The 72,089-nt window shown below is 41.5% G+C and overlaps 1 pseudogene; it reads right to left on the bottom strand.

The window, feature by feature from the left end:
* Positions 1 to 23,416: 23,416 nt before the first annotated feature.
* LOC116886637 lies at positions 23,417 to 57,261 on the bottom strand (annotated as a pseudogene).
* Between the last annotated feature and the right edge of the window lie 14,828 nt (positions 57,262 to 72,089).

Below are 72,089 nucleotides of genomic sequence, written 5' to 3'. Positions count from 1 at the left end.
TGGTTGTCTCTCGGAAGCCTATTCTTTCCTAATGAGAGACAGACAGGGAGTGGATACAGTGGGGAGGAGCTGTGGGGAAGAGCTGAGAGGAGTAGAGAGAGGGTAAACTATAATCAGGACATATTGTTTGAGAAAAAAAAATCTATTTTCAATACAAGAAAAAAGTGGGCAAAACCAAAGACTTGCTTTGCTGTGTATTGTAAAGGTAAATGGACAATTATGGTTAGGGACAAAGTCTGATGCCACCCATGGTGCCTGCCGTATTTCAGAAGAAACTTGGAATAATGAATTGTTAGAGTATAGATGCTCATAGATGGCCTCCCTAAAGATAATATATGAATGAAAAGTGAGCGAACCACCTTACTGCATAGGAGGTGCGACACCAGTCATGGCCGCTGGCTTGATTTTATTGCTTTGGAGAGCATGTTCACTCCTGGGAATCACCTTTAACTTTTGGATATACAAAGGTGCTTCGAAAGGAAATGAGAAAATAGTCTGGCCTTCTCTGGCAAATGGAGTTGCATTTCAGGAGCACAAATGGTCCAAACTCCAAGGCTTGTGAGAGCAGAGGCTGAGTGAGTTTAAACCAGAGAAGCACCGGAATCTTCCAGACCTGAACAGGGAAATTGCCACCAAATAACCAAAACAGGTACATAGCAGGCTGGTGGGAACCATTAAAACACTGTGTGGTGCACCGGTCTGGTAGAATGGCCCCCTCTTTTTATTTTAAACTTTCTAGTTGATATACATAGAAATGCCGCATCCTTCTGTGAAGGAGATTGGCCAGGACGACCTGTGTCTTAACTTTGATCACACTGGGGCTTGTGAGGGGCATCTCACTTTGAGTGTTCCTGTCCAGTCAGTAACTCTGCTTGACAACTCTATTTTAGAGGGAACAGTTTACTGGTTCTGACACTTCTATGGCAGCTTCTAACTGTGTTGTCTAAGAGCTCCATCTTCGTTTTGCACTTAAGTTTTTCTTTCTTCTGAAGCCAGAGAACAGACGCATTAGTGGTAGTTCTAGTGAGGCGAAGCTCCGGAGCTCTGGTTTCAGTGTCTTCCACTCTGTGTATTTTTGTGGGCTGAACGACTGCCAGTGGATGAGCTGCACTGTCTTTCCAGAGATTGCATGAACATGGCTGACAACTGAATGTGTTACAGGCACATGGCAGCTCCTCAAGAGTGACTCACAACCTGACGGTCTGATGGACAAGTTGGTCCTCAGAATTCCACTTTCCCCCCTTCAGTTCAGCTGTGATGGCTGAGCAGAACAGAAATGAACTGGAGAGAAGGCCAGGGAGGGCTTTGGGTTCTAGAGTGAGAGGAATCCAACACAGCTTCTGACTCACAGGCGTTTTCGAGTCAGCCTTTAGACATTTCTTGGAACTATGGTGTATTCAATACTACTCTAATCTCTGGGACTGTAGACACTAAACAAAATATCTGAAAGCCAAACTAAACCAATCAAACATCCAACCAAACCAAACCAAACTAACCAATTCAACTAACCAAACCTAACCAAACAACTGGCCAACCCAAAGCAATCAATCAAACAACCAAACCAGCCAAACAAACAAACCAACCAACAAGCTAACCAACCAACCAATAAACTAATCAAATGAACTAACCAACCAACAAACTAATCAAATGAACTAACCAACCAAACCAGCCAAACGTCCAAAGAAACAAACCAAACTAACCTAACCAACCTACCAACCAACTAACCAACTAACCAAACAACTAAACCAACTCACTAACCAAAATAATCACCCAAACCAGCCAACCAACAACCAACCAAATGAACTAACCAACCAAACCAGCCAACTGACCAAAGGAATCAACCCAACCAATTTACCAACCAGCCAAACCAACCTACCAAACCAACCAACTAACCAAACTAACCATCTAAACCAGCTAACCAAACAATTTAACCAATCAATCAAACAACCTAACCAATCAACCCACTCACCCATCAACCAATGAACCAACCAACCCAATCCAGTCAACCAACCCAAACCAGCTAACCAACCTAATCAACCAACAGAAGCAACCAAAGACACACCCCCACTAACTCTACCCCCCCTCCCACCCCCTCTCTCACCAGTCACCAAACAAAGTCTCTGCCCTCATCAACAAAGATAATATGTAATAGCAAGTACTTGGGAAGTAAATGGATGTCTAGATTCAGGCCGTGACAGCAGGGGTGACAGCTGGGGGCAGACACAGCTTCCCATTTTGTAATACTGTAATACTGTTAAGCACTGCCTTAACCCAAATTGATTTCACTGACTTTAAGATTCCAGGCTCTTTGTCTGACAAATGTCACACTTGTGTACAAGCGTTTGTACTTTATTTAGAATGCCAGTTTAAGGGGTTGCAAGGGAAAAAAAAGGACCAGTGTGCCTTTGTGGGTAAGCTCTAAGGATTACCTCTGAGCAGAGTGGTCAAAGCCTCTCCAAGAAAGCCGCCAGGTGGCACCTGTAAGGCGCAGATGGGGACAGCCATTGCCCCACCCCCCATAGCCCGGACTATCCAGGCTACCCCTCACCCCGCGGGCTTGTTCGCGAGGAAGTGGGGGAGTTTCAGTCTCTTTCCAGACAGCGTGATTACACACCCAAATTTTCTGACACCTCAAACACACCGAGGGCGGATTGTCTCCACACAACCAGGCTGTCAAAGGCACGAGCCGAGCCGGTGGTTGGGAGCACTCGCCACTCTGCAAGGTGGGGAGTGGCTGTGGGCTGCCCCTGTGCCCGGGTCTGCTCAGCCCCGGTCTAGGGAGAAACACTGGCAAGGGAGAAGCAGTTCTCAGGACCGTGACACGCAGAAGTCACCAGAACATGGGACAGTGCTTCACACTCCTCTAACGCCTTAATCCTCCTCCGGGGACAGTCAGTGGGAAGCAGTCTGAGCCACCTTCGCTTGTCCTTTTACATTTCCCCCTTCTGCAGCCGCTTCTCCTGTCGAGTCGCACTGTGTCTGCCTTGGGACATCCCCTGTTTCGCCCCCGTGATCCTGCACCCCAGGGTGGGCAGCTGCCCCTAGAGACAGCGCAGTCTGAGTGGCGGGTGTCAGTAAACAGAACCAGCGTGTTGTGGTCATTTCGAGCTGTGCGGTCAGGCTACCAACTCCATCTGTGGCAGGGGGACAAGCTGCACCGGTTGCGAGACTGCCGCTGCTCCTCTTTGGTGGCTGGTTGGTGACATTGGGAGGAGACCGCTCAGAGGGAGTGAGCCAACGACGACGAGGAAGAGAGGCAGGGCGTTGGGGGTGGGGACGTGGCGACAGTGCCAGGGGGCGTGTGAGCTGCGGGCGAGGAGCAACTTCTCCCAGGCGGGCGCGCGCTGCGGGGCGGCGGGCGGAGCGTGAGCTGCCAGCCCGGAGCCGGGAGCGGGGAGCCCGGAGCCGGGAGGCTCGGTCGGCGCCCTGCACGCAACCATCCTCCGGGTTCCCAGCCCCGGGTGCTGAGCTCGCCGCTATAAATAGCAGGTTACAGCTTCTGCTTGGGCGCACACGCTCTCACTGGAGAACGCTGGAAAGTCATCCTGAAAAGTGTCTGCCGCTGCTATCGCCCCCTACTCAGCCTCTGCAAGAGGTAACATCCTGCCTGGGATCCTGGGGCTCCCGGGAGGGAATTTTGCAGGGTGCGGCGGGTGAGGATGGGTGAATCCTGAGGCTGTGGTCGCACGCTTCGGAGAGCTCAGGGTGGTGGTGGTGGGGAGTACGTCCTGCCTGAGAGGCAGCTGATATGTTTCTTATCAAGTTTCCCAGCTTGCAGCCACTATGGTCCCTTCAGCCTTGCCTCCCAGGGGGGTGGCTTCTGGGGGTACCCCTGTGACCCTGATTACTGTCTAGTGGAGCTCGCTCGGTCTGGCTCGGTGAACACACACACACACACACACACACACACACACACACACACACACACACACACACACGCTCTGGGCCAGCTGACCTACCCAGGTTATGACCCCCTGAGCGGTCCTTAAAAGATGCTGCAGGGACAGAGAGTACTTAGAGGATGCTTCTCAACCCTAGTCCCAGCCATGCCTGTTTCAAAGGAAGTGGTCCTGGTCCTTAGGACTTGGAAGGGATGCTGGGGTCGCAGTTGACTAAAGAGCTAGACATGGCCATCTCTAGCCCCACCTTCAGCAACTCTTGCCCATCCCACCCCCTCCCCCCTCCCCAAGCCAGGCCTGTTCCCCTTAGGCTACCTTCATGTTCTCTCTCCTTGCCCCAAAGAGGAGTCAAGGAGTTAGAAAATCGGGGCCTCAAAGTAAAAGTGGGTGGTGAGAGGATCACCTGGAGTCTCCAATTGACACTGCAGCCTCCTCCTGGCCCCTCTGGCAGGGCAAGGAGCCTGAGGAAACCCAGGAGCCCGTTTCTAGTATGGACTTTGAGGATTGCAAACAGCTAGTTCTAGGTGATGCCTGCGAGAACCAGAAGCAAACACCTGTGTTCGCCCCTCTGGGGAGGTGGTTTCTGCCCCGAGGACGCCCAGTGATTTCTGTTTGGAGACAGAAGCTTTCTAGGTGAGGATGTGCATACTGATGAGTTAGTTGCAAGCCACACAAAACTTACTGGAAAAACCCAGAGGAGAGCGAGGCGGCGGTTGCTGTTAGGGGACCGAGGTTTCTTAAGGGCAAGAACGCTCAGTTAATTTTGTGGTTCCAGCAGCACCAACTTAACCAGGGAAACCCTGCAGGACACTACCACACTGGTGTTTATGATGTCGAATGCCTTCTCTGTTTATCTTACTTTATGTTGTTCCCTCTCCTGATCCCAGCTTCCTCGCTCTTTCTAAAATGACATTTGAGGTCATTATGTGGGTAATACGCTTTGCTTATATTTCCCCTCAGTATGAAAGAAGTTATTTATAAATGGGTAGCTCTATAAAATACACGAACGTGCAGAAGACAGGGATGAATTCATCTCCTGTGCGATGGGCACTAGGCGGCCCCTTCTATAGGTGGACTTCTGCATTTAGAGGACCTTGCTTGCACCGGAATTTTCTTAATGAGTTCTGGAATCAGAATGATAGCAATCTGACTTGGTTCAAAGACTCAGCGACAGAGTGGCTGCCTGATGCTGGGCTAGAGGTAGACTTAGGAGAGGTTTGGACAAGTGGGCACTGTCGGCTCCCTCAGTGTGGGAGGAAATCCATTAGCTCATGTTCTTTGGGATATACTCCAGGGAGACATTGACATGAAATCACAGTAATTGATCAGTGCCTCTGATCAGCGCATGGCCCTTAAACTCAAACCTGTAGGAGTTCAGTAAGTTATGTCATACAGAAAAAAAAGAAAGAAAGAAAAAAAGGGGGGTGGGTGTTTTAAGAAGGGAGAGAGAGGAGAGAGAGAGAGAGTCCTGAGAGAGAGAGAGAGAGAGAGAGAGAATGTGTCTCCGAGTCATGCTATAGCTTGTGGATTTTCTTTGGCTTTTTTTTCCCTTCTATTTTTGGTTTTCATTTTGTCCTATCTTATTTTATTTTACTATTATCCTTTGGATGCCTGTTTTCCAATGGGGTGTGGATTCAGGTGAAAGGGAGTGGGGGATCTCTTAGGAGTTGGGGAGGGGAAACTGCATTCAGAATATAAGAAAAAAAACTATTCTCATTAAAAGAAAAAATAGAAAAAAATATTTTTTTCCTCTGAGTTTCTCTCAATTGTGACTTAAGAGATTGTCCTTGAAAGGTTATGAAATGTGATTGTGATGACAGCCTAGAGGCTCTGTGTCATTGGGAAACATTTTCTGATTGATTTTTAACGCACTAGATTGTATTCTCACCGATGAGGTAAACCAGTATTTATTTGTGATAAACTGATGGCCAATAGTGTATTTGTTACAGGGCTCTGTTCTGACAAAGCGAGAAGAGCTCGATAAACTGAGTCTTGACCCTCAAAACATGTAAGGAATGGTCAGAGTTCTGGGCGGAAGGTACTCTGATGCTCTCGTTTCCTCTCTGAGGATGCAGGTCAGCTGAATGACTTTGAACCTTACAGGATTTTTTTTGTCAAAGTACTACCTGGCTTTAGTACTGTAAGCGAGTCAGTCAGCTTTGCAATTACATTTTAGTTTTCGGAAATGGAAAGTGAAATTAAGCTCTGGAGAACCTGCTTGTTCTATATTATGCAAATTTAAAGTTCTTGATTTAAAGATTCTGAAACTTTGCAGTGGCTTCTAGCACTAGTCAGGCCAGTCCCCACATGGGCACTGGTTAACTTCCATGGCTTTCAGGCAAAATCCTAGAAGGCAAGTCCACGAGAGACAGGAACAGCTGCCAAACCATCTTATCTCTTAGCAACCAAGTAGACCTCAGCTTCCAGGTAAGCCTCCAGCATCTGAAAATGCAAAGTCCAAAGAGGAGAAAATTGTAATTAGTATAAAAGTGCTCACTAAGTATCTGCCATGTTTGCTTTGTCCTCTCAGCGGTGCTAATAGTTAGAGAAACAAGTCTCGTATGTTTTACAATCTGCGTAGAGTGAACGCCTGTTGTTCGTTCATACAGCATTTCCAACTTGAACATGTCATCGCATGTTCAAAGCATGCATTTTCTATATTCTGTATCCTATTCTTTTAAAGTGACTGCTCTCTCTAAAGGCCTGAGGAACGCACTCCAAAATCCACGTTATTTTTGTTCTCTTCTTGTGATGTTGCTTAGAAATCTCTACCCGAGAACCCTTGTACTTTAATATTCAAACTGTTCAATACAGAATTTCAGCACCAACACTGCTCTGTAGATAAATCTAAATTATATATATATATATATATAACTGAATTTTTGCATGTAAGATTCATGCAGTCGTTGTGCTTCAAAACTTTCGTTGTAGTATATACCTAGGAGAGATATTTAGACAGTGGAAAACTTGCAAGGAAGCTCCCAGAGTCTCAGACTTAGCCATCATTGGAGTCAAGTTATCTCAGTTCATCCTCTTCATGGATTTTACTGATTTATCAGCCAGTTAAAATGACTTTAAATGCTCATGGCGAGGCTGGAGAGAAGGCTTGGCACTTTGCAGGGAACGTAGGTTTGATTCCCAGCATCTACATTGGCCAACTCACAGGGGCTTTTAATCTCCGTTCCAGAGGATCTGACACCCTTTTATGATACCTAGGTATCATAAATCTAGGTACTCAGATACCTAGATGCACATGGCACACACAAAGCCCATACAGGCACACATGCATGTCCACATACAGAAGAAATGCTCTGATGTTTTATGGATTCCGACTAAATCACAGACTGGTCAGCCTGTGACCGTTGAAGGACCTGCCTTTATCCAAGGCACTCTGGTGGCCTGTACCTTCTACCCTGTGAGTATCTCATTCTAGTCCATCTGCACAAGGCCTGTGGACTATGGTTGTGGAGACTTGAATTTGCATCTTTCCAGTTGTCTGTAATTTTGCCGACTTGTGGTTATCATCACAGCGCAGGGCAGCCCTCTTCAGTAATGTTTCCCAAACTTGTCTTTTGAGGCCTACTTGGAGTAAGTCTGCCTGCGTTAGGTAGCAATTGTTGCTGTGTGCCATGGTGGCATGTTGGGGACCATGCAGACAGGTAAGTGAGTGAGTAAAGGACATTGGGAATTTCTCAAATCATAGCGCTTTGATGGAATTTCCTTTGGCAGTCATTTAAATGAATAATTTTTATGGGGATAGAGAAAACACTTTAAAGAGGAGTTTTGTCTATCATTTATCTATTATCTATCTATCTATCCATCTATCTATCTATCTATCTATCTATCTATCTATCTATCTATCCATCCATCCATCTATCTATTCATCTATCTCTCTCTCTATCTATCTACCATCCAAGTATCTAAACAATAATAAGTCTACTTACCTATCAAAATCTCTCTCTCTCTCTCTCTCTCTCTCTCTCTCTCTCTCTCTCTTATCTGATATGTATGTATGTATGTATGTATTATCTTATATGTAGGTATCCATCTATCCACTCACCTGCCTTTCTATTTCCAACAAAGCTGTGCATCAGGCTTAACAGTGAAATTATTCAATGGCTTTCTCTAATGTTTTCCAATGTTAGGGACATTGCTCTGGACATGTAGGCTGTGTTAAAGTCATGTTGATATTGTGTCACTGAAGTGACAGTAGCAATGGAGAACTTCTTCCAAGGTACAAAAGGAAATGGTATGAAAAACTTCCGTACACTGTTTATATATTTATATATTATGTGTTAATTTAAAATATCACAGAAAGAAAATGACATTTTTTTTATTTCTCAAACGAGTGAGTTTTTAAAGGTTAAGTGTTTGTAGTTTAAAGAGAGCTCTCAGACTTGTTCACTATGGAAATTCTATCTGAATGAGAGCTACAAATGCCTTGCAGGCTGAGACTAGTGCCTCGAACCTGAAGCTCTCTGGGTTCAATCCCACCACTGTGACAAACAAATTGCTTTAGTTGGGGTTTCTGTTGTGTCCGTTGAACACCATGGTCAAAAAGGCAAGTTGCGGAGAAAAAGGTTTATTTAGCTTACACTTCTGTATCTGTTCATCATAAAAGGAAGTCAGGACAAGAACCTGAAGGCAGGAGCTGGTGCAGAGGACATGGAGGGGTGCTACTCGCTGGCCTGCTTCCCATGGCTTGCTTAACCTGCTTTCTTATAGAGCCCAGAACTATTAGCACAGGGGATGGCAAAACCCAAAATGGGCTGGGCCCTCCCCACCAACCACTAATTAAGAAAATGCTTGACAGATTTACGAATAGTCTGATCTTATGGATTCATTTTTCTCAATTAAGATCACCTTCTTTCAGAGAACTCTATCTTGGATTGAGTTGACATAAAGCAAATTCAGCACATGGAAAACAAAAATAAAAACAAAACAAAACAACAACCAGAAAAACCTCAAACAACAGCAACATTAAAAAATCTAATATTCATCCAAGTATCTGAGAGCTTTTTGAGATGAAAATGTAGGTCCATAGTAAAGTACTTGCTTAGATTGAGGAAGACCCAGGGAAGTCCACAGCATCACACAGTGAACTAACTGCAGTTAGTGGCCTTGAGTAGGCATGATTCAGTCCCAGAATTTGAGAGGCTGAGTCAGGCAGACAGCCATTCTAGAATATAATGCTAAACACATGTCCTCGCTGGCCATCTACACCCTCCCCAGGGAACTTGTTCCTAGCACTTTCAGTGTAGTTCCTGTTTAACCATTGTTTGCTCTACCAGACAAAAGCCAAGAGGGGTGATCCATTGACTGACTTTCCCGTCCATAAAAGGTCATTCAACCCTAGGGAAGCAAAGTAATACTGAGAATCAGAGACATGTTAACCCAAGGTTAGAACCTGTGAGGTCAAGCAGAGATGGGCAGTTTGCAAGGAAGCATTAAAATATCATTTATAATTATTTAATATCATCCAATGCTGTTCCAAACACTTTTGCACCACAGACTCACTAGATGTGTCCTGCTTACAGATAAATATTTTTTAAAAAGCATTTTTAAGACTTTATAAATTTTTATTAAAAATGTTTTGTAAGCTTTAGGTGTGTGTGTGTGTGTGTGTGTGTGTGTGTGTGTGTGTGTGCTCATGCTTGCGTGCATATCTCTGTGTGTATCTGTGTGTCTGTAGTTACACTCGGTTCTGAATGTGGAGGTCAGAGGCAGGTGTCTGCTATTCTCTGTCCTTCTCTGATTATTCACCTGAGGGTGTCTTTTGAAGCTAATGCTGACCCTTTTTGGGCTAGGCTGAAGCCATCAAGCTCCCACTGTCTCTGCTACCTTTGGAGATGAAGTTTGAGGGATGCATAGGACAGTGGGCTTGGCATGTGTGTGCTGAGACCTGAATTCTGGTCCTTGGGGTTGCTCCTAAGACCTCACTCAGCCATGTCTCTAGCATCCCATACTTTGCTAGGTAAAAAGTGTCAGTTTTATGTGGCATTGTACACCTGTAATTCCAGCACTCGGGATATGGAGAAAGAAAGGTTTGGAAATGTTCAAAGTCATCCTTGGCTACACAGTGGATTGATGGACCCCATGGGTAACAGAGAGCTCTGTCTCAAAACAAACAAACAAACCGACAAGCAAGTACCCACCTTAGCTGGTGACTTAGCTCAGTGACAGAGCAACTCATCTAGCATAGGTAAAGCTCTGGATTCAATTTCAACCACCACACACCACCACCACCACCACCACCACCACCACCACCACCACCACCACCACCACCACCACCACCACCACCACCACCACCACCACCATTTTAAAACAAACAAACCTTTTCTCTCTTCATAAACAAAACCCACAGATTTTTGTGTTTACTCATCTACTCGGATGTGCCTTACTGAGACAGGCTACCTTTAATGGCATGTGCGATTTCATCGGTTTTACTAGACTTTTTTCTTTCTTTCCGTTGAAACCTTAAGGTTAAGATTGTTTCCACACTGTCCTCTGGTAAAGTTGTTTTAAAATACAGCATTTCTCCTCTGGTAGCTGTCCACGGGAGGCTGCCATTACAGACACTCAACACCAGGTGGCAGTGTGCAGCTCTTAGCTGCTGTGGGTCATCTTCACTGCATTCAGTTTTTAAAAAGTCTTTCTTCTAAGCTATTTATTTATATTGTGGGAGTTAGCTAAGTCCACAAGCACAGAACCCTTAGAATTATATTCTGCAGATCTGATATTTGAAATACTTTAAAGATGTGATTGCAATATTTAGCACTCACTGCTCTAATGTGGAGCCTTCATACCTGAAGAGCTCTTCGGAATTAATTGAATTAAATGTGCCGGAATTTTGCTTATGACTGGGTGAGTAAGGAGGAAAGGGAAAATTAAATGAACATGACGAAAATAAAGGCATCTGGTCAACCCCAAAACAGCCACTGTGCTACCCACTATACATGCACATTTGAAGCTTAACCCTTTCACAACACACTGTGACCTTTTCCCTAGGAATCACAGACTGTCATGCTTCCCCTGAGCCTCCTCCCTGTTGTGTCCCATCAGTGCAACAAACAACAATCAAACAAACAAACAAACAAACAAGCCAACCAATCAACCAACAAACCTTCAAGTGAGTTGAACATGGTGGTATATGTCTCTAATTCTATCACTAAGGAGACAGAGATGAGAGGTTAAAACGTTAGTGTTCATCCTGGGATACACAGCAAGGCCCTTCCTTAAAATAAGGAAAGAAACGAATGAAAAGCAACACTACCAACAAAACAATGGGAAGGAAGCATACAGTACAATGTCAATGCTCACATTATCCCTGAGCAGGCTCTATGATCTGATGGTAAGAGAGCAGACAGGACCAGCCCTGATGTACTTATGGTTTATTGGTGATCATGCTGGTGAGAGTTACTGAAAATATTTCTTCTCTGTTAACCTGGTTGTAGACTTGCCTCTCTTTAGGCGAATGATTAAATTATATTATGAGTCCTAACAGGGTTAATCAGCTCATTCATACATGCAGCAGGATGCAGCCTCTCTGGATGATCTGGCCTTTCAATCATGTTCACTTCGTGTGGCTATTGTAGGAATGGAAATCAGGGAAAACAGCCGTCAACCAAAGCTGCTCATTATGAGGTGCACTAATAAAAATATTTTATTACGTAAAATTTCTAAGCTCATAAGCCTACTTTAGTGGACTCTTGTCTACTCCATAGGCTGATGCTATAGTTGTTCATTCATGACCAGAAGAGTCTTGCCTACCCTGTAGCCAGATGCTATGATTATCCAATCAGGATCAGTGGGTGTTTATCTATCCCATAGCCAGATGCTATGGTTGTCTACCATTTTAATTTCATCTGTAGTCCTCTGCACTTTCTAATCACTTTGGAGTGTGGGAACAAGTTATAAAAATTATATCCAAGGAAGCATAGCTATCACATAGTCCTTTACAAATTCAGCAAACTTAGGCAAAACCACATAACTGGTTAGTAATAGAATGGTCAAGGGGGCATGTATTATAGAAAGACATTTTAAGAGATAATTCCTAGAATAAAACATCATGCTTTACTTAGAAAACAGAAATCCTAGCATCTTACAAGTTTTCTTAACTCATGAACTGAGGGAGAATAACACCCAAGAATTTGAAGTGTTATTTGGGTCTATCCTTTGAGAAAGACTAGGATCAATTGAAATAAAGCCTATACATTTTGTGGAGCTAAAGTTTCAAATAAAGAGAACTGTGAAAGATTTCAGGAAGAAATAAAATACAGTGTCCAGGCCATTATGTATCTAGCATAAAATATAATTTGCTTAAGAGGAAATACACAATCTCTTTCTAAGGGAGTATATATAAATATATGAACAAGAACATGTATAACAAGTTTTTACTTATATGATTTTTCATATAGTATTTTCCATATTAATTATATTTGCATCACTGTGACCACAGTGCCTGACAGAAACGTCTTGTAGAAGGGAGGTTTCTTTTGGCTCATGGCTTTGGAACCTCTCGGTCTATTATGTAGGGGAAGGCATGGTGGAAGAGGTTCCTTACATGGCAAGGGACCAAGGGTGATAGAGCCAGGGTGCAGGCCTAAGGCTCGTCATCAGCCCTGCTCCTCCAGTAACTTCCTTTTACCTGCCGGTGTCACCAGCCAGTGCCTCTATGGACTTGCAAAAGAAGTCAGCAGCTGGGAACAAACCAAACAAACGCTCCTGGGTTTTCTTTGATTCAGATCCAACCCATAATTTCTTCCCTGAGATGTGTTCACAATCCTTCCCCTTTTATTTGTGTTGCTCATGTCCTTATTTTATGCAACAGTGAGAGTAAGGAATGCTGACGCTTGGGATAGTGGATCAGAAAGTAATGGAGCCATTCCATCCTATCTGACGCCTTTAGTTTTTCCCACTCATTATTTTCCTGATTAAAAGTGTCGTGAGCCTCCATTAACACAAATAATGAACAAGTGAAGTCTAAAGAGGGAGAAAAACGTCGCCCAAATCAACATTGTTTGCATTTTTATATTCCTTTCTAGAATTTTTTATGATTCTCTTATAATGATTACAGTGCATTTGCCGGTGTTCGTTTTGTTTTCCTTTTTTTTTTAATTTCAAATTCGCTCCTTCGAGCTAGCTTAGATACTGATTGACTTTGTCATCTGGAAGCTACTCTGCTGGGCTATATTCTGTCCATAAATGGTCGCTTTCCCCAGGCTGTCAAACACCTCAAGCTGAAAAGTGTTAATGTGGAAGCTGAGGAGTGGTTCATTAGGTCAAGGTGCTTGCTGTACAACACTGAGGACCCACTGGGTTTGTATGCCCGGAGCCCATGTAGAAGCTGGACACATAGAGCAATTGTCTACAATGCTGACTGTTGGGGAGATGAGGGGCAGAGACTGAGTCCGCAGGAGCCCATGGACCGGCTGGCCTGACACACACAGCAGAGAAGTTACCAAGTGACCTGCCTCCAATATGTGGAAGGTGAGAGCAGAGAATTTAGGCTGTCCTCTGATTTTCACGTGCACACTGTGGTGTGTACCAGCATCTCACATACACATCCCATACACACACTGTACCATAGACCACACACACACACACACACACACACACACACACACACACACACACACATGCTCACGCACACACACATGCTCGCGCGCAATCAAACATGTGCTCACATGCACAGACATACACACAGTGTATATGGCAGAAAGGGGGGTTGATAGAATATCAGTGAATTATATAGTAATTAGTCATAGACATTCTTAGATTTTTAGATTATTGGCAATGATTTTATTGTCATCAAATTGTGACAAATACTTTGTATTTTATATTATTTTCTAATATTCTAGGAGCAATTCCTAGAAGTGGCGTACTGAATAAAGACTGAAACTTTTTAAAAACCCTCACACTAGCAAAGTGTTTTCCAGAAGGCCTGCATTTATTTGCATCGCCACGGGAAGACCCGTCATCATTTCGCCAGCAGGGAAGATACTAAAAGTGTGTTAATTCAGAAGGTGAGGGTGAATTTAACGATGGAAGCAAAGCCTGACTGAGACCCTCTAGAGGCCGTTCATAACCCAAGTCCTAGTGTTGGAGGGCAGTGGTCTCATGAGTCAACCATTGTTGTTGTTTTTAATTCAGTGCTGGGAATTGAACCAGGACATCACATGCATTATTCTTTCATGAAGATTTATTACTCAACCCCACCTCCCATTTTAAAAGTTAGGAACTGTTCTTTGGAAGATGTTAACTAACCTCGCCAAGATCACACAACTGGGTAGTGGGTATGACTAAAGTTGATTCTCCTTTAAGATATAGACTTTAGAATCTAGGAAGATGACTCATTGACCAAAAGGCTTGTTGATCAAGCATGAATAACTGAGTTTGGATCCCCAGCACCCGTGACAAAACTCTGGGAGGGGGGCAGGGTGTACGCCTGCAGCTGCAGCGTGCTGGGGAGGTGGGCATAGACAGGGTTATGCCCTGGACAGTCAGCAGAGCTCAAAGGAAAAGCTCTGGGTTTCCTGAGAGACCCCATTGCAAAAACTAATGTGGCGGCTCTGATCCACATACAGGCACACGAAATAAAATACAATCTAGGCTTTGACTCTACGTATTTCTTCTCCATGGCTCTCCTGAGTGAGACTGTTGTATAGCCCTTATTTTCATTTGCACGTTACAGTTCCATGCTAATTCATGTGTTTAGCTTGGCTGTGCATCGAGACCCTGAATTTCCTGTCTTTTTATGTAGAGATGATATTGGACCTTGGCCAATTACGTTACTCGTATCTTCTTTGTGTATATCGGTTGAAAATAAGCTTGGATTAAATGAATATCTTGTTTTTTCCCATGGTGTTTTTGTGTATGGGGGCTGCATTTTTTCAATTAACAAGGAAGTTTCTGATTTGTCTAAGTTGATTTAAACTTTTTCATATCTAATTAGTAAAGGCCTGCATCTCTCACATAGTCAACATTTTCCAGTGGATAATATGAAATAAGCAACCCATTGAAATTCCTCTTAAAATGGGCATTTTCTTACCACAGCAGTCTTTAAATGTGACACTTACCCTCCACTGTGTCTTGCTTTTATCGATGATGCCAAACATTCCCTTAGTCTGCAAGAGCAAGCATGCAGATGCTCGCGTAGTTTGCAGGTGCACCCATGCAGATACTCCCTCAGTTTGCAAGCGCACACATGTAGATGCTTCCTTAGTCTGCAGGCCGGTGCACACACATGCAGATGCTCCCTTAGTCTGCAGGCCGGTGCACACACATGCAGATGCTCCGTTAGTCTGCAGACCGGTGCACACACATGCAGATGCTCCCTTAGTCTGCAGGCCGGTGCACACACATACACATGCTCCCTTAGTCTGCAGGCTGGTGCACACACATGCAGATGCTCCCTTAGACTGCAGGCTGGTGCACACACATGCAGATGCTCCCTTAGTCCTGCAGACTGGTGCACACATATGCAAATGCTCCCACATTTGCCTTTCCTGGGCTTTCAGTTCCCCTATACTTATTTTACTCCAGTGGCTTTTTCAGTTCCTTTATGAAAGCAACCCAGCATTGAATGCCATTTTTGTATCTCCACGTCCGGTACATGTGAGACTTTTTTTTTTAGTACTTTTCTCCCTCCCCTTCAATGTCTGAAAACCACTTTCATTGATCTCTCTTCCGAACTAATTTTAGAATAATTTTGTAATCCAATATACTTTAAGGTTTTAATTGAGTCTTATTGAATGGATAGATGGGATTAAGGAGAACTGGCACCTTTTAAAGATACAGTCTTATCTAAATTTCACTGATGGCTTGATTTTGGCAGCTCTTCCTGCTGTGTCTGAGGGCACAGGGCAGACAGCAACCCTCTACCTGACTGTTTCCTCCTTTTATCCTCTGCTCTCGGACCGACGAAGGCATCAGGCATCATGATCCTGTGACCTCAGCTTTCACTCTCTACCAACTTTCAATCAAAGGAGATTGGCCATTTGAGCTGTTTGTTTTCCTTTCTGTTTTCAGTGCTATGTATATCTCTGTGTCATAGTCTTGCAGGGTCCTATGGACAGAGGCACAGGAAGCCTGAAGGCTACAACCTTGAGTTCAACATATATTTGTCTTAAACTATTTTGCTTTAATCTACTGTATATTCAGTGCAAATATTTAAACGATAATATCAACCATAGGCCAATTTCTTAATCAGATAACTAATGAGGTGTTACAATACGGTCCAAAAATATATAGAAGTTGGTATAACAAGAACATAAATTGTAACAGATATTGCTCGGGGGAGATTTTATTTCTCGTATTAAATCTGACAAAATTACCTGTAAGATAATCGACTCCGGCACGTTGCAAATGTGTGGTGCGGTTGGCTGTCTTGCCTGAGGCTGTTGTTTATTTTGTGGCCATTAGCTACACTGTTGCTAAAATCAAAAATTACTCAGAAATATTTCCATACACACAATTTGTCTGTGTGTTTCTCAAGTGCTACCGTACCATCTATTCTAACACTGAGATCCTTTGACATTGGAGTAGAAAACCATTTGCATGTTCAAATCACACAAGATGGAAAGCCTTTGTTTTCTCACCAAGAGTCATCCCCATTTTCTTACTCTCTGACTGGAGGACTCCATCTGCTTGAGCTAGTCTCAGGCACATATTTTTTCAAGGGGTCTTCAAATTATTTCAAGAACAGCTGATCTGTTCACTCAGGATTGTTTGTTTATGGAAGTGTTATTCTGAGCTATGAACTTCGGTGATGCGCAAGAATCAGGTTTATCTGCTTGTTTAAAACTGCAATGGCTTCTGCATAGGTAGGTTACCAGGTCAGAATCTACCGGCATCCATGCGTGAGGGAATTGAACTTGGCAACAGGTTAAGCCAAGTGAAGGGTTTCTAACTGGCTTTGGGTCATTTGCTGTTTTCTATGTTCCGTTTTGAATCCTTACATTTGCTTGTATGTTTAAAGTAGAGATGAGAATTCCTCCCAAAGCCTCAGGGGAGTTTCTCTCCCACTTGTCTAAAGTTCTCTGGCAGAAGGTCTTGGTGATGGGATACTGAGAAGAAGGTACAAGAGGAACGGAGGATGCTGTCAACCAAAGACAGCGCACGAGTGCTTTCAATCATACATTTATTTGGGTTCTCATGTACAAAGAGCTAGCTAGCTAAACTCGCTGAATCAGTGAGTTTGAGGTCCAAGAGAGAGATGCTGCCTCATTCTGAACAGTGGAGAGCAAAAAGGAAGACACCTAATGTCAACCTACAGCCTCCAAACACCTGCACATACCTTGCCCCCCACAGGTACATCTACATGTGCATACACTCTACACACACACACACACACACACACACACACACACACACACACACACACACACACACACACACTTATATATATGTAAAAAAAGAAAAATGACAAACTCATTTGATAAATGTTTTTTTTTCTCCTAGCCTACTGGTCCACATAAACATTTTTTAATAATAAAACTAATAAACACTTACTGAATATCCAGTCCCAGTTCAGCAGGACTTCTTCATGAGTCTCAACTTCCACATTTTATTTTCTGATGAACAACATCTTGATTTGCTCGGCTCTGAGGTGCCCCAATGCTAAAGGCAGGAGGGACCCACACAAATGGTATTGTTGGGTAACAACTCCACAAACACATTTGGAAAGTAAAGGGAGAGTGGTAGGCTGCAGTCTTTGACAGTCTCCCGTGGTCGGGAAAGAAGGGAGCTTTAGAGAGACAGGGTAGTGTTACTTGAACATCCTATGAATAATAATTACTCTAGAGAAGTCACGTTGGCCTTGTTGTCCTTTGCTGTCAGAAACTGGGTATTTTTATTCATGTACTTACACCAATGTATTCATTATTTATTCCCTGTGTACTTAAAAAAAAATTGGCCTGAGATGGCTTGTGGAAAAACCACAAATAAAGACACCAATTTTTTTTTTACAGCAGTTCAATAATAGCATCAAAAACATAGTTTAGAACTTAGCTAAAACTAGATGGCATTCAAATTAAATTTGTAATGTAAGTAATAGTGTAGTAGGTGATCTCCCCCAACCCCACCCCTCCTCTGGGCAGGAAAGATATGATGGGACATTCAGAATCACTCCCTAGACTCCCATGGTTTTGGATAAGAAGCAGGCAGTGCTTTAATCATAATCCCATGTCATAAAGTTTCCTCAGGCAGGCTGTGTGGGCTGTTGAGGTAAGGCCTGATGCAAAGGAGTTCCCTGGGCAACTCCTGTCAAGAACAACAGCGTACTTTACATGCATGTTTTTAATCCTAGTGCTACACGTAGGACAGCTTTGATTCAGTCCAGGACCTGTGTTTGTGGGGTGAGGACAACCATATTGGGTTCATCTCTGGAAAAACCTTCACAGAGGAACCCAATGTGCCTCAGTAATGCCCCGGGTAAACCTTTGTCCAATCAAATTCAAGGTTGAAATCAAATATCACAGTTTTCATCCCTTTATTGGGAGTCTCTATTGGCTTTTGGTATCTTTACTTTGAGTTTCAGGTAATCATTGGGTCTAATGCCCAGCAGGATGCATTGTGTATAATAGCCTCAATATCGTTTTGATAAGTGAATGATCAATATGAAGGATTATATTACTCAATGAAAATCACATAGCCACTCTAACAATGGAGATGAGGTCTAGATAGACTCGAGTTAGTAGTAAATTCTTACTATTTCAGGGAGATTTTGGCACTCTATGTGTGAACGCATACACTGTCACATGTATGGGTTTAAAGGAGCCGGAGAGAGAAAGAACAACGGCAATGGGAAGAGGGCAGTAACATTTTCTCAGGGCCTACCTTATGTCATTAGGCATTTGCTAAGCCCATTGCTCTGAGTAAGTTCTGCTTTCCTGTAGGACTTCCATTGCCCTGGTGTCAAAGCCTGTGAAGGTGGTAAAATTCTCGTAACATGTTGCCAGTGAACTTTGACAAGGACTTGCAAGGTATTTGTATAACAGTGGTAGGGCCAACCCTTGTCTTGGTGAGGATGAGCAGTTGGGAGGGTTCTTGTCATCTTTTGTCGCAATTATGAGAAAGAACAATAGAAAGTTGTGATACACAGAAGGCCAAAGATGTGTATTCAGGAGGACACACAAAGCAGGACAGTCCATTTTGAGGAAAATACCAGCTTGTGTTTGTTTGACATCCCGAGTCACACACACACTGATTATTCTCCTCCCCCCAGTTGTGTGATCCAAGTATTGTGGCCCTCACCACAAGTCAGGGGAGAGACTTGACACACAGAGAGGTAGCTTGTCATGTTCTAGGTGCACACTAAGGAACTGATAGACAGAGGTTTCTGGGCAAATTCCTTAGCACACTTGAGGCTTTGTCCTTGCAATTGCCCAGAAGCAGAAGTGAGTACAAAGTTCAGAGTTCAGAGTTCAGCCTTCTTCAGCCAACTTCCGTCTTAGGGAATGAAAGCACCCTACTGGTGACCCCACTCCCTCCAAGGCTTGCCACCAGGGTGGCAGAAGCAGAGAAGGCTTTGCCTGTTGTGTGTGAACTGATATTGTGATTGTCCCGTCCATGAGGGAGTCTGACTGAAACAATACCCATCTGTAGGATTATCTCTCTACTTCAGGTTGTGGAAATGCTGGCTGAAGTTTGACTGCAATCACTCCGTTGAGGACACACTTTATGTCTGGAGATTCTGTGGTGATTATGGGCATAAAATTGTCCAGCAGTTGGAAGCCTTTAATCATTCACTTTGATCATTCTAGGCCAAATTTTGTTTCATGGCCTAAAAAAACCATCTTAGTTGAAGGAAACATCTGCTGTGCTGTCCACCAGAGCTTTGGAGTCCAATCTGCTTTATTTACACGGTCATTTTATGAGCATTGGGCACGCTTAGAAACTCGACTCGTTGCTGAATTTTCGACTGCGAACGTTCCACATAAGTAGAAGTAAACGTTAACTTCCGTAAAATGCACTGGCTAAAGCTCTCTGTAGACGTTGGTGGCTAAATGCAGAACAGCCACTGTATGTGCTGGATTGTCTTCCCTCCTGCTGTCTTAGAAGATACGTGTTGAGCACAAAATATATTTTATTTTTAAGAAGGCTTTGTTTACCCCAGATGGCACCAATGCTGTTAAGGGTTTATTTGTGCCGTGGTTACTTATAGTGCAGATACCGTGGGAATTCAGCTACTCCGCAAGAACAATCTATTTGGGAAAAAATGAGCACACTTCAGGTGGCAAGTTGTCGTTAGGATAAGCATGGACCAATTCCATCCTCTAAAGGATCCTCCATCTTCTAGTGGAGGGCTGTGACTGGAGCAGATCTTTTGACTGAGCTCACTGGTGAAGTTCATTTGCAGATCCTTCAACGAAGATGCTTAATCTTGGGAAGGGAACACAAAAGCTTTCTGGAAACATGAGAAGAATTTGAATGTATGGTCCTGTCCTCATTCATTGAAAACACAGGGGAATGTGTGTGCACATGTCCTTTGAATTAATGGATAGGAAGACTCTCCCTTCACCCTAATGAATCCTTGAAGAAGACATTTTCGAAGAAATAACTGAAGTTGCCCCCTGTGGGGAGATTAATGTTTTAATGTGCAAAAGCAGACAATTTGCAATTCCTTTGCTCTGTGGCACTCTGAGCTGTGCAATCCCTACCCAGTAGCTGTCTTCCAGATAACTTTTGAAGAGTTAAAGGGAGCAGAGCACAAGGTCCCATCTAGCCTACTCCAGGATTAAGCCTGCTGTATGAACCTAGAAGGCAATAGGATCTCTGTCTGCTGATACATACTTCCCGAGAGTATTGACAGCATCTGACTATCCAAATGTCTTCTTGGATTTGCCACTGGACTCACCAGGATTGGAGCTGGGTAAAGGAAACAGTGTGAGGGAGGAGTGCATCTTTGGAACCTCTCATTTGTTCACTTCTGAAATAAACACAGAAATGGTTCCTTTAATAAGTTCTCACCTGCTCTATTTCGCTCAAGTTTCTTGTCGGCGGTTTTTGGTCCTCGTCCAGGCTGAACTAAATCTGGACATTAGCTCTCGGCTGTAATCATGCCTGCAGCCTGAAGGACATCTGGCGGGTACTTTCCTCATCCTCTGTGCCTTCCTCTCTCCTCTTTGCTTTTACAGGTGAACATACTCAATATTCTCACTCATTCAATTGAATAAAACTCCCTTTCTCTCCTCCAGCTACTTCCTTCCTCTTCCATAGGAGAGAGCTAAGAACTGAGGCCTGAGGCCAGGCTGTTCAAGATTTCCCACAGCTCCCATTTCAGTGTAGTGTGGCCTCCATCTCCACAGCTTCAATAAAAGCTTGCCATCACAGTGATTGAAAAAGAGACTTTGTATATTTTGGCTATTTCTGCTTTAAATTTTACTTGATCATTTGGCAGTGTCAGAGACGGTTTTGACTATCTCTTTAAAAATTATTTTCTTGACTTTCTTGATACTGAATTCCCCCTAGACCTTAAATTTTGAATATAAAATATCAAGCATACATTCATGCATTATATAAGAAAAACTAAGCATGTCTATGCCTCTCCATATGCCTCTATTGTTCTGTGATTTGAATGATGTCAATCATTGGGTTAATTTGAGTAGGTCAGACATCTTGTGTTGCCTATTGTAGTCTTTGTTTCCATGACCGAAACCTATCTCTTTGGTAGTGTACCTCAGTAGACCTTGATTTGTTACCTTGAGGCTTGCTCTCTTTTGCATCACACTTATTCTTAGCTGTCTATTTCAATTTTATTATTTAAAATAGCATCTCTTTGTTAATGTCATTTAGACAGAGTATTGATTATAATGTGTTGATTTTGCTGTCAGATACTTTACGAAATCTCCTTATTCTCAATATTTTCATGCAATTTTACTATTTCTGTGTACATTTATTGTAGGGAACGACCATTGTTACAGAATCTTCTTGACTTCTGTTTTCCTTAAACAGCTTGTGCTGTTTACCATTGAATAGTACTGTGACACAATTCCTCCTCTCAGCATCATTTGGAAGACAACACCCCATCATTTTCTAGCCGATGATACTATTGAAAATTATGCTGCCAGTAGGACCACCATATCTCTGTAGGGTTTTGTCCCTTTCTGGCTATGCAGAAGGCCATCCGCAAGAAAAGCTGATGCAGGAACAGTGATGGAGTAGATGTCAGTGGATGTTGCATAAAGGAAGGGTACGGAGAGCAGGTTGGAGCCATCAACTTCGGCCACAGATAGAGGCAACTCTGGTCTTTCCAGGAAGGACACTGAGTGCAAACACCTAGACTCACCCTCTTTCTACCGGTCTGTCTGTCCTCCAGTTTGGCCAAACCTGGTCAGAAGGGTCCATAGCATGTTTACAGGCTGGTTTTATATGTCAACTTGACACAGGTTAGAGTCACCAGAGAAAAAGGAGCTCCCGTTAAGAAAATGCCTCCATGAGATCCAGCTGTAGGGCATTTTCTCAATTACTGATCATGGAGAGAGGGTCCAGCCTATTTGTGAATGGTGTCATCCCTGGACTGATAGTCCTAGGTTCTAGAACAAAGTAGACTAAACAAGCCATGTGAAGCAAACCCGTAAGCAGCACCCTTCATCATCTGCGTCATCTGCATCAGCTCCTGCCTCCAGGTTCCTTCCCTGCTTAAGTTCCTGTCTCGACTTCCTCCAATGGTAGACTATGATCTGGAAATGTAGGCAGAATAAACCTTTTCCTTTTCAACTTGTTCTTTTGTCATGGTGCTATGTCACATCAATAGAAATCCTACGTAAAGTAGCATGCCTGGTCTGATTGTCCACAGATATCAACCTTTTCATGGTGGGAAGGGTGGATGGGACAGATCCCAGAGAGTCAACACAATTTCTTTTCTTCAGATCTGTCAAATAATTTCTAATATGTCTTATTTCTCAAAATCTTCTTCTAGCTTTTATTTCTGTAGGCATCTCATGCTTATTTAATTTTTGCGTTTTAGATTTGGTATCTGAAGTTTAAGTTTCTTATAGGTTTTCGCTGATTCTTACAATGGACTTTCATCTCAAGTTTCAATTCATTATTTTAATAAAATATGGATACATTTTTGGTTAATCTTAAAAGTAGTTCTTAAGGGACCTGAGGATCCTTTCGTCCAGATAGGATTTATTTGTTTCCACAAGACATCACTGACTCCCAATCCCCCACCCAAGCTCTGTTTATGTGAACAGCTGTACTTGAACCCCAGGCTTATGCAGAAGAATTATTATATAAACAGTTCTTTCTCAGAGGCTGCTGTTTCTAGTCCAGAGCTTTTCCTATCTTTGCCAAGATATATACAGGGCTTCCCTTAGAATGCTACAGTTAGGAGCAGGCTTCAAGTTACCTGGTACACAGAACACAGGTTCAAAGTCTTAACATCTGTCCTATGTTTAGACCTGAATATGTTATCTTCGGTTTTTTTTTTAATTTTGTTTTGTTTTTGTTCTTGTTTGTTTTTTGTTTTTTTCTTTGTTTGTTTTTAAATAACGAGCCTGTATTGGCCTCCGCTACTTGAGGGGGATGAATCAGGAGAAGTGGGTGGCACCAATACCAGTTGGCCATGCTTCACAGGCTTGTAGGTAATGGAGAACTTGCCCAGGTAGTGGCCAATCATTTCTGGTTTGATCTCCACTTGGTTGAAGGTCTTGCTGTTGTACACACCCACCATGCTGCCAACCATCTCTGGCAGAATGATTATGTTCTTCATGTGGGTCTTCACCACCTCAGGCTTCTCCATGGGTGGCACCACCTTCTTGGCCTCTCTCACGCACTTGAGCAGTGAGTGTTGCTTCTGCTGAAGGCCACGGTTCAGGCGCCACGTCTGGAGGGCACTGCTACTAATAGGACATGTCCAGCAGTTGGTCAAGGTCCATGCCATGGTAGATGTACTTGTGGAAGGTTCACTTCTGCTTCACTTCAGCAATCTTGGTGGCTGCTTGGAAAAGGAAGTGTTCGTATTATCTCTTATTGAATTGTTGCTCCTTTTAATTTCGTGTGGACTAGGTATCCTGAATGCCTTTTAAGCTGTCTGAAGAGTGAAATTCTGAGGTGGAAGCCAGTTTCCTTCCTCACTTCCCCATGCTTTGTATTCTTCCTGGTGTCTTCCTCTTAACTGTCTTTCATGTTCGGAGCACTTCCGGGTTCTATCCAGTTCCCTCTTCCCATTTAATCTTATGAGTTGTGACTAATTCATGACTTCCTGTTATTGCCATGTAGGTGGGGCTTTTGTTGGGACTCTTTTATCAGTATCTGCCTAGTGTTTCATATAGAATCTACTCTATGGGGAGAGGCCATTTTGTAATAATTGCATGAATGGATGACCATAACGTGTCCATATAAAGTCTGATTGGTTTGTTGAACTATGAATGGAGGGGTTGGAAAAGATACAGTTATCAGAAGGCACTTTATGTCAGTTTCCCGAGGGAGTTGACTCCCCTCTTGGGAGCTATATTTTTGACTTTTGACTTGTCTATTCCTCCATGCTGTAGAAAAGCTTAAGTATTTTTGCTGTTTACTTGATCTCTACATATCTGTGATGAGTGTGCTTCAGGAGCTCCCTGCAGCTCCAGGGGTGATGCGGTCTTTTCTTCTGTGAGCAGGGATATTACTGAATTTCTTTTAGTGGATTTTGGCGAATTGTTGTTGGCCTTTTCCCACAATTAACATTAGGAACTTCTAGTTTATGAGTGACTTTATTAAATTGGATGGTTGGTTTTGAAGACTCTTTTTCAAGTGGAACAGATAAAATTAACGTCTGCTAATATTCAGAGCATGCAGCACCTTGAATACACAGCAGAGCAGCTTGAGCCAATACAGCATGACTCAGATGCTAGCAGCGCAGGGCTGGCTGGGAGACTCTTCTCACAAAGAACAGTTTTAGAGAACAAGTCATTGCTGAGGAGAGACAAGAAAATGACGCTAAGAAGCCCTGGCTTTGCCAAGCAAGAAGCGATATGCCTGGAGGGCAGAATGCCAGGGCCTGATTTGTGCTCCCCATGAAGGCCTTGGATACCACAGAGGGAGATCTCAGAAGTTTATGGAGCAGCAGAAGGCATCAGAGGGCCTATAGCAAAAGACAAGCTGCTCCAGCCTCAGGATCTGGAACTGAAAGCTAGCTCAACAAGATTGCAAACTTCCAGGGCTGTTCAAAAACGCAACGGCTATTGTACCTAATCTTAGCTATTTTCAAGAACGTGCTGGGTCATTCATTCTCCCTGTGTGCTTGAAGGTGGAGAGCTCTGGACAGTGAATAAGAGACAGGCTTAGCTGGCTGTGAGTTTCTACTGAAAAGTAACCGCTGAAAAGAACAGCTCCCTGGGGAAGATTCTACAAGCAAGGATGAGGGCACCACAAATCTTTAGTCACCGAGCAATTTAAATAACTGGAGTGGAAAATATTTTATTTAGTTTTTACTTTTCTGTTTTTTTTTTCTTGTGCATGTGATTTAAAATTTATACACAATAATTCATAACCATCCTTCCTTGCTAGAGCACCAAAATTACTTCTTGTATCTGATTATGAGATAGTGCACTCTGCCGTCCCCCCTTCCCCCCACCCAAGTCCTCCATCCTCCCTCTCTCTGCTGTCCTTAGTTCCTGGCAACCACCACTCTACTCTCAACTTGTATGACTCAAACCTTTTGGACTCCAGATAGGAGTGAAATTGTGTAGTAGCTGCTTTTCTGAGCTTGGTCTATTTCACTTTCTATGATGATGCCCAGTTCTAGCCAGATTGCTGCAAATGACAGCATTTCATTGAATTTTTATGGCTGAAGACTGTTCGGTAACCATTACTGCAGAGAGAAGCAACTCAGACCAGGGCTGGAAGATGCCCTAATCCGTGGGTATAGCAAGAAGTCACCCAGACTGGGTTTAATGCTATGTCTGTTTAGCAGAGTCATGGTAGTAGGTTCTCCAGGGTCTATGACCAGTCATAGGTTCTTAGCCAGACAGTGGGGTCAGGTATGGGTTTTAAGTTATGAAGCGGGGCTTGACTTCAATCAGAAAGTGGTCAGTCACTCCCATGACGTTTCTGCCTCTATGGTTGTTTGTTGTTAGAGTTTCCGGGGTTCCCAGCTGAGTTTAGTTGATATTAAGCCTTTAAATCTTTTTTTATATACCCATTAGTAATTCGCACGTCTTTCATAGAGACATGTTTATTTAGACTTACTGCCAGTTTTAATTGGATTTTTGTTTGGCTGTTAAGGCATATGGTGTATCTAATCTGGATATTAACCCTTTGTGAAGATGTAATGTTCTTAGAGTTTCCTACTATGTCTAGTTGTCTCTTAGCCCCGAGACCTGTTTACCCTGCTGTTTGGATGCTTGTTGGGTGTAACTCATTTTTCTCTTTTTCTCTTGTTTTCTCTGCTGTTGGGATCTTGTTACCTCTGCGGGTGTACTGAAGCATAGTCTTTACCCTTTCTTAATCTATTTTCATGATTCTTTGTTACCCAATTTTTATGGAGACACCTATTGCAAAAACTAAAAGTGCCCATTCTTAGCAGCTTTCATGCACGTGAGTTGACTGTACATGCAGGCTGACTTCAGGCTCTCTGTTCTGTCCATTGGTTTGTGAGTCTGTCTTTAGGTCAAAACCATGCTGTTTTGATCACTGCAGTTTTGCAACATAGTTTGAAGCAGGTGGCCTCATGCTTTCTTCTTTGCTCTTTTTGTTATTGTTTAGACAGTTTGGGCTATTCGTTGCTTTTTCCTCTGATTTCACATGAATTAGTTCTTTTTGAAGATTTCATGCATCAGCACCTTATTTACATAATTTTCATCTCCCACTTTCTACTCTAACTGTCCCATATCCCAATCCACCACAGTTCATGACTTTTGTTTTGCGCACACACACACACACACACACACACACACACACACACACACACACACACACACAGAAAGAGAGAGAGAGAGAGAGAGAGAGAGAGAGAGAGAGAGAGAGAGAGAGATGTTGCTCCTCTCAGTACATTTTCTATGATTCTTTTTTTTTTTTTTTGGTTCTTTTTTTTAGGGCTGGGGACCGAACTCAGGGCCTTGCGCTTCCTAGGCAAGCACTCTACCACTGAGCTAAATCCCCAACCCCATTTTCTATGATTCTTAAATGTTCTTTGTTCTCTCAACTCTGTAAAAATAGTCCTGGTTGTTAGGATGAGTTGTATTGAATGTGTAGTAAGGACATTGTTTTTTAACAATGTGGCTTTTTCAACCTGTGGACATGGAGTTCTTTTCATTGTTTTAATATCTAGGAAGATATTTAGAATTAGGGCAATAAACAGAGCTCATGAATCATTAGGACTCAGAGATTTGAAGATACCAAGTACTATTTCTAGGGGCAAACTTAAAGGGAACAAGACAGGACTCAATGACATTAATTCTTGTGTGGCATTGTTCTGAAATATAAGGCTATTTAAAATGAAAGACTTGGTCTGTGACACTTGATATACGAGCCTTTCTCACATGTGAATTCAAATAATTTACAAGCATAACTAAACCAACTAAAGCTTATAAAGATTTATGTTCTCCAAGTTTGGTTCTCAGAATAGGAAAAATAAGATGTGGCAGTGTTTGCTTGTGTCTCTGCTCAAAGTAGAATCTTAAAAATCAACTTTCAGGAAAGTTTTTTTAACCTTGAATAGTAATAGTTGGGCCCTTACAAACAGTGGGGCATCATGTCCAAAATACAGATAAGATTTAGAAGAAGGCACACAAGGAAATGTACAAGAGAGAGAAAGGCTGCTGAGACCTCTGTTTGAGCATTGTACCATTCTGATACTTGCCCTTGAACATTTTGTTTCTACTAAGACTAGCTGATCTGTCGAAATACTTCCTGCGTGTTCACACCATTTTCTCTCTTTAGCGCCCTCTTCCATTGATCATATCTCTGTCCCTAATGTTCTACCCATACTGTAAAGTCCTGCCCAGGTGAGCTGCACTCACCAGTCATCTCAAAACACTCTGGGTGGATGTGACCTTTAGTGTGTGACACCAAAGCCCTGATCATTATTATGAATTTGCCATTCACTGCCTATGTCCTTATGGTATGGATATTGGCCTGCAGGTGCATTTTCTACAACTCTTTTTGATGATAAGTTTTCTACTGTCAGTGATTGCAGTGAGAGACAGTTGGTGACACACCGCACAAAACTTGGCACACTATGGTTACATTCTATTTATATCCCTACCTGAGAGTTGAACAAAGAAGACTATGCTGGCAGATTAGAGGCAACCACATAAAATTGCAGAAAATCTTACGTAATTAAAACATTCAAAACTTCTGACAGTTTAAGTCAAGTGAGCATGCTCCTCTCCGGATATCTTTATTTCCCAGAGTTGACAAGCTAGTGATTCAGGTAACCATCTTCAAGTTAGTGATTCAGGTAACCATCTCCAAGTTAGTGATTCAGGTAAGCATCTCCAAGTTAGTGATTCAGGTAACCATCTCTTAGCTAGTGATTCAGGTAACCATCTCCTAGCTAGTGATTCAGGTAACCATCTCCTAGCTAGTGATTCAGGTAACCATCTCCAAGTTAGTGATTCAGGTAACCATCTCCTAGCTAGTGATTCAGGTAACCATCTCCAAGTTAGTGATTCAGGTAACCATCTCCTAGCTAGTGATTCAGGTAACCATCTCCACTTTAAAAGGCAGGAGGTCTTCTGGAAATCAAAAGACAGAAACTAACCTATTGCATTCATAAAATGCAAATGGCCTGCCCTTTAAAATATGTCATGGTCCTGGGAAAGTCTGACGTGGAGGAACAAGCCGCCGTAGGCTGCAGAGCAGATCTTGTCCCCGTGCTCTACTTCCTAGTTTGACTTCTCTAGCTCGAAGATGGGGGTCGTTTTAAAGAGTGTCCTTCATACTTTGTCAAAAACAACAACCCTGAATCCAGAGATTTTCATTTTTGGATAATTTCCAATTTATGTAATTAAAAAAAAAGGTTGTTTTTCTCCCCTAGTTCTGGACGCTTTTGTTTTTAAAGAAAAGATTTTTAAAGTACTTAAAATTAGTTTTCTCTAACACAGTTTCTTTGGGTATCAAACCACTTAGAAGGGCGAGCCTTGAGCCCAGCAGTAGTCGGCCCACACAACATGAACTCAGTGGTGGGGGTTTTTACTTTTGGAAGTTCTTTGTTTCTTAATGCCTTGTCAGGGTTTTGTTTTGCTTGCTTCTTGTTTGTTTTGTCTTGTTTTCTGTCTTCGTTTTTAAACATATCGGTCCTTTGCATGTATATATTACGGTTTCCAGTTTTGTGTTTTTATGGAATTTCTCTCTGTGAAGATGTGTATGTGTCTCTGCATCTATCTGTGTTTCTGGTACTTTCATTCTTGGGTTTTTGCCTATTTTCCTCCTCTTCCTCTTCTTCCTCCTCCTCTTCTTCCTCTTCTTCCTCTTCCTCTTCCTCCTCCTCCTCTTCTTCCTCCTCCTCTTCCTCCTTCTCCTCCTCCTTTTCCTCCTCCTCGTTCTTCTCTTCCTCCTCCTCTTCCTCCTTCTCCTCCTCCTTTTCCTCCTCCTCGTTCTTCTCTTCCTTCTCCTCCTTCTTCTTCTGTCCTCTGGCTTCTTTTCTTTTTTCTTTTTTTGTTTTTACTGTATTTTTATCATTATTTAGATAATAATTGTTTCTAGTAAAAGAGAAAAAGAAAGTTCATGGATTTGGTGGGTGGAGGATTTGGTAGGTGTAAACCATAATCAGGATATATTGTGTGAAAAAAATTTTTTTTTGCTTTTAAAGTCATTTATATAAGGGCTGAAGTTTGGTTCCCGGCACCTGCATGTGGCTACTCACAACTGCCGGGATCTCCATCTGCACAGCAGATTTGACACACACTTGAAAACAGAGTGCTTGTACCGCACTCATTCATTGTTAAGGTCATGGTTCAATGCCACAATGCTCATGAAGTGTCTCAGAACAAGTGTGCAGAGGGCTTTTGCCTTCAAAAACAATTGTTTTTCATTGTTCCCTTTGTAAGGAATCTTTAATTCTAGTCCAACTTCCCAGTCTGTTGAGGGCTCACCGCTGCAATCATTAGGTCCAGCTTTTGTTGGGTCTCCGGTGGCAGGGCATTCACTTCCTACTGGTGCTCTCGAAATCCTCCTCTATGTAGAAGAACTTACTCCCCATAAGCTTCTTCCTACTGATTTCTAGTCCTAGTCAGGGGACATGGAGCAAAATCTAATTTTCTCCCATCAAAGAGTATGTATTCTTTCTAGCTGAAAGTTGGAAGCTAAGGTTTCCTCACCCCTTCTTTCCTCTTTGGCATGATGTGACTTAGGAAGTGTATCCAGACCCAACATGTCCCCCTGTAGCATCAATTCCCAGTAACAGGTATCACAGGCTACTGAGGGGCCATCACCTCTGTAAGTCCAGCAGTGATGCTGTTGTTGTTTCTAATTTAAGAAATAAATTGAAACATATTTCATTTTGTTTATTAGTAAGATTGTTGAATACATAGGAAAATGATTCATATTTAGTTAAAGTTGGAAAGTCACAGAATAAGTAGTTTAAGAAAGATAGACAAAAGCTACATAGTTGGTGGAAATCTGAAAAATAAAATACTAACAGTATATTTATGAGGATCAAGTAATGAACATTATAATGCAAAAATGTGTTTTTATCATGCTTATTAACTTCTTTAACAACAAAGAAAAATATTTTCCTCAAGAAAAGTATAGCTACCTTGTAGTGTCATTTAATTAAGGCAGAGCACATTTTTGACATAAAATGTGAAAATAGTAAACTGACTAATACATAAATCTAACTGCTTTAGGAGAAAGTATCACATAAGGAAAGGAAATTATTTACTCAAGAGAAGGTATTAAATACTGCATCTTCCTTGGAGACTTTTACAATATGAATTAAAACAAACCACAAAACTGTCTCAGGGTTTTATTGCTGTGAACAGACACCATGACCAAGGCAACTCTCATAAAGGACAACATTTAATGAGGCTGGCCTGGTTCAGAGGTTCAGTTTATTATCATCAAGCATGGCAGCATCCAGGCAGGCATGGTGCTGGAGGAGTTGAGAGTTCTACCTCTTGTTCCGAAGGCAAACAAAAGAAGGCTGACCTTCACGTGACTAGGAGGAGGGTCACATTGTCTACTCACATGGTGATAGACTTCCTTCCACAAGGCCATATCTACTCCAACAGCATCACAGCTCCTAATAGTGCCACTCCCTGGGCCAAGCATATTCAAACCACTGCAAAACAAACAAACAAACAAACAAACAAACAAACAAGAAAGCCCACAAATAACTACTAGTCAGAGAAAAACATACCTTCAATATTGGGAAAGTAATCTATACAGTTTTCTAATAAAATTCAGGGCACAAATTAAGTACTTAACTGACTATAACCAATATAGTGTTGTAATAGAAAGTATAAAACAGAGTCCTTTTTAAAATCAATCAAATTTCCAATACCAGTTTCGTAAGACTTTCAGAAGTCTCACGTCAGGACAAAAGGATGCTGACTCTGGTGAACATGTTATTTCCTTCAGCTCCCAGAGCCAAGAATTCCACATTAGGAGATCAAAAACCAAGCAAATAAAGAAATAATACAATAATTTATTTCCTTATTATATGCTTATGCAAAAGCAAACCAATCACTTGCACATGCATGAAGTTGCCAAAGGAGAGAATGTTCTGGCAACCCTCCGTCCTCATTGAATACAGCATGCCTGCTTTCTTGTGGGTACTGTCACAGCAGGGACAGATAATGAACTTAACAATGAAATAGAAGCAGTCCTGTCTCCACATCCAACCTATTTCCACTTCTATCAACTTGCTCAAAATCAATTAAATTCGCATGACCTTTCTACAAGGCAAGGTTTATTCCAATTTAACCTAATCGAGGTCTACATTATTTATATTTGAAGTCAAAAGCCTCACCTGGAAATGAACTCTTTGATTCCAAATTTGTAGGAACAAAGCCTGAATCGGGTGCCATGATTTACTCCTTTCAGGAAAAGGCTGTGTGGGAGGAGGTGGTGTGGGTTGGGATGGGAGGAGGTGGTGTGGGCTGAGCAGGAGTGGGAGAGATGATACAGGCTGGAGAGGATTAGCATCAATGGGGTTCACACAAAATTTCCTTTTGCAAGATGTGAAGTCTAATTGAGGCTTTCTTAGCTTTGGATTCACTTTGGGATAAGAGGAAGGATTGTGGATGCCTCCACCATAACACATCCTGAGTTGTCAGTCAAGGGTTGCAGTCAGACATTGGCTATGAGGCCTGTGAGTGTGCATACATATGCATGCTCATCTGTGTGCCAACTTTCCCATATGAGCCCTGTGTGTATGTACACACATGTACATGCTCATCTGTGTGCTAACTATCCCATATGAGCCTGTGTGTATGTACATATGTGTGTATGCTCAGTTGTGTGCTAACTTCCCATATGAGCCCTGTGTGTGTCTGTGTACACACATGTGCATGCTCATCTGTGTGCTAACTATCCCATATGAGCCCTGTGTGTGTGTATACATACATGTATATGCTCATCTGTGTGCCAACTTTCCCATGTGAGCCCTGAGTGTGTGTACACACATGTGCATGCTCATCTGTGTGCTATCCCATATGAGCCTGTGTGTATGTACATACATGTGTATGTTCATCTGTGTGCCAACTTTCCCATATGAGCCCTGTGTGTATGTACATACGTGTGCATGCCCATCTGTGTGCTAATTTTCCCAATAAACACACCCACACACACATATTTACATTGCCTTTTTTTTCCCTGTTTTTGAAAAAAACAGTTTCTGGAAAAAAGTGTCATGGAAAATGTCCCCTGGAAAGCTGTAATGAAGCTATAAGAAGGAGCTTTACTTTTGTGTTTTCCTGGGAGGGCAGGCGCTTCTCAGTGACAGTGTGATGGTGGTCTATGAAGTCTGGGTCTGAGAGAGAGCAGGATAACGGGGGCAGCTGTGAGAATTAGAGTGGACAGGGTAGCTGGGTGGGGAGCGCCGGCACTGGCACAATGCCACTCTCCAGGTTTCCAGATACGCAGCAGGCGCAGACGCCTTACCTTGTCTTCTCATTTTTAACTGGTTAGGCTTGCATTTCACTGACATTTTAAACTTTATTTCTCTCTGGTTTCTTTTTAAGCTTTTCCCTCCTTTTTTCCCTCCCTGCCCCACCCATCCTTTCCTTCTCCATTTTTGGAAAGCTTGCTGATAGTTTTTCTAATTCTAGCAAAAGGAAGCCCCAAACTCATCCGCACATTTATCTAAGAAGTCCCAATTTCCTGGTGTGTCTTATTGTTATTTCGGATTCCTTTTTATGTGGTACTAGTCATAAAGTTGGGTGAGACACTTTTATTTTCTTAGTCCAGACGTTAAGAATATAAAGTACTGGATAGGATGATGGGAGAGAACTGAAATCCACTTGTTCTTTTCTTCTTGAATGGTTACTTTCTGAGCCACGTGTAGTGAGCCTTGTTTCCGCCCCGAGGCTGATGTGGGTGGGCGAGCCAAGTACTCAATCGGGCGCACATTTGACTGAGGTTTCTCCTTGTCTACAAGTCTCTCCAAAGTGCCCTTTGGAGAAGAAATGATGAGATCAGTGGGGAGTGTGAGAGGGTCGGGCAGAGTCTGGGGCAGCAGCATGGTCAGGAATAAGAAAGCCATCACGGCACAGTTCAGCGTTGTAAGACTGAGTAACTGCGCCGAGTGGGGTGGGGCGGGAGCACGCGGGGAGACTGCAAAGGGCTGAAGGATGCTGCTAGCTCCTGCTTTGGAACCTCATCAGGTCTGTGACTGATAATTTCATTTCACACATCTTTAGTTTTATTGCTTTTTAGCCATGGCTGGGAACCTCACTGAAAAACTTTTATCCTGTAGTCGGGATCGTCAACCACCCTGTGAAAGGAATGAATGCGATGTGCAGTGTAGGTCTGGGCTTCTAAACGGCAAAGGAAAGAAGCAAATCCCATTTTCTCCTTGACCCCATCTTTGCATCTGTGGCATCTATTCTGATAGACATGAGTAGGGATGCAGTATTTTAAAAAGGTTGTCCCACCTAAATCCGTTCCGTTTTTAAACTTATTTTGATATTATATGTATAAGTATTTGCCAGAGTGCGTCTGTGGCCCATCTGCATACTCGGGGCCTGCAGAAGTCGTAAGAGAGTGTAAGATCCCCTGGAACTCGAGTCATAAGTGGTTGTGAGCTGTCATGTGGGTTCCCGGGGGGGGGAACTGAACCAAGTCTGCACCAATAAACGTGTTTTCAGGGCCTTGCTCTCACAGATGCCTTGGGGGAAGGGCTTTCTGGCCTCTAGCCTGGATCTCTGGCTTTCATGGTCCTTTGACTCATGGCTTTCTGAGTCACTCTGTTCTGCCTCTGCTGTCACATGCTGTTCTCCTGTGTCTATTTCTCCTTACTGTAAGGACATCAGTTTGAGACTGACAAATTTGGAATTACATCCCATCTTCCTGTAGTGTGCCCCTTTCTGAACTTTACCAGCCTGAAAACACTTTATTTTCACATAAGATCCCATTCTGGGCTCTGGCTGAACATGAACGTCATGAGGACGCGATTTGATGCATTGCGCTGTCCACTGAGGTTCTGTACTCAGTCAAAGAGCAGTGCATTCTTCCTGTTCAAAGCAGCACCAGGGGCACGCTCAGTGCTTGATAAATGCTGGCTTACTCTGAACATTCAAATGTCCTGTGAAGGAAAACAAACTACCAGAAAATCAAGATTTTTGAAAGGGAATAATGGCCTTTCAGTATTTCTGAACACATACATGTATGCATGTGTATAACACAGATATCACATGTGTACACACACACACACACACACACACACACACACACACACACACACACACACACACACCAGAATCACCAGCTACCTTGTTAAACTACCATGTTCTTGATTTGAATGAGTACAATGAAACGTATTCAAAAACCTTACCAACAACTGAAATTAGTTATACATACGTCGTAATACATTTCATGTGTAGCTCTATTTTTATTTATTTAACTTGCAATTTTTCTGAAGAAGTTGGATTTCTTTAGACTCTTCCTATTTTTCTTTCAAGGTGGGATGTTAATCCTCTTTCTGGAAAAGAATGGCTGAGCAGTTCCTTTTTCCTTCTCCCATGAATAACTTTTCCTGTGGAAACTATCTCAACCTGCACACATGGCTAGTATAAAAAATATTAAGAAAGAACAGCATCAGAATTATGAGTGAAATAATTTCTTACAAAATATAAAAGAACAACTTTGAGTTGTAGCTACTTAATTTATTTTGAGAAATTTTTCTTTATCCAAATGGTGCAGTGCCAAGAGTGGGTAGTGGTACCGTCTCTCTCCAGTGAGCGCTTTGCTCCTGAATGCTCACTGCTGTGTGGAAAGGCTGAGGCATTTCCAAAGAGGGTGGGCTAGGTAGCCCAGGAGAAGGCATGCCTTTCTTCTCCACCCTGCAGTCAGCTTATTACTTTCCTCATATCAGTGGTTGCCAGAGAAACGGTGACGGTAACACAAATTTAGCAATCCGACTTCATAATAAAGCTGCCCTTTCTTCTCTTTACACAGTGGGTAGACAGGATCCACTACGAAAGGAAAAGTCATCTTGTTTGAGTCCACAGCGAGTGATTTACACAAGCGAAGATAAACTTCCTAATCATCGCTGGAAGAAAACGGTCTCTTTCTGCAGTAGTTTTTAATTGAACTTTGAAAGGAGGGCATCATAATTTTTGAAATACACTTCCTAACCATGTTCCTGATTTGTACTGAATAAAATAAAATTAGCAGTGAATGTAGCTGATACACAGAACCATGTGTTTGGGATTCATCCAGCATTTGTTAAGCCTCATGTATGTCGCATAAATGTCAAGGACAGGAGATCCCTGTCCAAAGACACAGTGTGACTGGCAGGGAGGCCAGACCGAGTGTTCTCTCTAGAGTTTATGTCTAACATGAAGGTACCTGGAAGGCTCTTAAACTGGGATATGGTAATGCTGTGGAGTTATACTTGCATGACTTTTGTTAAAAATCTGCTTTTATTCTAGAACAACTTGGGATTTATAGACAAATTGGGGCAATGCAATTCTCATGCAGCTCACACACGATTTTCCCTGATAAAATCTCACAATGGTGCATTCGTTATGACTAACGAACCAACACTCGTCATTAACTGCACCATTAACTACAGCTTACACATCACCAAGATTTCTTTACTTTTTATCTAATTTCATTTTTTTTGTCCTGAAATCCCACTGATTTTTTACCTTATTTCTGAGTTGTCATGTCTCTGGAGTCCACATTTGCCTGTGACAGTTTCATGGACCTGTGTGGCTTTGGCTGACCTTGGCAGCCGTGAGGAATACCAGTGAGATATACCGTAGGACGCCTGGCTGGAGTGCGAAGCTGTCACCTGACACTGCTGGCTTTTCGTGGTTTTGGGGGGGAAGGAAGACCTCAAGATCGAAATGCTGTTCTCACCACTTACTAAGATTCCTTATCATGACACGATTTTTCCCTTTCATCTTGGTCACCTGTTGGGAATGGTTGGTCAGTGTCACACTACAGAATTACGTCACTACTATCCCTTCCACACCGGATTCTTCGGAAGGGACTCAGCCCACACAGCTCATGACTGTGGAGGAGGAGTGTGGAGACCGCTCTCTACATTTGTAGTGAACCATCTACATAGGTTGTTAAGATCCTGTGCTCAGGAGACCTGTGTCTTTCACATTTACTCATTCATTCATTCATTCATTCATTCATTCATTATTTATTTATTTATTTATTTATTTATTTATTTATTTATATTAGTATGGATTCTGAGATACTCATGAATTCTGAGATACGTATGAATTATAAGACAACATGAATCTCTTTTCCCTCACCCAACTTGTCTCTGGTTTGGTATTGAGAACCATTTTGGGTAGCTTCCTAGTGCCCGTGTATGATATTTAGGTCAGTCAGATCATCAGCGCTTATCATCCTCATGGAATAAGTATACAAGACAATTCTTTTTAAAAATAATGAATTATTTGTCTAAAGACAGAGGTGGCTCAGCTAGATGGGGTGTCTGTTTCTATACTTGTTCTTATTTTTATCTTAGCTTCTAGTTAATTTTTGCTGTCTGGAGAAAAATGGATTTAGGTTTTATGGTTTATGCTATTTTATACTATATTTATCTTATGATTTTTGTGAATTTGACATAATGTTATGAAACGTTTGACAATTGTCTCATTCTTTTAAAGCTTCTAAGATATTAAACAGATAAACTGGGAGTTAGGTACTAAACACCCTCTCTCTGAGTTAGGGTTACCATTGCTGTCATGAAATACAAGCAAGGTGGGGAGGAAAGGGTTTATTTGGCTTCCATATCCCTGTTCATCATCAAAGAAGCCAGGACAAGAACTGAAGCAGGGCAGGAACCTGGAGGCAGGAGCTGACGCAGAGGCTATGGTGGGCGCTGCTCACTGGCTTGTTCCTCATGGCTTGCTCAGCCTGCTTTCTTATAGAACCCAGGCCCACCAGCCCAGGGGTGGTAGCACCCACAATAGGCCGGGCCCTCCCCCATTGATGACTGATCATGGCTGGATCTTATGGAGGCATTTTCCTGGTTGAGGGTCCCTCCTCTCAGATAAATAGTTTGTGTCGCAAACTATCCCAGACACTCCCTGGCCCTGTTCTCTCCAGCCCTCCACTGACATTTGGGGGAGGGGGATTAGAATGAGAGTTTTGTACCAGATATGTAGTTTCATCTTTAAGGAGGATGGCTATCCAACCATCTTTTGTTCTGTCTTAGTCGTTTTTAACATCTCTCTTGTGTTATTCAGTTTCTATCACTGAATACCAGGGTAATAAAGTCATAAATACGAGAACCATCTTTGGCCTACAATTTTGGATAATTTAGTTGGCTTTGTTGTTGCCTCTGGGCCTGTGGGATGATAGCACAGCAGGGGCTCAACAAAGCTGTCCATCTCATGCCCAGGAAATGAAGGAAGAGATGAGGCGGGCTACCTCAGTCCCCTTCAGGGGCCTGTCCCAATGTCTTAAAGTATTCCTACTCACCCCCTTCTACTAAAGTCCAACTCCCACTAGAGACATCATGGAAAGCAAGCACAATGACTCTTTGAAGGCACGTATGGTCCAAACTCTAGCATCTCCTGGCCTTTGCACACAATGGCAAGGTGCCCTGATGGGGCAGAGACTTTACGGCATCTTCTACTCGCTGTCCTTTACCTCCTCAGAAAGCAAGGCAGAGCACGTTGCAACCTGTCCACACGCAGGGAAACGTAGAGCTGAATTATGTGATTATTTCCACTTCTCAGAGGGAACGGTAAAGCAGATCCAGTGCGATCACACAGAACAGAATGTTCTCACAAGCTCAACGAGGGATGTGTGTATTACAGTTTGTAAACACCGCTCTGTTTTACTGGGGCCTGGTGCTCTGGTAGAGAATATAAATTACTGCCCAAAGATTCAAACTGTGGTGAAACTGTGAGAGATAGGAAAGTAGGGTTCTCCGGTTACGCTGCTGTTCTATAGCACATAAGACACTGATATATTACAGATCATATATATATATATATATATATATATATATAATATATAAGTTGGCCTTGTCCCAGTTAGTAAGGGAGAAGCTAGGTTGTACAACAGGCAGCCACAAAAGTTCTCATCAGAGGCCTCAGTCATGTGACTTTTGTAGAATCCTCTACACATATGTATATTACAGACTTCCCATTCATGATTGCCGTTGGTGGTGCAATGATCTTTTAACATGAAACATTTTTATTAGCCTGGATCTATAATCTGCATTACTAGATTACTAGTCAGCTTTGCTGACTTCGTTTATGCAATACTCTTTATTTCTTTATCTTTTTATTGCCAGTGGGAAGGTCTAGAGCACAGCTCAACTGAGTAACACAGGATACGGCCATGTTGCTTAGTAAAACAGGGACAGAAGGAGGGGTTGATATTAGATCCGTTGCTTTGCTGACTTACTGCATTAACCCAGGCAACTTCTACTGCTGAACTGAGCTCTGGGCCCACCGAGAAATGGTTTTAGTTCTGCATAATATGGAGAGGTTTTTCCAAAAGACCTATAGACATTTCTTCTTGCTTTTTATCCAATTATTGGTGATGAATGACAGAAGGAGTGGCTGTAAAGAATGCTCAGAATGAGACCTTAGTTTCTATTCTGAAACGACTCCTGTTCACGAAAGGTAAGATGCTTCTAATATAGTGCTATTTTTATTTCCAATTGGTTGGGACAGAAGCAGCGTATTCCGAGTTCTTTGTTGAATTCAGGAAAAGTGATAGAATGCTGGAATGGAGTGAGAGATGAATGGTTTCCTATAAGGAGCTTAGATTTTAACTTAACTCTCAGCCAGTGGTTTTTTTTTCTCCATCTTTATTAAATTGTGTATTTCTTATTTACATTTCAATTGTTATTACCTTTCCTGGTTTCCAGGCAAACATCCCCCCTAACCCCTCCCCCTCCCCTTCTATATGGGTGTTCCCCTCCCCATCCTCCCCTCATTACCACCCTCCCCCCAACAATCACATTCACTGGGGGTCCAGTCTTGGCAGGACCCAGGGCTTCCCCTTCCACTGGTGCTCTTACTAGGATATTCATTGCTACCTATGAGGTCAGAGTCCAGGGTCAGTCCATGTATAGCCTTTGGGTAGTGGCTTAGTCCCTGGAACTCTCAGCATTTTTAATGCAGCGCTCACAAGCATGGAGGGAGAAGGGGAGGCTGCACATTCGCCATGAACACCCGGATCATCACTCGATCCACGAGTGCATCAGATACAAAGTACAAAAGAAACTTTCTGTTTTTATGTTTGGCATGTGAGGAGGAGTTGAGAATCCCTTGTTACTGTCTGAAGTGATGCTTGAGAATCCCCCGTTACTGTCTGAAGTGATGTTCCAGAAGCATGTCCTTCTAAAATTCAGATGGAATCTACATGTTTTTGTAGCTATGGTTTGCTAAATCCATGTATCAGAACAAGGAAGTAATTTTTAGCCCTGATTCCATGGATTCTAGAAGTCGTTCCAAGCTGTATCTTTTTATTCTATTTTGTTAAAAATTATCATAGAAACGGCACCAATAAAATAACAGGGTTGTTTCTAGGTTTCTCTCCATGTGAGGCCCATTTGCCTCTGAAAATGAGCAGGATACGTTCGTGCATTAGGAGAGCAACATGACCATAGAGTTTATAAAGGTGAAAGTGAACAGAACTTAACAGAATGGCTGAAACACCCATGTTGATAATAAGTGCATAGCAGTAACTCCTAACTTCCAAAGAGGGAAAACAAAACCAAGAAATTCAGTCACGGCACCCACTGTGGTGCCATCCAGAGCAGAGACAAGGGCTGTCTCCATTTGAGAGCCACAACCTTGAGTGGAACATGGCTTCTAGCACAGTGTAGCTGTTGTCCATGCCTAACACCACACACTGGCTGTTCACTGTCCCTAACGTACCAGACATGAGTCCTGTGCATGGCGATAGGTACCAGACTTCCCGAAGGGTCTGCTGCTGCTGGGACATAGAGTTCAGAGTGGCAGTGTGTGTCAGACATCTATCTCTCATTAGGGTTTCTTCTGTTTGAGAAGAGGGATTAGAGGAATGTTTTTGTCCCACCTCCATAGATTTCCTATAGTGCCTTATGCTTAATAGGTTCTTTCAAACCTTTGTACGTGTGTGTAATTGAATTATTGACCTAGGCATTGGGACTGGGAAGTGACTTCTGAGTATACATTTATTCAGTTATTTAACTATTTTGTAGATAATACTTTGGGCTACTATGTGCTGGTTCTGAATTTTTCTTCAGGGGTCACTTAGTGACCAAGGACAGATATAGGCTGTAATTTACATGAAATAGAGGCCGATTAAAGTTAACTGGAAAAATAACATTCAAAATATTAGTATAGATGGCGAGATGAATTTGTATATAAACTATTAAGATTTAAGACAATAGCTATACAATTGATTTTATGATCTGAGTGACATAAGACTACGGGTGCTATGAATTATCTAAATAACTTGTCAGATCTTTTACATGAGTCCTAGTTCAGTGGTTGATTTTTAGTCAGTGTTACTGTGATAATTTGGGGGAGATGATAGTAACCGTGGCATTCTTCTCTGGATTCCAGGGTTGTTAATCCCATTAATTTCACAATGCTTTCCTCCTAAGTCCCCCCTAGTTGGCTTGGTCATGTAGTGGGAGGGTGGAGACATGGTGCTTCCTCTGCAGGGACAGACAGGCACCTATCAATGCTTTCCTTCCAGGTAGGCTCCAGAGAATTGCTGACTCAGCTCTCTGCTGCTGTGGTAGATGCCAGTGCTGCCTGCTTGCCGTCACCATCCTTCCCTTCCTGTGTCATGTTGGTCTGAAACAGTGACTGCCACTGCCCATGCCACTACAGCATGACTCCTCCTTGGCTCCCCAGAAATGCATATGAGTGGAGGCGGGCAAACACCTTCGGCAACACTGAGTTGCCTTCTCAGATCCTTCTGCTACAGCAATATCGCTAATGACTCCCGTAAGGCAATGTGTGTGCAATGCCATGACTGGATGGAAAGAAATTTGATAGTTAATCAGGTGCAGAATGAATCTGTTTTATACATTTAGAGTATTGCTAATATCCCCCACTTAGTGGGGTTATAATTCCTTATCTTTATAATGTCAGGGGGTCCGCAGAAATATGTGTTAGGTCAGAATGACTCAGGTGACTGCAGTCTCATTCTCTTCAATTTTGTGACCTCATTTTTACGACATTTAAAGTATGCTCTCATTTTTTTTCCAGCCTTGACAATAATCTTTGTGGGACAGGCATTGTTTCTTGATGAATGGTTGCCAAGAACTAAAGAACTAAAGTCTGGTGTTGATAGGCAAGTTCTTTCCTATTTGGCCATGTCCCACTTCGTAAGGGAGAAGCTAGGTTGTGCCACAGGCAGCCACAAAAGTTCTCATCAGAGGCCTCAGTCATGTGACTTTCGTAGAGTCCTGTAGTACATCTAATGATTAGGCTACCACAATTTTTAATTTTACTTACAGTTTTGAAGCATTAAGGTATACACATTAGGATTGACAGTTACATAATCAAAGCAAAAATAGAATAAAGAATGGTGACCAGCAAAAGAACAATCTGAAAATCCCAACCTTTTCCTCTTGAAGATAGCAAACTGAATATTGCATTGGCGTTGAGAAACTCTCCATGGGTTACAAGAGTGTTTGGCAGAGTGTTCAAAACAGAACAGACAGCCATGAAGGACCATGTACAAGTTAAGTCTATTTTGCATAAGTGTCTCTCTCAGGGAACATACAAAGGAGGAAAGCCCTCTATTGTTAGAGTCACATCAAAATTCAAAGATGGGTTTGCAACAAAACTTGATAGAAACCCATAACTCCTCAAAACAAACAAACAAACAATCCGCCCCACCCATTCATGTTACGTGACTTAAGCAAGCTCTGCCACTCTTGGTTAGAAATTTTATAAATGGACCAGCCTCTTTTTAGTGCTCTCTAGGTCCTAACAGAATCCAGAGGTGTGGCCTTGGGTTCACAGAAGTTAGCACTTATCACAGCTGTTTTCATTCTTTCGTGGACCTTTTTTTTTTTTTTTTTTTTTTTTGGTTCTTTTTTTGGAGCTGGGGATCGAATCCAGGGCCTTGCGCTTCCCTAGGTAAGCGCTCTACCACTGAGCTAAATCCCCAGCCCCTTTGTGGACCTTCTTGAAGACGGTGTTCTCACTGTTTGCGGAAGTTTCTAGACTGTCTCAAGACTAAGGCTGCCTAACTGTGAATAGGACACTAAACAGCCACGGCTGAAGAACTTACTGATGATTATTCCCTACTGAAAGAGAATTTGGTTATTTTTATGGAATATAATAGTTTCATCCAATAATGACTACAGAATTCAAATGAGGACTAATATACTGAGAGAATATAAGTAGTCTCGTATGAACACGAAGCATAAACAACTCATTTATAAAACATGTCTAAGATGTATCTCTTAAACGTCCTGGGTTCTGCAAAACTATCAAGGTTAATTATAGATTGAAAAAAAAACCCTTAATTTTAAAATCTAATTTTCAAATCTTTATTTAAAATACCTAGGTTTAAATGAATGTAAGAACAATTAATTTTAAAAAGACCATGAATTTGAAGGGGAGTGGGATGGGTGTGTGGGAGTGTTTGAAGGGAAGAAAGGGGAGAGATGTAATTGTATTATAATCTGAAAAAGATGCAAAGGTTTGAAATACATGCTATATCACGAACCTGGTCACCCACCTGAAGATGAAAATGGATTGTAACGTCAAATGTAGAAGGCCATGTTATTTAACGCACCTTTTAATACTGAATTCCATTCTTTTACATTCAAAATTAAAATGAAGACAAATTCTGGGATGGTGGTAGCACATGCCTTTAATCTCAGCATAAGGGAGGCAGAGGCAGGAGGATCTCTATGAGTTCAAGACCAGCCTAGTCTATAGAATGACTTCCAGGACAGTCAAGGCTAAAGAAACTGGATGGTGGTTGGGTGGATGTCTTTGATCCCAGCACTTGGAGGCAGAGGCACGAGACTCTTTGTGAGTTCGAAGCTGTCCTGCTGAGTTCCGGGGAAAGCCAGGGCTGTTACACAGAGAAACTCTGTCTCAAAAACAAAATAAAACATAACAAAGCAACAAAAAATTAAGACAAACCTAGGTTGAACATAATGATTTTAAAAAGAATGCAAATTGGAACGATTATAATTATGAAAAAATATCGATGGAGAATGATGAGAGGCACCTGCATGCTTCTCGTCATGTGGAGACCACTAAAAGCTGGCACCTTCCATCCTGCATGAGATAAACTATTGAAAGCAAATGTTGCAAACGCATTTAAATACATTTAAGCCAAATGTATTTAAGCCACATGAATCTCAGTGGTATAAGAAACAATTGTTTTTCATTCTGTAAACAGTATTCCTAAAACTTCGCACTTCCAAAGTTCCAAAGACTGGGCTTCCTTATGTAGTGAAGACCTAGTAACTGACAGTACAAACTGCTAGAAATTACCTTGCTAAAGCCTGGGACCTCTGTTTCGCAGGCCAGCAGTCTGAACAGTAATACCTTTCCCCGTCTTGTATAAAGAGCAGATCAACATTCCAAAGAAAAGTATTGTTTTAACACTGTACTTTAGCTTGGAGTGTGTGTTTTTGACATAAAAGGCTTCATCTACAGACAATTCTCTTCTAATTATACCCAACTTGCTCAGACAGAAAATTGCTTTTAAACAAAATTTTACATTCTATTTTCTAAACCTTTTGTAACTGCAACCTGCTCAGACATTCTGCACCTTGTTAAAATCTTCTGTTTGGGCCTGTAGTTTTGTTGGGTTTTACATATACATATTGTCAATAGATATTTCTCTCTCAACCAGTACTTTTTCTTTAAATTCACCAAAACCCAAAAGTGAATTCACACTTGTAACTTTCCTTATGAAAATGTCTGACTTTCTTCACCTACCTGACGTTTTACGTTGCTTATTGTATATTATGTACAGCAGCTGTGAAATAGCTCCCCAAAGAAGTGCACGCATGTATAATTTACAGAAATGAACATTTTTTAAAAAAAGTTTTAAACAACATCCCAAAGAGGAGAGTTGCCTTCCTTTATTAATATGATTTTTCCATCCAAATTCTAAGCATCCTGGAAGCTCAAGGATTGCTAAGCCAGCTGGAGCCAACAGTGAGATCCTCTGTTCTCACAAGGGAAAGACCAGGCACGCTGGTGTGGCCTGCAGAAGACTGACAGGGGTTCGAAAATGACCTGGATGCCACGGTGAGGTCCAGGGCAATCTGAGCTAAGCCTCAGACTCTCTCCAAAAGATCACAGTCAAACTTGTCTTCTTCAAAGTCTCAAAGTGCCTGTCTTATTGCTCACCCCACTGAGCTAACCCTAGGCAGATGCACAAGCCCAAGCTTCCGAGTCCCAGCAAGTAACTTCTGCCTCAGAATACACATTTTCAATAATACAATTCTTAGATGTAGAATATACTCAAATATTCTTCGCCTTTAAATAATATCAAATAATACATTCAGGGATTTATACATTTTAGGATTTATTTATTTTTATATGCATGGATGCTCTGCCTACGTGTATGTATGTGCATTGTGTGCATGATTGGTGCTTGCAGAGGCCAGAAAAGGGCATTGGGTGCCATGGAGCTGGGGTTCACTGTGAGCTGCAGTGTGGGTTATGAGAACCCTCTAGGTCCTATGTAAGAGCAGCCAGTGCTCCCAACCACTGAGCCATCTCTCCTGGCCACATTTATACAGCTTAGATATGTACAGTAATTATTTTAAAAGTATAAATTGTTTAGAAATGATACACATATCTAATTAGCACCGCTTTATTTAGTTCAGCAGAACCTTAAAGATTTCCCAAATCATGTGAACTTTGAGATGCTTTTGGATTCATTTTACTTAATTTATGACTGTTCACCTGTTCATCAGCTTAATATCATGAAGACAACTGTGGTGTTTCCAATAGGTTTGGCCCCGACCGATTCACGAGTTTGAGTGCTTGGCCATAGGAAGCGGCACTATTTGGAGGTGTGGCCTTATTGGAAGAGGTGTGGAAGAGGAAGTGTTAGAGGAAGTGTGTTACAGTGGGGGTGGGCTTTAAGGCCTCCTATGCTGAGGCTCTTCCCAGTGTGGAAGAGAGCCTCCTTCTGGATGTCTTGGAAGGCAGTCCTTTCCTGTTACCTTCTGATCAAGATGTAGAACTTTTGACTCCTCCAGAATCATATCTGCCTGCATTCTGCCATACTTCCTGACAAGATGATAATGGACTAAACCTCTGAACCTGTAAGCCATACCACCCAATTCCCCAATTAAATTTTTTTATTTTTTGTTTTTTGTTTTTTTAACATATGAGTTGCTTTGGTCATGGTGTCTTTTCACAGCAATGAAACCCTAAGACAACAACATACAAATATATGTGTAGCCATAATCATTCCTGCATGCTTCACAGTACACACACAGTACACATGCACTTGAATACACATGCACATGCATACACACACACACACACACACACACACACACACACACACACACACAACACATGGTACTTTCCGTTCATTGTTTTCATTTGCTATCTTCCAAGCTCTTTTCATTAGAGCCTTGAGATTTTTATTACTTATTTTATTTCACCAATTGATATAGAGAGCTTAGAAACTCTAATTTTGCATTTTTAAGGGATGACTTTTTGATGAGGTTAGACCTAGATACTAGTATTTGCAGAGGTAAAGAAAACATGAGATAAAGTTGTCAAGGATGAGGCTTGCTGTCAGGTTTAACTCAGTCTTCTCTTACTATAAGAGCTCTGAGACAGGCATTTTTAGTTTAAAATGCAAACATTTTATAATAACTTTATAATAGTCACATAAAACTATTAGATGGTCATAGTTAAGGCATTCTGTTGGAATTTGTTAATTAATTAGTCCCTGACTTCAGGGCAAGTAGGACAAAGTGCATTAACTGAGCCTGTCTAACTGTATAGTTTGGGGATATTTAGAAGTCTTTTGGTTTTAATTTATACCCTGTTTTAGTCATCTTAGGAGGGAATGTTGTAGAAAGACATTTTTCAAGTCCACAGACTATCAAATCAAATGGAAGAGTCAAGCAGCCTGAGGTGTTCCCTGGGACTTTGCTCCAGTGCAGCTGGAGAGGCTTCACTTATGTCACAGAAAAGAAATTTCAGGAGAGTGAAGCAAGTTGGAGTTCGTTGAGTATCACAATGTATACACCAATAGATAGATTTAAGATACACACACAGATGTGCCTTAATAGCACCTGCATGCATGTGAATTCATGGTTCTAAAGCTGTATATCTGTATCTAAGCTAAATATAATCCGTATCTAAGTTAAAAAGATTAAGTTGTCCACATAAAGCACAGCTTTCCCTTCAAAGTCATAAAGCAGTTTATTCTGAGCCAAATATGCAAGACCATGGACAGAGACATAGGTACAGGTTGCCTTGAACAACATGTTCCAACACTGAAGGTATTGGATATTTAATAGTCTCAGGAGAAAAAAAGAAAATCATAAATCAAAGATTTATCAAATGCAGTGGTGGGGGAAAGAGGTAGGTGGGTTCCAGCAAGGCAGGGAATCTGTCATAGTCTTACATGTTGTCTTAATGGCAGCTTTAGCTTCTTGGTTGGTAGAAGCCAGTACCCTGCAAAGAATACATTCCAGATGTTTGACCTCACAGTTAAAAGGTTGTGAGGTGAGTACAGAAGAAAGTGAGCAATGGAGAGATACGAAAAATCCTAGAGTAGCCTCAGGCAAATATGCCTGTGTATCTGTAACATTCTTATTCTTTTCAACCAGGAATTCTAGCCAATCAAATATTCCTGTAGACTCTTCAGTCTAGTTGTGCCTGCCCTTTTCTGGGAGCATCCGTTATTAAAGTCAAATGCTTAGGTATTATTTTTATCTTAATAAAATTCCTTCCATCAGTGAGGTTGTAAGTTGTATTGTACAAGTCAACCGAGAAGAAAAGGATAAAAGCATAGGCCAAAAAGGTCAGAGGACTTTTCCTGTGTTCATTGTGCTTCTTTCTGACCTGACTGTGCCTCCTTTTGACCAAAAAGAGGATAAGACATGTGTCTTGACCAAACATGGTTTATAATCTCATTTGTGAGGCTTTCTCAGTAAAGAGGGTATAGCTATTTATAGTTCAGCTTTGATAAAATCCCATGACTCTTAGCTAGTAACAAGTCAGATTCCGAGGAGAGGGACAAGTCCCTTCCTTTCCTGCACCTCTGTCTTCCTATCCCACCTTATCCATGGAAGGGAAGCCTCATGCTGGTCGTTCTAATGTTCTAAGTGCTGTCTTCACTTCTGGTTTAAAAGTGTTCTCTCCTGTGAGAAGTGAAGGTGTGTAATGAGTGGAAATTTCCATCAAAAAGGAGTAATGCTGTAGATGGACGAGCTGAAGAGAGCCCAGAAGTAACTCAATTTGTGACAGAAATGGCAGAGACTTCTCAAAGTCCATGCTGTCATCTGAGTGGTTTCAGTACTTAGGAGAGGACAAACACACACGACAGAATTGAGATTGGAAAGAACATGGTTTGTTCTCATTAATGGATAGTTCAGTTTTTCCTAAGGGATTGGTAAGAGGGGAAGAAGAGACTTCCTAGGTGTTTAAGGAACACCCTGTGTAAGATGTAGGGATTGTGTTGATGAGGCTGAAGAAACTAAACAAACAAACAAACAAACAAACAACAAACAAACAACAATGGTGGGTCTAGGAGGGAGGCCACAGCTTCCCAGCTAGAAAGTTCCCCAGAGAACATCATGCTTTCTTGACCAAAAGCCAAAGCCAGGCTACAGTGGTGGTGCAATGGATTCACAATCCTTGGAGAGCAGGGAGCTTCAGCAGCACAGGTGGGTGCAGAAGCAGCCCTGACAGATGTTTAGTCCAGATGTTACTGGAAGGCGAGGCTGAGAAACAAGTTTCTTCAATGTCAGCCCTAAAGAGGACAGAGGCTATGTTCTTCAAATCTCTATCCAGAAAATTTTAGGACATAAAGTGCTCTGTGTGTGAGGGAAAGTGGGAACAGAAAAGAGGGTACTGGGTGAAGGCTTTGTTATATTTTCCTTCCCTTAGAGCAATGCCACAGAGCACTGGCTTTCCTACAGGTATTTGGCTAAAATTTGGGGAATGGGTCTTTTCTTCAGTAGAAAAAAGAATCAAGAAGGTGAGATATGGGGTTAGGATGTGGGAGGTGGGTGTGGGGTTTGGGGGGAGTAGGTTGAAGGCAAAAGGGAAGGGAGGGTCACAAGATAGCATCAAATGAGACTTTATTAGACAGAGAACATCTCAGTTAAGTTTTACTGAACTATTTGTAGGAAGCAGATCTTTGAAGCACCGATGAGAACAACCTTCCAGTTTTTTTTAAAAACAGTCTTCCAATTGAACATACAAATTATTACAATTTTAGAATTTCAGGGCCTAGAGAAATGGATCAGTAGTTACAAGCACTTGCTGCTTTTGCAGAGGACCATGTTAAGTCCTTAGCACCCACTAGTGGCTTTCAAGCATAGGTGATTCTAGTTCCAGGGGAATCCATTGCCCTCTTCAGGCCCCTGCAGGCACTGCACACATGTGGCGCATATACATAGACTTAGGCAAACATTTATACACATACAAGTAATAAATAAATAAATCTACAAAAAATCGAATTTCACTGTTTTCTGTTTTGGCCACTTGAAGCTTAAGATTGCCATGAGAGAACATGGTTTTCTAGGTACTAGAAAGATGAGGAACTACAGCCTTATGCACAAAGTCAGCTGGGGTTTTTCAAGGATGGCTTGGGCTTAAATGAATAATTTTCTTTAATTTTAATGTGACTGAGGCAGGGCTGCCTGAGGCAGGGCCTCATCTTGGTCAAGTATGTTATTTATAAGCTTTCCCATCAAAGTATCTCCTCCGAGTCAGTTTTACTCCTTTCTCTGCTTCGTAAACCCAAATATCTTAGAGCCAGTGGGTGGCTGAGGTGCCAGGTAACTGGCATTTTTGCGCACCTCTGGCTGAATGCATGTTTCTGAAAGGGGAGTTCTTTTTTCTGTACACCTGCGAGACCACTGCGCATCTAGACAGTCCTGATATTTTCTCTTTAGGGTTGTGTTTGTCTAAAGCATCCTTTCAGGCTAGGAGCATCAACAGCTCTTTGCTTTTCTTTGAAGAAGAAATTGGCTCTCATATGTTTTTATTGAGGTCAGACTCGGAAGTGTTGGTCACAGTCAAAGGCAGATTTACATCACAAAGAACAAAGAGAGAAGCAACTTCAGTCTCTGTGAAATGCAGTAAAGCAACTGAAACAAAGCCATAGCACCTCACTGTCAAATGCCCTTGCCTTTATCTGAGGCTCGAGTTACAGAAGAAGCAGAGCACAGTTCCTGTAACTGACGGAGGCGTCTGTCTTCATCCCAGACTCAGGTCCCCTGCAAAGAAGGTGGAAAGTAGTGTCTGCCCATTGCTCACACAACTGGATTCTTTGCTAACGCCAACCCCAGTTTCAATATTCTAGGAGACTTGAGACCCAGAGAGGACTTAACCTACATCTGCAACCCAGCCCCCATAACAGAGAACACATATCAATCTGATACCAAAGGCTGAAATTTAGACACCCAAGGAGAGTCACTTTAGGATCTAGTCATACTCACAAAAGAAGCCACCCAACAGGTAAGCTGATGAACTTCAGAGGACATATGATGAGTTTATTAGCTTCAGCACAAAGATGGTAGGTAATACAAGGAGAAAACAAGAAGAAAGACTGAAACACACAGTCCAGCAAAGAGCCAGCTTTTCTGGGTAGGAAACACTAGTCAAACCAAGGGAAAAAACTGGCAAGCCAATGTATCATTGTCGATGGTACGTTATGCTTAAGGAATTTTTATTTATAGTAAGTTAGAGGTCAGATATAAAATATCTGGGTTTGGGAAAAGTTCTTTACTGGCTTTGGTATTGCAGTGGATTGGTGGATTTGGTATTGCAGTGGATTGGTGGATTTGGTATTGCAGTGGATTGGGGGCAGCTTTACACATGACTAGTCTGTTGGTTAGTCAGTTGACTGGTGAGACAAAAATACAGGCATCCTGGAGAACGCTGTGTGCTTCCCCGGGGATTCAGCATGAGTAAGCTGGGATGTATAGAACTGGATTTATTGTCTGCATTAGTTGTGATTCCACAACTGAAATGCTAATCTCAGTGGACTTTTCTTCTTTATGACAATGAAATATTTATATCCAGAATCTATGAATAAAAAGTATGGATGGATCAAAGTGTAGCTTGGGTTTATGCACTATCAAATCAGACACCACAGGGACAAAGGCACATTCTGAACTGTTCCGACACACAGCCAACTCATGTGAAATACTTCATTCCATAATGAAATGAGGATTGACAGCCTCACTGATAAAAGTTTTGATGGTGAATTCATTTCTTCTTTGTGGTCAAGTAAATGTATAATGTGAATTTTTCAATTTTGACCACTTTGGTTATGTAGTTCATTGGTAATGGGTATAGCCACATCATTGTGTAAGTTAATGATAAATTCTCAAGATTGTTATATATATATATATATATATATATATATATATATATGTGTGTGTGTGTGTGTGTGTGTGTGTGTGTGTGTGTGTGTGTATGTATGTATGTATGTATGTTTGTTTGTTTGGCCACCCAGGCATTTAGAAGCCATGACAGCCATGATTCACGGAGCCTTGGCTACTACTGCCACTAGCAGAAGTCCTTGACATACATGTGATACTCAGTCTGAAGACATACGGGATGTAACAGTTATGCAGTGATGAATGTTTCCACTCAGACTTCAAAGGAAAACCCATCTGTGGATGTGGGTTATATGTGGCATAATCAGCGTCCTTGCAGGCGACCATGCAAAGGGTGATGTTTAAAGTCATGAGTGTGAAGCTGAAGATACCTCAGAAACTCCATGAAGCTATCGATGGCAAGAGCAGACAGTTCACTGAGGAAGCTCTCAATGGTTGACAGAGCCGGCAATGCAAGCATGCAGAATGTACTGAGCAAAGATGTGGGGGTATGGCTGTCTGTGCAATCCCTTTATAGACTTTACCTGTGTCAGAGTATGAACAAGACGCTGGGCATGGAGCTACGGAAGCAATGCTTACTCGGCTAGTCTTTCTCTTACTTTGGTTAGATCTGTCCCTGCTTGTGTTTTACTTCTCAATTGTGGAATCTGAGTGTCTATTTTTTGCCATTGTATCATAGAGCCTTGAGTCTCAGGGCATCCTTTGTGCTTTTTGAACTTTAGAACAGGGAGTGAGGTTAAGACGATAAGGAATCTTGGCGGTGAGTTGAGTGCGGCTTCCATTGAGATGGACAGGAGCCTTTGGGTGACTGTGAATGTACTGTCAGGGCTTGAGGAAATGCTGTTTGTGGTTTCACATTGATGAAGGGTGGGCTTCATTTGAGAGGGGTCTCTTGATGTTTCTGTGAAAGAATATAGCTGTCTCCTTGTAAGTGAGGGATGTTGGAGGGTACCTGGAAGAGAATGGGGGACAAGGAACACGAAGAAGGACGCCAAGACAAGAGTCTGATCAAGGCGACAATTTTATTTTTCTCCAAGGCTGAATTTATACCATAACATGGGTAACAGAGGGAGGGGGGAAGTGTGAAACATTTACACAGGCCAAGGACACAGTATTCGTGTGGTCAGGGAATCGGCTGATGTTGACAGGATGTCAGAAAGGTTACAGGTTTGTCATATCTATTAATCAGTAGGATGTTGGTTTTTCAGAAAGGTTACAGGTCATCACATTGGGTATCTTTATCATATTATTATTTTTCTTGACCACCAGATTTGTATTAGTCTTCTGCAGCTGGCTGGGGATTTTCCATGAACTCAGTCATACTTAATTCTAACCATAATAATAACATCAACAATGGAGGGCTTCAAGGGCATCGCTCCCAACATCTCCGCCTCCCTTATAGTCAAATGAAAAGGTGTCCAAATGGCCGTGCTGTCCTGGAATGAGCCCCTCGGGAACTGTTGTCTGTCTTAGGTTGGAATGATATTTGTCACATGGCCAAGAGAATCTTGTGGCCAGGGTCTATCATGGAATAAGGCATCAGCTAATGGCAGTCCTCCTGTCTTAGGCCCTTGATTCGTGAATATATCACTCTCTTACCCGTCATTGACTGTCTAGCTCAGCAGGCAGGGGTGACAATTTCTTGATTTTTCAGCAAAGACATCAGGACAGCAGGCAGAAAAGAATGTTGGCCTCATTTGGCTGAAGGACAAAAATGTCCTTGCCTGGGCTGGGAAGAGATGTGTAGGTGAGCTTGGCCATCATCAAAGCATCCTCCATAGCTACCTATAATAATATACCTGAATATGTTTTGCTGTTATATTATCTACCTGTTGTTTAATAAAGCTGGTTAAAAGATTAAATGTCCAAGGGCCAAAAGATATAAGCAAAAGAAGGCCTACTAGGGGAGAGGGAAGCAGGGTGAACAACCAAGGGGATGTGGAGAACCAGTTTTGATATCAGCTCTTAGCTTTTTCTCTTCCTCATTTTCTCTTTTCTCAGCTATCTCTGACTTTTTTTATGCTCTCTTTAACCATATTCCAAGACATAGGAAATATCTAAGCACTGAGTTTCTCTCACAAATCAGAATTTCATGAAATATCACAGAAAAGATGCCACCAGGCAGAGAATTACAATTTTAACTGATATTAAACATCTTAAATAATTTGGAGAAACCTCAACATTGAATTATAACCATCAGGAAAAAAAAGCATACATAGATATCCCATGCATGTTATGTCATAAATAAGCAGACCCCAACTCAGTACAGTACAGTATCAATAACTGAAAGTTAAATAATATGTTGATACATAGAAGGAAAAGATAACCTGTTGACTGCCCTTGTTGACATTCACAAAATAATTCCAATAGACAATTCAGTTTGGGTTCCTGCAACAATCATAATTGCATTATCCAAAAAGCCAAACCCTACGAAAGGTATCACATCGTAGAAGAACACATATCTCAGCGTCCTGGAGGGGGTGGCAGAGCTTCCAGTTCTTCTTGTGCGATGGCAATTGACTCAATGCGGTGCAGTTCTTTGAGCAAGCAGCTCCTCTTGACTGAGTGCAGGCTGTAGATGAAGTCACGTGTGCCCTGTGCTGTGTTCAGTGCCTCCCTGGACTCCTTCTTGGGATGAGTACCCAAAAGTGGGGGAGTAGGAATGTCCAGGTTCTTTTAACAATTTTATGGTAAATATAATCCCTGTATGGGCACCTGATGAATAAACACAATGCCTTAGATTTTTAGTGTCTATATTATAGAATGGGAGAAAAGAATCATGATATATAGTTGAGTAAGTTTGAGAAGATGATACCGAAATGCTTCAGAAAAAGGAAATCCCAGAGCAGAGTAAGGGAGCCAGAGGTAACATAGGTGGGAGCGTGGCACTTTGGTGGAATGGTCAGCATGTGTCTTATTGTGAAGATGGCATTTAAGCTAAATCTTTAAGAAAGTGAAAGTTTGAACTCTGTAGCTGTGTGGGGAAATATTCCAGACCAGGGGTAGAGAGTAAAAGAGCCCAAGACAGGAGGAAGAACAAAGGAAAGCAACATCCGCGTGGTTATACGGACCCTGGAGGTCAGTGAGAGTGGTGTGGGAAGTCCAGATGTTTAATACGATGTCTCCATTGAGTGTTAATGGTTTAGTTCATACATACAGAGAGCTGAGATTTCCCGTCATTTCCGTTTTACAGTATTTAACAAGAATTGGCAATAATCTGCTTTTTTTTCTATACTTTTATTTTTCTCAAGTTTTGCTGGAATCCACTAAGAAACCTCAGACACATCTCTTACCTCTATTTTTGCATTAGACTGCAGAGGGAAACTCACTGTGTAGGATCCTGCGTAGTAAAATTCAAATGTAGAACTGAATAAAAAAATTAGTTGTGTTTTGCTCTTTTCTGGAATGCAAATAGAGCCTTCGCGGAAATCTTATTCTCACCCAATAAGAACATAAAAAGCTAAAATGATTTTACTGACAATCTACCCAAATTCAGTTGGTTAAAATTATTTACTGGGCGTCTGCCATTTGATTCTTGCATGAATATATTCTTGAAGTTAGAACGAACTGCTAATTAGCTGATAGCCATCTCAAAACCCTGTCTGATTCTATAAACCACTTTATTTTAATTAGCATACCACGTAGTAAAGATCCTTACAGCATTTTCAGTCAAATTTGTTCTGGTGAATCCCCCCTCCTTCCATCTATCATTCCCACTCTCTGCTCTTCTCAAGTAACCGTTAACGTTTGGCATCTGTCAATCATCTGCCTCTCTGCACTAGGTAGCTCTCTATGCCCTCTAGGTCATTTGTCTACTTTCTAAGACTTGAGCTACACAATCAACATTTCCATCACGTGGCCTCTGGTGGGAAAGATGGACCAGACAGCCATCACGGGCTAAGGTCCTGATGAGAGTGGAAATGCATGACTTTTGTCTTCCTGGGTTAAGGTATCACATACATGAAAGCACTTGGTTCTTTGCTTCTGATCTTACATCCTGTCCACAGCTTTATCCGGTTTTATCCGGTTTTATTCTTGTGCTCGCGGAGGACTGTCAGAACTGGTTTTAAATTATAACCGATAAAGAAGGAGGAAGTGCTCCAAAGCTGTGGGCTGCCAGCCTTGGCAGGCTCTGCAACGTCACAGCCCGTGCACATCTCACTCCTGTACCGTTTTGGTAGGCCAGCACCTTGAAAGGAATCCTCAAATCTATTATGTTTTCTGCTTTAAGGAACAAGATTCATGGCTGAACATGGAATAAGGCATGGGTGATATTTTCCCACGTGACCTATGGTGGGAAAGGCAGATAAGGATTGCCACCCAGAGTTAATGGTCAACCATTTAGCAGAAATCTCTTTTGGTTAGTGTCACATTACCAGTGCCCTTTGGTGTTTCCAGGCTTAAAAAGTAACCAATACGGCATTTGGTGCTTTGCTTTTAGAATGTAAATACTTAGAAACCATTAGGTTGCTGCTTTTTTCTTCCAGAAACCTGAAAAGAAAAACCCAGTAAATCATGAGAGAATTCTAATTCTTCAATATTCTTGAAAAATCTGATTTTGTTTTATTTCTATTCATTTGGTCTCAATTTGATCAGGTATATACCATTACCCCACTGCTTTACATTGATGTTACACTGGAGTCATTAGGATGACATAATTCAGGAGATGATCCTTTGAAGATCCTTGAATGCACATCCCGGATCATCCCAACGGACGGAGACTCTGCCTGAACTCTTGCCTCTGTAAATATACTGTCCACAAAACCTATGGCTGTTTTTACCTGGTGCACATTATGACTCAGTTTTGGTAGAAGAGAGGCTGCTGTTTCTAAGGTCATGTTCATTCAGCCTAAAGGTGTCACATCTTCTTACTGATTTATAAGGCAGTGGAAAGGAGCGGTCACCCAGCCTTTTAAAACCCTGATTCCTCAAGTCTTTCCATACGCCATAGACTTGCAGTCCTTTGACTTGAATTATAACTCTTCCCAATGACTGCATTCGGGATGCCTTTGCTACAGTTTGAATTTATTGGAAGGCTCTACAATTCAGTATTTTAGTTTAGAAAATCTGAGCCTTGAAAATAGTAAGAGGCGCAGATTTACGCACAGATATTTTCATTGCACCGCGACTCACCATTAGGATAAGAAAACTACTAAGTCTGCAATGTTCTTGCTGGCAAACCAAGAGCCAATGAATTGAATAAATAAGGCATGCAGAGGATATTGACCAGGAGATGAGGAATACTTTTGTGGCAACATTTACTTTAAATGTACTGTCATGGAATTTGTACGTGCCATGGGGCAGTTACTGAAAACACAGTGCACACAAACAAGGGAGCTACAGAAAGAACATGCGACATATATTAAAGCTTGATATCTTCAGATTGCAGAAGATATCTCCTCTGTCATTTCACATTTTCTGACTTCTGAGTGCTAGGGTTACCAGTGAGCTAGCATGCTGTCTAACCAACCTGGCTCTCCATGGAGACTCCCGCATCCAAACCCTAGGTTTCATATTTGCACAACAAACACTTTTTCCATTGAGCCGTCACCTCAGCCCCAAACGGACTTATTTCCATATATTGAAGGGTCAGTAAGATGGATCCCTGATGTACTCTCAAGGAAGTCACTTGGGAGATATCTCCATTCAAATGAGAACAGAAACCAAGAAAAGAAGACCTACGAGGAATATCAGAGGCAAATAAATAAATAGTGGAAAGGAAATCTTAGTCGCACAGCAGACCCAGAAAGCAACTGGCTTTGTGTAAAACAGAAAGACACTGGATCACCAGAAGAAAATCCTCAAATGAGGAAGTGACAGAATTTCCCATTAGTATTTTGAAACAAGTCAAAGGCAGATTGGGAACTCAGAAGGCCATAACAGACAGGTGCTACCGTCGTCACCTGTGTCTGCAAGAATCCAGGCTCTCAGAATGAGATCCCTTAGATATCTTTTCTGGCTGAATACAAGCAGCTGCTGCTGACTGCCCGCGTGTCTCTGAGTCAGCGAGAGGCTCCTCGAGGCAGGTCTTCCTGAAGGCAGCCGTCTCTTGACCTTCCTGCTTAGCCTCCTTCCTTTGCCATCAGCAGTTTTGCAGACTCCACTCAGCTTTCCTTCCTGGTCTGCAGTCTCTTGTGTTTGCACATCTGCGAGACACCTTCCTCGTCTCAGGATTCCAACAATCTGACAGCAGAACCCGCAGCTCCTCCTTACAGAGAGCTCCCTTTCTGCATTGAGTTTTGACATTTCCACGCCACTGCTGTCTTCAAACAAAGGAAAGGCGGGTGGTGTGCTGCTTTTACTTAACTCAAACAAGAGCTCTTTGATTGTGCCTTCCCGGTGCTAATTCATTTACTTCACAGTTACAAGAAGCCCATAAACAAATGCGAATAGCATTGTCACTCAGGGTAAGATGCTGGAGTAGAGCACTAAGCAGTGACCTGCTTCTCTGAGCCTGTAGTCATAGCAGACTAATGCCACCAAGGAGTTATTGACTTAGTCCCCCAGAGCCTTGCGTGTGGTAAGCACTTGCTCTGCCTCTGAACTGCACTCCTAACCTGACTACTTGTCATAACCAAGCTCGGTGAAGAAAGACTTTGTCTTAGGAGGGATGGTATTAAAAACAGAAGCATTGTATATCCCTCAGATAATATTTTCTTTTTAAAAGAAGATTTCACTTTATTTTAAGTGTAGGGGTGTTTTGCCCGAGTGTATGTCTGTGCACCATATACATGCAGTACTGTGGTACCAAAAGAAGGTGTCTGATCTCCTGGAACTGGAGTTCCAGAGGGTTGTTATCTACGGTATGGGTGCTGTGAACCGAATCCCAGGTCTCTGGTACAGCATCAAGTGCCCTTATACTTTTCTTTTAAAAAAGAATTATTTGTTTTCATCTTCTCCGTGTGAGTGTTTTGCCTGGATGTTTGTACTTGTGCACCACACGTGTGTCTTGAACTGGAGTTAAAAATGACTGTGAGCTATCATGTGGGTGATGGGAGTTGAAACTGGTCATTTGCGAGAACAGCTCTTGTAGCACTGCATCTCTTTAGTACCTCAGATAATATTCTTATGCTGACAGGCAACTTACCAGAGCACACTAAATAGAGTCAGAAACTGTAGAAATTTTAGACAGAAAAACGTGTGACGAGGGCTGGAGAGATGGCTCAGTGGTTAAGAACACTGACTGCTCTTCCAGAGGTCCTGAGTTCAAATCCCAGCAACCACATGGTGGCTCACAACCATCTGTGATGAGATCTGATGCCCTCTTCTGGTGTGTTTGAGGATAGCTACAGTGTACTTATATATAATAAATAAATCATAAAAAAAACTTGTGATGAGAACATCAGTTATGTAAGGTTAAGTAGTCAAGTGAAGTGAGATTTCACCAAATTGATTTAGATTTTATTGTTTGTGAAGAAAAGTAAGAGACTGGGGTGGGAGGGTGTTCCTTAGATTCTTCAGCTATGTTGATGGTTATAGTTGCAACAATAGACGTGAAATTAATGTTGAAGATGATATCGTTAACTGCCCCGAGGAAACTAATATGCCGATATCCTATTCTAAGCCCTGCCATATTTTCCACCAGTCCTGTAGAGATTGTTAATACTTATTTTATAAATTGAAGATACAGACTTAAAAGGTTATCAGGTCAAGGATGAGAGTAGTAAGAGTAGACAACTTTCTTTGTTTCTTTCTTTGTTTCCTTTTTGTTTGTTTGTTTGTTTTCCTTCCTTCCTTTACCTAATGCAGACAAATTAACGACAAAACACCATGTAAATTGGTAAGGGATCAGGTTAAAAGGTGGCTGCATCTTGCACAGCTAGCACACAGAGAAGACTGAGAAGCTGGACCTGGATTCTCCACAGTGCACAGCGCCTGGCCATCTCTGCGCTTCCGTAGATGGAAAGGCTCTTTGGATCTCGTGGTCACACTTGCCTCGCCCTTCCTTCACAGTTGCACCTGTATTTCCCAACCTCAGCCAGCTGTGCTCTTCTGTTTGTTCCATGTGCAGTGGTTTCATTACGCTTGCATCCTTCTGGAACCTGAGGTTTCCTTTCTTGTTCTAGTCTCAGATTCATCTGTGTTGAACGTAATTGTTGACTATTCACCCCCACTGGGATATTAATGCTACAGAATAAAATCGACATAATTGACCTCTCCACTTATTTTTGGATAAGATGTCACTATTACTAAGACTGATGAACGACATTTGTAAATGCTCCTTTGATGTGTATGAGTTGAATTGTTTGCTTATATCTAACATACATACTCACACCTAGCTACATAATGCCAACTGTTTCCCAGATTGCAGCCTCTCAAATCCCGAGCCCTTTTCTATGTGAAGAGGAGCTATTTATCTTATGAGAACAATTTCCATACTTTTATTAATTGCTTGGATGCTTTACATATTTTTATGATAATCTTTTAAAACAGAGCAACTCTTATCTTCTAGTTTGTCATTTGATATTTTACTTTTTATATTATATTTTAATAGGGGTTTACACTTTTGATATAATCAAGAATGCCAACATTTTCTTTTATGATTTGTTTTTTTTTAATATATTTAAGAACTTATTCTCTTCCTTAGGGTTTTTTTTCTAGAATATATTTTTAAATTTTATGTTTTTATCTTTCAGACATAGCTATTTATCTTACATAGGATTGTGGGGTGTGTGTGTGTGTGTGTGTGTGTGTGTGTGCGTGTGTGTGCATGTGTAGGGGTGTGTGTGTGTGTCTATGTATGTGTGTGTGTGCGTGTGTAGGTGTGTGTGCGTATATAGGTGTGTGTGTGTCTATGTATGTGTGTGTGTGTAGGTGTGTGTGTGTGCATGTGTGTGTGTGTGTGTGTGTGTGTGTGTGTGTGTGTGTGTGTATGATCAGTAGGTATTTATCATGACATTTTTCCCAATTTTGCTTCAGTACCTTTTCCTGAGAAGTCTATTCTAATTCTACTGACCTTCAGTTCAAGTCTGAACAAATCAAACTCTTGTGGATTTTATTTGATTTGTGATTTGATTCTTGGTACAATATATTGTTCCTGTTTGCCCTGTTCATCCCCACTCAGCACCATCCTTAGCCAGAACTTGATATTCTTAGTTTTTGTAACTTAAAAAATTTACTCAAATTACCCTTGTTATCTGGCAAGGCCTATCTCAGGTTACTTGTCGTCAGTTGTGCTGTGTCTCCATTGGTCTTTGGTTGACTTCAGGGCATCACAGCTATTTGGGTCATGTGTTCTTCTAATAGATACATTTGGGTTGTGTCAAGTACATTAATGGTTGTCAGCTACATATAGTAGAATCAAACAACCCCAGTTGAGAAAATAGAGTGATAGCAAGGCCGTAGCAATTTTCTTTATTAATTATTGATGTCAGAGGACCAGCTTACTTGGTCCTAAACAGGCCATAGAGAGCAAGGCAGTAAGCAGCATTCTTTTATAGCTTCTGCGTCATTCCTGCCTTCAGATTTTTAAAAATTGTTTATTTTATTTATTTATTTATTATTATTATATTATTATTATTATTATTTTATTTATTATTATTATTTATTATTTAATTGTTTATTATTTCAAATGTTATCCCCCTTCCCAGTTTCCCCTCCCAAATTCCCCTATTCTATCTTCCTCTCCTATGGTTTCTATGAGGGTGCTACCCCCCAATGCCTATTTCCACCTCACCAGCTTAGCATTTCTCTACACTTGGGCACCAAGCCTTCACAGGACCAAGGGCCTCCCCTCCCACTGATGCCAGATAAGGCCATCCTCTGCTACATATGCAGCTACATCCCTTGGTCCTTCCATGTGTACTCTTTGGTTGGTGGTTTAGTCCCTGGGAGCTCTGGAGGATCTGGTTGGTTGATATTGTTCTTCTTATGGGGTTGCAGACCTCATTAGTTTCTTCAGTCCTTCCCTTAACTTTTCCATTGGGGTCCCCGTGCTCAGTCCGATGGTTGGCTGTGAGCATCCGCATCTGTATTAGTCTGGCTCTTGTAGCTCTCAGGGGACAGCTGTATCAGGCTTCTGTCAGCAAGCACTTCTTGGCATAAGCAACGGTGTCTGGGTTATGTGTCTGCATATGGATGGATCCCCAGGTGGTGCAGTCTCTGAATGGCCTTTTCTTCAGTCTCTGCTCCACTCTTCGTCCCTGTATTTCCTTTAGACAGGAGCAATTCTGGGTTAATAATTTTGAGTTGTGTGGGTGGCCCCATCCCTCAACCAGGGGCTGTGCCTAACCTCTGTGTATGGTCTCTACAGGTTCTTTCTCCCCTTTGTTGGGTATTTCAGTTAATGTCATCCCTGATGGGTTCTGGAAACCTCTTGCTTTCCTGGCATCTGGAACTTTCTAGTGGCTACCCCCAGTTTCCCATCCCCCAATGCTACAGATCTCTGTTCAGTGTCCAGAGCCTCTGTGCATATCCCCTGTCTCCTCCCACACTGACCCCTTTTCTCTCTCTCTCTGCTCTGACTTGTCTTATTCCTTCAGTGTTGAATTGTGATGAGAGTTGTAAGTCAAGATGAACCATTTTCTCCCCAAGTGGCTTTTGTTCATAGTGTTTATTATAACAATATAGACATTAAAATAGGTAGCTACATAGATAAGTGCACAAGTATATAGACATTAACTGTCAACACCACAACCAAAAGCAGCCCGTTGCTTCTTTGTCTTTCGTTATACTGATTTGACAAACCAAACTGGGGAGAACTCACCACTGTAAGGTAATCAATCTCTCGGTTCACTGTTCTGTAGAATATTCTATATGTTTGACTTTTAAAATGTGTTGAATAATACTTTAACAGTTTTTCATCAATATGCACTTCTGCTTTATTAAATTTCTTTCTATGCATTTATTGCCTTGAGTACATCCTTATCACTTTCTGTGGTTCCTCATTGCTGGCGTTTAGAAACGCAATTGGTTTTTATACTTTATCATTGTTTGCATTGACCTCCCAGCGAACATACTGGACTTATCCTTGTATCTTCTTTCTTGACCTTTCTCCTCTGCTTTGTCTTTGTAACCGTAGTTTGATATGCACAGGTGGTATCCCCCAATTCCCCCATCCATCGTTCTTAGGAAAATCCTCACAGAAATACTTCCTTTCTGGCAGAGTCTAAACCCTGACTACTGGAACCAGTTTGCCATTAGTTTAATTTTTCCATGATTTCTTCTGCTGCCTTGATTACTGCATTAAAATGTGGTCCAGACTAGCATCTACTGACCTCTACTGTGGTTGGGTATTGCTCCACATTGTGGGCTGGGTGTTAGAGATTTAAGAACATTCTTGGTCTTCTAGCAATTTGGAGCCTCATGGGCTTTTGACTGGTATGTGGCTGCTTAATTACTCTATGTTGCTAAGGGTAATTTTCTTTTGTGTGTGTGTGGGTGCATTCCGTATCTGATGGACAGTTACTGGAAACAAAATAACCCAGATGGGTTCTGTGGTTTTATTTCACATGTATTTACTCATTATTTCTTCATGTATTGTCTATTTATTGTCTTTGTGTGTTTTGTGTAGGTATGTGGAGATCAGAGGACAACTTCCAAGAGTCAGTTCTCACTGTTCACTATGTGGGCCCCAGAATTGAACTTGGGCCACTTGGCTTGTTTTTCTATTTCTAATCTTTGGGAATAAATAAATAAACATGGTGTTACTGGTACACCCCAGAGTCTGTGACAGATTGCTGTTCACTCTTTACTTCAGGGCATCTTGAAATGGTTATAGATATTTTGTGGTCATGGAATGAAGTTGGAGACAGGAAGTAGAGGAAGCCGAATAGATGAGTACATTTCCAGGCTGACACTCAGTAACCGTGTCTATCCTGTCACAGACTTTCGTTGTCAGTGAGCTCAGAGCTTTTGTGGATTTGGTTTGGTGTTGTTTCCCCACCAACCTTTAATGCACAGCAGAATCTTTTCTGTACTTGTTTACAAGGCTTGTCATGTTTAAGGGTACAGAGTTTTTCTTCTGCAACAGATCTCAGAGCGCATGGCATCCTCATGTTATTGAAAATGTGAACAGATCTCAGAGCGCATGCATAGATCTAAGAGTACATGCCATCTTCATGCTAGTGGAAATGTGAACAGATATTTTGGACTTTTGGAGTCCATGAGGATATTTTTCATCTCAGAAGCAATGTCCCTGTCTGACCTCATCCTGAAGCAGTTTCTACAAGCTAAGAGGAAAAGCTCTCAGGACAGTGATTAAGCATTCCTAGGATGAAGAACCATGCAGCACTTGAGAATATTTTCAACAAAATATTAATGTCCAGAGAAAACTTTCACAACAAAATATTAAATGAATCAGCAAAACAAATGGTTACAGCAAGCATCCTACTGCTAATATTTACTGAGACATTGAGAAATATGTGTTGTATATATTTTTATTTTTCTCTTTGAAGTCCCCTAAATTCACATGTATTATTATTTTTTTCTATTTGGAGGTAGATTTTCTAATAAGTAAGTAAGTGAATACATTTTTAATTTAATTACTGAATATTTTGTGTGTTTTGAGGAAATCTACCCCTATTTCCTCCCACTTCCAACTCTTCCTATAATCCCACCGCCATCTTTTTTTTTTTTTTTTTTTTTTTTTTTACAATTTCATGTGTTCTCTTACATTTTTGTTGTTGTTGGTTTTAAGCCTGTGGAATCCACTTAGTGCTGCTAGTATATATAGGGGATCAGGGTATTTACTCCAGGGTTGCACCCTCAAAGAAAACTGATTTTCTCCCAGCAGATAGGAGCTTCTTTTTTAAAATTAATTAATTAATGAATCAATTTAAAATTTTATTTTTCTTGGATATTTTATGTGTTCACATTTCAAATATTATTCCCTTTCCTCCCTCCCCCTCCCCCTCCCCCTCCCCTGCGTCTATGAGGATGCTCCCACTCCCGCAGAAGTGGGATGTCCTGACCTTCTCCCCTCTTCACAGAGGGGTTTGGTCTGGCTTGACCTTGGGCATGCAGTTACAGCTGTTGTCAGTTCACATGTTTGATTGTCCTGCAGTGTCCACCAGTGACTTTCTCTGAAGTCATGCATGACCTCTGCTTCTTACAGTCTTTCTATTCCATCGTCCCTGATGGTTTCTGAGCCTTGGGAGGAGGCAGTATGATATATATGTGTCATTTAGGGATGAGCACACTGGAGTCTCTGTCATTGTTTACTGGCCAGCTGTGTGTCAATTTCTCTCTATTGCATCACCTGTTGTAAGAAGCTGATTCTTTGATGAGAGTTGAGAGATATGATTATCTATGGCTATAATAATAAATCCTTAGAAGTCAGTTTACTGCTATGTGCATGTAACAGGATAATAGCAGCAGGCTCTCTCCAGGGTTCTATGGCCTGCTTGCAGTTCTGCGAATAAGTTCATCTTATAGACCAGTCTTAAACTTAACCAGAGACTGCTTGGTCACCCCTATAACATTTGTGCCACTGCTGCACCAGTAGGCATATCTTGCCAGAATAATTGTGATTATAGCTCACAGGATGCACAGCTGAGTGCAATGGATGATTAATTTTCTTGCCCTGCAGCTCCCATCGTACCTTCTAGAACCATGAGAAGTACCCAGCAGGAATGAAATTTCTATGTCAGTAGCAGCTTGATTTTTCTGCATTCTATGACTGGATTTAAAAAAGGAAGCTTTACACATACAATTAAATAAAATAAATGGGATTGTGAGACATTCTAGGATCCCACAACGTGGAAAGAAAGAATCGACTTCTGTAGTTGCCCTCTGACTCCCATATAGGCAAGATAGTCAGACACACACACACACATACACACACACACACACACACACACACACACACACACACACAAATAAACAAGACCTGGAAAAATTGAGAGTTACCACAGCATGGTTACCACAAGCTGATTTAAATCCTTGAAGCTGATGACTAAATCGTAAGCTTTTCCAACTTGGACCTCGCCTCAACTTAGCTGCTCTTGATAACTGCCCACCGTACATGTTTTTGAAAAATTCTCCCTGAATCCTAGGTAGTAGACAGTATGGATGCCATAGCAGAAGCCATTTTAACTGCTGCTCTTTTCATTTCTGACACTGCAGCATGAAAGCCATTTTTTTTCTTGGCAAATTGCCCATGGGGAAGGATATTTGCTAAAAAGCTGAAATCAAATGACACAAAACCAAAGCCTTAGAGACAATATGATTTAACAGGCTTTTAAAAATATGCAATGGTAAATTTCTGAAATGAAATCTTTAATGCTTTGAAATTAGGCTTTTGTGACAAAGCTAGCAAGCGCAGTCCTTTTCTCAGGCCTCTGGTATCGATCAGATCATTTCAATATTCTGAGTCCCCATTTTCTTTGTCCAGCTTCAGGTTGCATTAGATCCCAGGTATGAAGCCCAAAGTAAAAGGAATCAGTTGGAGAAAGCAACTTGAGAATTCTACAGAAACGTGGGCTGTCCTCACTGCTTTTCTTTAGTGTGGAGAGATCTCACATGTGGGCAGCGTTCTAAAACATGGTGATGGAGTTTGTGTTCAGTGCTGAAGTTGAGTGGGATGAAGTGTGGACCATTAACTGACTCCCATTTAGGATGCCAGACTCCCACTTCATCCTTTCAGGATTTTAACTGAGAACACGGTTTGTTCTTAACATAAAGGAGGAAATGTATCTGAACCTAAAACAGCATTCTGTTTGGCACCGCATAGAATTCAATAATTATATGAATACAATAATATGAATACAATAATTTAATACCCAGTCAAAGTTATTATGCCATTTCCTCCAAGTAGAATTTCTTTTTCCTGTATAAACCTGTTGGTTTTGAAAATACATTTATTGAAACTTCCTGAGCTTTTCCAATCTTGTTCCCTCTCTCCTTCCTTCCCTCCCTCCTTCCTTTCTTTCTCAGGGTTTCCTTACACAGACAAGGCTGGCATCCAGCTTACTGTGCATCCAAGCATCCAAGACTGATCATCCCACCTTAACCCCTTGAGGTCAGGGGTTGTAGACATGAACCACCACATTCTGCTTCTCTAGCTTTTAATACATATCCAGTATCACGTAGTGGAGGATGCTACACTAATGGAAGAAACCATCTCCTTTGTAAGAATTAAATTTCTAACATGATTTGGTGGCGGAAGGGAGGTACATTCAAGCCACAGCAAGACAACTTTTTGGCATTTAAACCTGGCATTTATTTGAATAGTTCTTATTTTTAGACTTCAGGTTTAGAATTAGGTTCATATCTGAAACAAAATCGAGAAAAGAGGATGGAGAATTTCACATCTCTCAGAACATTGCTCATAATTTAGGATGTAATGTTAGCACATCACTGACTAAAGCTTATAAAGTATTCTTATTTCCTGAGATTTGACTTGATGCCATTCCTCTCTCTGCGAATCCCTCTTAGGATATCGCATGATGTTTACTTACCACCCTTTCTCCAGTGTCTCTCCGCCGTGGCATTTCCTCCCTCTTATTTTTGGTGACCTCGGTTGTTTTGATGATGGCAGCTTTGACGTTTTGCAGACTATCTCTTGGTTTGACTGAGATGCTTATAGGATTGCGTAGGAGTTTTGTGTTTTCAGGGCAAAGAGAAATAAAACAGGTGAAGTGAGATTCACTTTTATCCTGCCAGAATTTATCCTACTAGGAAGCAGACATTATGAAAATGGTTTGTCATTGACTAGTAGTCTTTGGGTCACCTACATCTAGTTCTACGTGCTAGAAGTCTTCACTGCAGAACTGCCTCGCATCCACATCCTTCATGCTGTGTTTACTTGGAATAGCTCTCCTCTCCCTGGTTTGTTATTCAACATCAATTCTCATCAGTACGGACTCAAGAATTTAACTCCGTGTTTTAGATCAATACTACTTGGTCATTTAAGTTATCCTAGCTTTGACCAAAAGAGGCTATTTCACTTGATTCCCATGCCCTTCCGGTACATTCAGATCAACCTTATTGCCTAGGGTTTTGGTTTTATTTCTAAGAATTTTCTTATATTCTGCTCCTCATAGATGTTCTAGACTAGAGTAGTCTTGTAGCTTCCTTGTTGCATTCCTAGGACTGGCCATTCCTTCAGAGTCCAGGTTCCTTCTCATGCAGAAGGGTCTAGGAATAAGTGTGAGATGTTTGTTTTTATTGAACTATCAGTGTTCAGTTCACAAAGAATTGTGTGTAGACACTTGCCTTGGAGCATGCACACGTATACTTCTTTTTTTAATTTACATTTCAAATGTTATCCCCTTTCCTGGTTTCCTGTCCCATCCCCATCCCCCTTCTTTTATGAGGGTGTTCCCCCACCCATCCACCCACCCCTTCCTGCCTCCCTGCCCTGACATTTCCCTACACTGGGCATCAAGCCTTGACAGAACCAAGGGCTTCTCCTCCCATTGATTTCCAACAAAGCCATCCTCTGCTACATATGCAGCTGGAGTCATGGGCCTGTCCATGTGTACTCTTTAGATGGTGGTTTAGTCCATGAGAGCTCTGGTTGGTTGGTATTGTTGTTCTTATGTAGTTGCAAACTCCTCCAAGTCCTTCAATTCTTCTCTAACTCCTCTAACAGGGGACCCTGTTCTCAGTTCAATGTTTGGCTGTGAGTGTCCACTTCTGTACTGGCAGAGCCTCTCAGGAATCATCAATATCAGGCTCCTATCAGCATGCACTTCTTGACATCAGCAATATTGTCTGGGTTTTGTGCCTGTATATATATGGGCTGGATCCCCAGATGGGGCAGTCTCTGGATGACCTTTCCTACCCTCTCTGTTCCAAACTTTGTGTGCATATTTCCTCCTATGAATATATTTGTTCCCCCTTCTAAGAAGGACTGAAGCATCCACACTTTGGTCATCCTTTTTCTTTAGCTTCATGTGGTCTGTGGATTGTATCTTGGGTAATTTGAGCTTTTGGGCTAATATCTACTTATCAGTGAGTGCATATTATTAGGACAAAATGGTAGCCTATAGATTAGGAAAGGATCTTCACCAGCCCTACATCTGACAAGGGCTAATATACAAAAACTGTAAACAACTCAAGAAATTAGACACCAACAGCCCCAAATAACCCAATGAAAAAAATGGAACACAGAGCTCAACAGAATTCCCAACAGAGGACTCTTAAATGACTGAGACACTTAAAATATGTTCAAAATCCTTAGTCATCAGGATAGTGCAAATCAAAACGACTCTGAGAGTCTGTCTTATACCCTTCCTAATGGCTAAGATCAAAAACTCAAGTGAGAGCACATGATGGAGAGGATGTGGAACAAGGTATAACAAAGTGGATCACAAAGTCGTGGTAGTTGTGGTAGTCCAACCTCAGCATCCAAAGACTAGAATTTCAATATGAGGCATCATGATCAGCTCATTATAATTAATCTTAGTTGAGTTCCAATTAATGCTATTATCATTAATTAATACTATTATTCAATTAATACTATTATTGTAATAAATATTTATCATAGATATTGTAGTATTTTAACACAATATTACCAATTTATACCATCCCTTTAAAATATAATATTTTATTAATTATTTGAGAATTTTATACATACAGACACATACATATATACATATGATGTATTCTTATGCTCATTCTCCACTTCACATAATCAATCCCCAATTTTATTACCCAGAATACAGCTTGTGCTGCCCATGTACCCATGGGTGTGGGATTATTCTATTGGAGCATGATTGACTGACTAGAGGCCACACTCTTATAAAATTTTCTACAGATAGAAGCTATTAACTGTAGATAGTACCTCTCATTTCTTTTAATAGTGCTAACACAGGATAATTGTCTTTTTGATAACCAGCTATTAATTTAACATAAGAATAAAAGATTTTATTCATATTCTGATATTCTAGATTTTACTTTGTAGATTAACTTCATCTACATAAATTTTCTTTTCTCTTTAAACAAACAAATACATTTACAATAAATTCTTTGAACTTTGTTCGAGAAATTCTTCATCACTATTTTCATTTTCTTGGGTGGTAGTTTTGTTGGGTATAGAATTCTAGGTTTGTCATTTTATTTTTCTTCTAACATTTGGAATACTTCATTTCCTTTCTGTTTACATGATTGCTGATTAGAAAATTGATATAGTTCTTAATATTAATTTTTAAGGTATAAAGTGTTTTCTTCCCTCTGACATCTATGGATTTCTTTTCCTTTAATAAGATATACCAAGGTTTAGTGTTTCCTAAGCTTCCCAAATCTGCTTGATATGTTTGCTGACAGCTTTGATGACATATCATTAAATTTAGAAATTTGATGACTCTTATTACTTTGTGTATTTCTCTTAAACTTTCCCTTTTCTTATTCTAGTCATGTATATTTTTATGCCTTTTGCTCTTGTTTCACAGTTCTTGAATAATCTGTTCTTATATTCAAGGTTATAGTCTATGTATTGGGAACCCATCAACAATACTTTTTATTTCTTTTATAGTGCTTTTGACTTCTAGCACCTTTTCCTTCCTCAGAGTTATCCCATCTGTCTGTTTATATTATTCCTCTATTTTTACATGTTGCCTAACTTTTCCATTAAAGTCCTTGATATGTTAATTATAACCATTTTTAAAATTTCAATTTGAAGACATGCTGTACTGGACAAGGGTAAATTATGTAAAAAACCTTTAGTGAGAGAATTTCTGTTTCCTTTAATGAAGAACAAGGTTGTATTAATGTTTGTGACAGTTGTGATGCCATGGGTTTAAGTATCTTTTCCATGCCTTTTCTTGAGTTTTCCTTGCTTTGGCTGTGTCTTCTCTCTCAGATATATTTCACTATCATGTCTGGTGAGGTGGTGTTAAGTACATGCTCTATAATTGTTTTTTTACTAAATCTCCATCTTTTGGTGGGCAGTGACCCTGAGCTAGGATCACCACTCTGTTTCTTTTCCTTTGCTTTGGAAGGACAAGGAATGCAAATAGGCTAAGGTTGAATGATTGCTTTTCTAGGTTGGATAAGGCTCTTGGTAAGTCTCCCTGAAGGCTGGTTGTCAGGAAGACTGCTCTAGGTGCATTTAAAGATATTGTCCTTCAACCTTCTTGAAATGTGAGAGATTATATTGGATTTTTGCTGAGAGGCTTCAACAGGGATACTGTAGTAATGGTCATCAGAGTTTAGGCCCCTGAGAATTAGCCTCAAAAGCCTATCCTCTCACTAAAGCAGGCCTTCACTCAGCTTCTGACAGTGCTCTCAATCACCTACTTTCACCATTTAAGTCCTTTTCCAGTGTGTAGTTCCAGAAGCATTTGGTTCATGTAAATCTTATTCAGTTGTAATTTTCTGTAGTTCTCTCTCCTTGCAAATATAGTAGGGCTAATAGTTTGTTCTTGACTTCTGCTTTCTTGGAATTACACACACGTGAGGCCACTTTCGTTTTGCTGTTTCAAAAACACATTGTGGCATAAAAATTTGTGCAATCACCTTTTGTCACTTAAAAATAAAATCACAACAACACACCTTGTATTTGTATTTTATTTGGGCCCATGAATGTTCTGAATACTTTCAATGGTAAGGAAGTCACAACTTCCAAAGATAGACCCATCCCATATTTATCAGCCCTGCCATTATGAGGTTCTTTCCTAGAGAGACTGAAAACTGTACCCCCTTCTTCCCAAATCCAGGTTCTGCCTATAAGGAATTAAGGTCTGGTTCCAGGAGGTCAACCACTGGGGAAGGCAGGGATGTTGTACTCTGCCCTTGGGAATGGTGTCAACCTGGAGGATACTCAGCAGCAGAGGGAACTCAAGAAGGGGAGAGAGGAAAAATCTTGTTTCCTTTTGATCTGGAAGGAGAATCTTCCCTTGCTTTCTCTGTGGGGTGAAGAGTACACATCCCACTCTGCTTTCCCAACAACTTCTCTTATCCTGACATTTAACTCACCACTGTCTTGTTGAAAATCCACCGAGTTTTACAATTACTTCACTTGCATGCCAAGAGTGAGAGCAGCTGTACTGTGCATTGACACAGCGCTCTGCAGCTCACAGGTTCAGTATGAAGAGATTGATTTCTCCAAACCTCTGATGTCCTAGGACAAATGAGCTCATAGATAATCCTCTATATTCTCCATAGTTTCATATTCATAACCCCAAAGAAACAATCATGTGACTTCTGACAGCTTTGCAAGAAGTCCATTAAGAGCAGGTTTAGTCTAGACAGAATCAAATTTGGGGTTAAATTGAAAATTCCTTTCCTAGAGTTTATTAATACATTCTTATGTGCCAAATGTGTGTGCTCTTGGCTTGTATGAAGGTGTGACTGTGTTTTCTCTGATGCTCCTCTGTCTTCCACTTTGATGAAGTCTTGTTGATTCTTCCCTTGAAATGTCACAGGAGTCCATCTTTTCCCTTGATTTCCTCTGATATTCATGAATGCTCACGTGGTATTTCCTTGAAGGTCAGAGATGAGGAACGTTACTTGATTTTTATCATATGTGAACGCATAGCTACTTAGCTCTGTGGAAGTGACATTAATAAACTGTGAAAATAATGTTTCCTTTCAGAAAAAAAGGTGTAGTCCTTTCTAAATTGAAGCTGAACTTCTCCAAGCTGTCACAGAGTTGCCAGAATGTGCCCTATTCTCTTGTGGCTATGAATATAAAAGACAACAATATTTATTTAATAAATAAGTGTTCTTTCCTCTAAAGAGCACTGTGGATATTAGACATCCTGTCTCAGATCTGCTGTGGGTGTTTTCTCTGCTTTCACTTGCTTGAAGGTTGGATTTTGATTCCTCTGGGCTTTCTGGTGTGCTCCTTGGCTGTTTTGTTCTTCACTGCTTTCTTTTGGTTTCTTTTCAACCTTCCTGATTTTCTTTTTTCTCTCTCCTTCTTTATTTGTTCTTCACTACAAATCAAAGCCCTACTTGCTGTTTTTCTCCCTTTCCTTTCTTTTTTCTTTCATATGCATATGGTGGATATGTCTGTGTATATACATGCTGGTATCAGCACACACATATTACCATAAGGGCATAGATGTAAGAGATAGCTTTCTGTGCTGCAACCATTGCCTACCACCATGTTTGAGGCAGGGCCTCTCTCTTTCCACTGCCTAAGCTGGACAGTGCACTTCCATGGATTCTTCTAGCTCTGTCTTCCA

The sequence above is a fragment of the Rattus rattus genome, chromosome 17, assembly GCF_011064425.1.
Source record: "Rattus rattus isolate New Zealand chromosome 17, Rrattus_CSIRO_v1, whole genome shotgun sequence".
Taxonomy (NCBI): Eukaryota; Metazoa; Chordata; class Mammalia; order Rodentia; family Muridae; genus Rattus; species Rattus rattus.
This window is presented reverse-complemented; position numbering and strand designations above follow the sequence as displayed.